The sequence below is a fragment of the Rattus norvegicus genome, chromosome 11 (assembly GCF_021556685.1).
Source record: "Rattus norvegicus strain SHRSP/BbbUtx chromosome 11, alternate assembly SHRSP_T2T, whole genome shotgun sequence".
Classification (NCBI taxonomy): Eukaryota; Metazoa; Chordata; class Mammalia; order Rodentia; family Muridae; genus Rattus; species Rattus norvegicus.
In genome coordinates, this window is record NC_141544.1 from 29140998 (window position 1) to 29201945 (window position 60948).

At 38.7% G+C, this 60948-nt stretch overlaps 1 long non-coding RNA gene across 1 annotated transcript; it reads left to right on the forward strand.

Annotated features, from left to right (window-relative positions):
• Window positions 1-37762: 37762 nt before the first annotated feature.
• Window positions 37763-60744, forward strand: LOC102548078 (uncharacterized). Its single transcript, XR_015632959.1, has 3 exons — window positions 37763-37835; window positions 39489-39617; window positions 57009-60744. It is a non-coding gene; the product is annotated as an uncharacterized LOC102548078 (long non-coding RNA).
• The last annotated feature ends 204 nt before the right edge of the window (window positions 60745-60948 follow it).

The window sequence follows — 60948 nt, forward strand, 5'->3', positions numbered from 1 at the left end:
TGTATTCTGATCAGTTTTAACCAAACTTCTCCAGCATAAAATCTGCCTTCAGAGCAATTGTGATGATTAGTTTTAATTGTAAGTATGACATGACCTAGAATAACGTGCCCAGAGAACCTCTGTGAGCAGTAGTCTAGATCAGCACAGCCCATGTGCAAGCCTATGGGAGACTCTCGCCATTGCCCTCCTCAACGTGGGAAGGTTCAACCTGGAAAGAAGCAGGTGGGCTCCCTGATGTGGGGCCCTGGACTTTGTGAATAGAGAAAGCAGACTGAGTACAAGCACCACATGTCTCTTTCTCTTTACTTTTTACTGAATGTGATGTGATGACCTCCTTTACGACTTGCTTCCGTGACTAGACAGAAGTGTGTAAATTGCTTACACAAGCAACCTTTTTTTCATGACCCCAAAGGGAGCAAAAACCCAAAATTCTGAGTAACATATGAATTTTCAAGTCACCAAAGACAAAAGAATATCTGGTTTATGCATAAATGTTTGGTAACATTTGAGTTTTGAGAGACAGGGATGTTGTTTTTCCAAGGCTTTAATGCATAAATTGTTCATGCAGCATAAGTAGAATGTGCTAAGCAGAAGTGACTTGTAACACACAGCAGTATGGAGATTTATAATCTGCTACTTCGCTTCAAATATCCCAAATGTCTTCCTGTTTAATTCAGGTTTATTTTCTGAGTTTTCAATATGTCAGAACAAAGCGTCCTTACTCTCTCATTTTAGAGAGTACAACTCTTATTTGTGAAATTTTAATTACAACTTGTCTACTCTGTTCTTTACACTGTTTTTATGTGGGCACATGCATTAAGTGACTAAGCAAAGCCTCAGCCACCAGATGCTGACATGTTGGAGCAAAAAGACTGTCTGTCCTCAAGACTTTCCTGTGGGGAGGTTTGTCTTAACTGCATTTTATATTGCAAAGTACTGTAATTCTATGTCTATAATATTCAGGATGAGTCCAAATGTTGAGCGATGTCAAATAACAATGACCACAATAGAGAAACAAATTGATATTTTTAAAGACAGGAGATACACCTCAATTAGTAGGATACATGCCTTGTCTACAAGACATCTGTTGAATTACTTATTTTGATTAATAAATTCCGGCACCCGGTTCACTACTCATCTCAGTGCTTTATGCTCCCGATTTAAACACATACACACAGCCTTTATATTTGAATATGTCTTAAGTAGCTCAATTGCTGGGCCACTGCCTAACTCCCATTGGTTAATCCACTTCCCACCAGTAATCCCAAATGATTTCTTACTATACTGTATATTCTATCTTGGCTGCTCTGGACCCATAAGGCATCCGGGCCACGCTCTTCCGGCTCCTTCACATGGCGGCCATGACCATACCTCTCTGTCCTGTGCTCTCTCAGGCGTGGTGTCTCTCCTCTCCTCCACACTCTCCCAGCATGGCAGATCTCTCTTCTCTTTCCTCTGTCCAGGTTCCAAAATTCCAAAACCCTGCCTCTGTCTGTCCTTCCTAGCTATTGGCTATAGGCATTTTTATTTACCAATCAGAAGCCACAGGTTCCCAGAAGCTACCTACAGATGTGTAAGTGGTTTTAGGTCCCCAAATTAGCATTGGAATACAAGCAGCATTAGGCCAAAAACACTATAGACACCCAAGGTGTCATCTCCCTTACTACATAAGGAAGAGTGGTGATGCACACCTGTAATCCCAACACTGGGGGATGGAGGCGGGAGGATCTGGAGTTCAAGGTTAGTTCAAAGTCAAACTGGACAACACAAGTCCTAGTCTCAAAGGTAGGCAAGTAGCAAGTATGGTAGGCCAGTAATAGATTGATCGATAGATAATAGTTTAATAGAAAGATCAAACAAATAAAATAGAAAAAAATAAAGAGAAAAATTCTGAAATCAGATTAGATAAAATTTGTTCTTTCCCCCCTATTCTTGTGCAGCTGTTATTTTAATATAGTTAAATTTATTAATTTGTTTATGTGTGCGTGTGTGTTTGAGTGCATGGCTGCCTACGAACATATCCCACAGCACATGCATGAAGGTAAGTGGGCAAGCAGCATGAATAAGTGCTCTCTTACTGCCCTAGGGATCCAGGGATAGAATACTAATGTAAGAATTTCATGATTGGCACCTTTCCTCTCCGAGTCATCTAGCAGGTTCCATAGCTGTTAATTTTATGTCAACTTAGCTAGACTGGGACGGCCAGTTGCTTAGTAAAGGATTAGTCAATATGTTGCTGTAAAGGTAGCTTTCTGGTCATCTGACTTTAAGTAAGGCAAATTGATCCCCACCCTCTTCTGTGAATGGGCATATTCAGCTGGTCCTTCTTCCCAGGGGTATCACTCTCAGTAGAGGGTTAGGTTACCCCAGAGTACAAATGGGCATTGAAGCTGTCGCCATCTTTGTATGCAGCCCACATTCTGTTTCTCACTGAGTCCTCTCAGGTAACTGAATAACTTCCACCCTAAATACGTTTTGATACTTTCCCTGTCCCTTGTAAAGATCAAAAGTATCATTTATTGCTGCCAGAATAATTCAGCTTTCATAATCTTTGAATTTGCATAGTGACTACTCGCATGGCTGCTGCTGACAAATCGTTGTTATAAAAGTAAGGCCCACATTTCCTTTGATTGCAGAAACATCAAAACATTCACTTGCTGAAAGCTTCCTGCAGCAATTCCTTCTCTACTACAGAAAGGCCATCTTATTTGAACTTGTGTTTCCTGTTTCCCAGGCCATTGGAGTGGGAGGAGACACCATCTAAAGCAGTGGTTTATTTTGGCTGAAGCCTCAAATCCCCAGATACCAGACTGACTGCATTCCACATGGTGGGGCATGGTAAACCACTTACTTCTTTTAATTCCTGGCATTAGCCAATGACATTCTGTTGAGGTACTTATATATATACTCATAAAGTATGGGAATATTTGAACTTTCAGTTTCAAATTAATGGGTTATATAGAGGGACATAATCATAGTTTTCTCAACACAAGAAGATATCAAATGAGTCTTGTTCAGGAGTTTTTCCAATAAAACTGAAGAAAAAAATTTATTAAGACTTTAAAGGATAATAAAAACAACACAATTAAGTACCAAAATGAGTCACACACAGCCAATCTTGTGGGAAAGAAATGAATGAATTGGGCGTGGTCACACATGCCTGTGATAGCAGCACTGGAGAGGTGGGGGTAGGAAGATCAAGGTGACAAGGTCTTCTCTACCTACACAATGAGATCAAGGGCAGTATGGGATGACCTGAGAGCCTGTCTCAAAAACTACACAGACAAAAATAAGAGAGGGGGTGATGAGTGTGACTTCATGAGGTATTAGAGATAGTGAGGATGTATCATCTCTGTTCCTTAAAGGCTCCTTCACAAGGAAGGTTGCATATTCAAACCCAGTGGAGTAAACTATTAACCCCAGATCGGTATGTGCTTCCCATCACCTCTGGATTGTATACCTTGAGATTTCTTAGTGTGCCAGGTTTAGAAGCTGGTGGAGGAGGAGAGGAAATTCCTGATTTGCTAAATACAGGGAGAAATGCCTAAGACTGTGACAAGACAAATCATGTCCTTTTTGCCCTAAGCTTGTGGGGGAGTGAATCTGTTTCAGATCATACATCCATGTGGAAGTTATTATGCCTTGTAAAGTGAATGATTTTTAAGGTCTGATTATGCTCATAGCTTAGGTACAGTGTTACACAGAGAAATAAGACATATTTTTTAATTAATTTTGTTATTTAACAATTTCATACATGTATATAGTGTTCAGATTACTCTTTCCCCACCTGCTCTCTTTATTTTCTGTTTATTTTATTGAGACTGGCAGCCTTGGAGCCCACGATGCAGACTAGGTTGTTCTCAGACACACAGAGAGTTACGGTGTCTCCCTCTCCAGTTCTGGGGTTAAATATATGAGCAACCACACTCAGCAACTACACCCTCTCTCAGCTCCCTCCCTTCTCTGCTGTAGCCCTTCGTTTCTACCAATCTATTTTCCCAAATCATGGCTTCTGGAAACATTATTTTTTTAATTTGTTTAACTTGTGCTCCACAGTATTCTAGTGTGAACTCTAAGTTATCATGGATATAGTCTTTCTGTGGTGGCTGTAAGGGGTTAAAAGAATGAACAGTGGAGCTCATCGGATGGCTGCCTCAGCTATTAACAGTACTTACCACAAAAGCCTGTAAGACTGGATTTGATCCCAGGAAAGTATGTAAAAGGTAGATTGAGAAAACTTACTATTCTGTGGGCACCAGATGGTATAAACATTGGGTATTGACCTCTGTCCTCATCATGCACAGGCACACTTGAGCAGATGCCCCTGAACACACACACACACACACACACACACACACACACACACACACACACACACCATACAAACAACATTAATTAATTAATAATTAATTAAAGGAGTAAATGGCAACATCTGCTAGGCTGCTTTAGGTTTGTTCTCTAGCAGCCAGCATGTTGTTTTATATACATCTATATTTGAACATATGTGCCTAGTATCATGTTAAACAAAGTTAGCTTCATGGGCGTGTAAAGGAAAGGACCAGAAAACATTTTGAAAATCCAGAATGTTTCTCATGCAGCTAGAAAGACTCACCTTAAATGACCAGAAGGATTTAAAATCTTACAGTAGTGTTATCCCTCCATGTTTTTCCACTTAAATCCACAGTCAAATATTGAATGCCAAGTGAGTAACAAAGTGTAAACTTGACTAAACTTGAGAGGAAGAGAGAGGCCTGCATTTTTTTTTTTTTGTGGTTGCCATGGAGTGGCTTGCCAGGGATAACAGCTCTCTTCTGGAAGAACAAAGAAAAGACACAGAACTGAAGAGAGTGGAGTACGAACGATTTGTGGTGTCTTTCTCTCTTCAAACTATTAAGAATTTGGAAATAAATTTCCAATGATTTATTCTTAAGATACTACTTAACATTCATTTGAAAACAAATCATATTAGAACTTCTTGTTCTAATCAACATGTGTAAGGAGCTTGGAAGTTATGCCTTAACCTATACAAACTGAAAATAAGTATTACTGTACTCAGATCCTTTACGTAAAAAGGAGATCACAAAAAAAATTGCTGTCCCTCAAATGTAAATAGAGTTTACAAGTAAATAGAGATAATCACAACTTCCTAGAGTCCCACCCCCAACACATCAATGAAAATAAGGAGGGAATTTTGATCTTTACTGAAGTCATTGTTGGCCTCCCACATAGTGTATTTGAACACAATGCGTTCACACTTTTAAATGCAAAGAAGGAAGAGGGGAGAGGAGTTTTATTACCTACAGTTGACCACAACACCTGATGATGGCATGCTCTCTTTGAACAGAGAAAGAGTGAGCAAATAATTGGGTGGAAGATATATATATATATATATATATATATATATATATATATATATATTCAAATGGAGTACACTTTCTTTCTGGGGAATGTATATTCCTGAGCTTTCTAAATGTTAGAAACATACTTCTGAGCATTGTGGTAAGATAATTCACAAGGGAACAGGAGAACACACAGTCTCTCCTAAAGTCAAACAGAGTCTACACTGCTGGCCAGCACTACACGGGGACCTTTTCCCAATCATGCAGTCCAGAGTCTTGCCACTTTCTATGCTTTATGCACAAAAATACACATACTGATTGACACAATTCAATTAGAGAAACCAGAAAGCACGGTTAGTATGTTTAGAAACTGTCCTGGCTAGTTTTATGTCAACATGAGATAGGGTCACTGGAGGAAAGGAAGCCTCAACTGAGAAAATGCCTCCACAGGACATTTCAAGACAGCAGGGCATTTTCTTAGTCAATGATTGATGGAGATGGCCCAGTCCATTATTGAAGGTGCTGTCTCTGGGTTGGTAGTCCTGAGTTCTGTAAGAAAACAGAATGGACAAGCCATGGGGAGCAAGCCAATAAGAATCACCCTTCCGGGGTTGGGAATTTAGCTCAGTGGTAGAGCGCTTGCGTAGGAAGCGCAAGGCCCTGGGTTCGGTCCCCAGCTCCGAAAAAAAAGAACCAAAAAAAAAAAAAAAAAAAAAAGAATCACCCTTCCATGAACTCTGCACCAGCTCCTGCCTCAAGGTCCCTGTCCTTTTGAGTTGCTGCCCTGACTTCCTTTGATGATGAACAGTAATGGTGATGCCTAAGCCAAATCAACACTTTCCTCCCCAAGTTGATTCTGTCATGGTGATTCATCTCACCAATTGTAACCCCAATTAAGACACTTTTGGAACTAGAATAAGTCTTTGATAGATTTGGTCTTTGATCCCATTTTAGGAGATGCTGAGGCCTATGTGCTGGTTGTTAAGGTCAGAGTTGTGCTTCTAACATGGTGTCAGTTATGCTAAGGTGGTCCTAGTTTTCAAGAAGGCAATATTCGAGAAAACAACACCTGCATATGTATACATATTACAGCCACATAGTAAAGACAGTAGGAAGACACGCATTAGGAACCAGGAACATGCAGGTTGCTTCTCACTCATTAACAACTCACTAAGAGAAAAAAAAATGAAGCGTAGACCAACCTGACTTAAGAAGAAACAAAGCCCCATCACCATCTCTGACCTCAAGCTGTATTACAGAGCAACAGGGGAATGACAGGGTGTTAAGGTGGGAGTGGGTGGGTAGAAGTGGGAGCATCTTCATAGAAGCAGGGGGAGGGGAGATGGGGAGGGGAAAGGGGGAAAGGAGATAACAGTTGAAATATAAATACATAAAATATCCAATAGAAAGAAAGAAAGAAAAGAGAAGAAAAGAAAAAAAAAGAAAAGAAAAGAAAGCTCACAGCAGGCTAAATGTTTTGTTCCTGACTGATCCCCTAGCAACCTGAGCCTGCTTACAGTCTGCTCAAGCTTCTTATTCATGACCAAATCAAAACTTACCTTTGAAGAAGAGCTACATAAAACAGATATTTCCCAAGATAAAATATGAGAGATCAAGACTCCGGAGAGGTTCAGCCATGGAGGTGTCTCCACAGGTCTAAGAATAGTATGTCCTGGTGATCTAGCAGGTCCTTTCTGCCAATACTGCAAAAGGTTTCCTGTGTTTGTCTGCAGAGGATTAAAAAGGGGATCATTCTGAAAAATACACAGCACCTTTGTCTGCTTAATAAGCTTCTCTCCTGGGCAAAACTCTTTAACCACGGCCTAATTTGTTGCAGTTTGAACAGAATCTAACTGGCCTTGTAAAAGGAATATCCAACTAAACCCATCTACCTTTGACAGAGAAATAAGAAATATCCAAGGCTCAAACCATGATGCCTTACTCAAACAGAAAGGAAGAAAACGGAAGAATTTGTGATGGCTACAGTGAGAGGCCACGGCACAATAATGATTCAGACCTTATCATAAGACTATAGAATTCTTTAATTCCCCACTTTATTTGTTCCATATTAATTCCCAAAGTCCTATTTACAGAAATTAATTTTGCCCTCTGTTTTAGGCACAAATATGTTTAAAAAATATGCACAAGCCAGATCTGATGACAGATGCATGTATTACTAGCACGTGGTCGAATGAGACTAGAGCATCTTGATTTCAAGTCAAACTTGGGGCATAATGAGAGACTCTGAATGTATCATGCACAGGCAACACAAATCAAGAAACATAACTTGAAGAACAAACTAGTACTAAAGGTAGACCTAGCAAGAGTGTGGAAATTATCAGACAATTTTTAAATCTTTGTAGATGCATTAGCCTCTTTCATTACATTAATCAATTTCATTATTACATAAAAATTGAACAAAGGCACGAAAATGTCTACCCCTTCCCGAAGTCACTTTTTTGTGTAGTTGGTACATAATTATTATTTTCTAAGTATGAGCCATATGGTAAGGGATCTAATAAGTAAAGTAGCAAGCATCATATAGGAGCTGAGAGTTTAGGAAGGATTATGTAAGCATAAAGGCGAAAATTCTAAGAAAAATAGAAAAAGAAACTGGAGATTGAATGTGTTCTCTGATTGAATTAAATAATGTATTACATTTAGTGTACTTATTACTGCATTGGATACAGCTGAGGAAAAAATACACATAGAAACACACAGACTCACATACTACACACACACACACACACACACACAATTCACTCACACACAAAATCCATGGACTGTGTGTCAATTGTGAAAGTACAAATATATGCAATGGAAACATCAGAAGAAGAATAAAACAGGCAGAAGAGATACTTGGAACAATAATGATGAAATATGCCCCTCCCCCACTCAGTTCCCATATGATTCTAAGAGCAGACCATGAAACTTGGAGTATAAGAATTAGGACACATTCTGACTTCTCAGGAAATATTATAATGCTTCTTAAAAGTAGACTTCAAACAGTATTCTGAAGTCTCTATAGAACCACTTGAAAGACTAAAACAGAATTAATATTGAGGCCAGGGACATGGGTCAGTGAGTAACGGTCCTTGACACCAAGTCTGGTAGCTTGAATTCAATTTCCAGGACCTGCATGGTGGCAATAGAGAAGCAACTTTGAACACAGTCATTTGATCTGTAAAAGTTCGTCATGGCACATGACACATTCACACACAGACTAAACAGGCTAAATATAAGAATAAAGTCATTGGAGTGTGTGTGTGTGTGTGTGTGCGTGTGTGTGTGTATGTGTGTGTGTGTGTGTGTGTGTGTGTGTGTGACAGAGAAACAGAGAGAGAGAGAGAAACAGAGAGAGAGACAGAGACAAAGAGACAAAGAGAGAATGGAAAAGCAGAAGAATACAAACCACATGAAATGTTTAAATACACACCTTCAACCAGACCTAGTAATTATGGAGGTCATTTAGAAGAAGCCAGGTGGTAATTACTGCTTTCCAGAAAAACTTGTTTATGTCTTAGATGGCAGCTGGGATGCTGGACATATTTGGCAGGTAAAGGATAAGAATAAAACCTCATATGATTTATCTTCTGGAAATCATTTACTCAAATTTAAATTAGTCTAAATCTTTACTTCAGTTATCTTTTTTTTCTTTCTGTCTTTCTTTCTTTCTTCCTTTCTTCCTTCCTTCCTTCCTTCCTTTCTTCCCTTCTTTCTTATTTCCTAAAGATTTTAAAAGAGTCTCCAGTCTTTTCCATTCCTGGTATACATTCTGTTGCTATCAGACCAATATTAAGTTCTGAATACAGTGAATGCCTGGTACCAGTAACCAATCAAACATTTACTAAGTAAAGAAAAACATCTTTTCGAAGAAGAAGCCTCCTATGGCTTCTAATTATCTGTATTATAGAGAATAAATTTCTTGGCATAATGTTCAAGTCTTCAAGACGTAATCAAACATCTTCTTTCATAGGATGTTGGGAGCTTTCCATCTTTAATTTCTGCATTTTGAGTATTCTGTTAAGGATTACATGGACTACTCTCCTTGGATTCTCTCCTTCCCATTATGTTGTAGAAAAAAATTACTTCTTCCAACCTGTTGCTCAATGGACTCTTCTCAGATGGTCTACATGATCCTATCATAAGTTTCCCATTTATGATTAAACTTAGCTTCTTTACCACAAAAGTACAAATAAGTGTTTATATTATTTATGTGTCTCCTAAGAGAGAGTCTTGCGTGGGCACAGGTTTCTGCTTGGTGTTTATATCAAAGCATCGCACATTCTGGAATCAATCAAAGTAATAAAATGAGGCAACCATAGACTCCTAGCTCTATTCAATATATGACCCTTATAAAATTAAGGATACTCTCAGACTTTGGTCTTCTTTAAAGTTTTAAAAGAAAGGTATTTTGGCTGACTATGCAACTGGCAGATACATTTTTTATTTCTGAATAAAATGAAGTGAGCCAGAAGTAAATTGATAAAAGTAATCAATATATGTTTGTGTACAGATGTATGGATATGAATGTGTATGAGTATACATATGTGAGTATGTATATATGTGCACAATTATCAGCTTCCAAAGGATTACTTTTTAATGATTTATTAGATTTTATTGTTAAAACTATTATAATCATTCAAATCTTTTTGCTAAAGTACTTGTAGGCAAGTATAGACATCCAGTGAAAATCAGTGAGATTTGGTTATACACACTGGGTGTTCAAGACAGTGTCTTTGAAGATTCTTCCTTTGGTGTTGTGAATTAGGCAGAATCAGCCAAGTTAGGTCACTAGCCTGGACTGTAGTGGACACATTACCTATTCAGAGAACTCACCATTGTGTGGTAGCATCAAAGTAAATGTATGTGCAGATTAATAATGTATGTACATATTAACCAGTCAAAGCAGAAACAGAAAACTCTACTCAGATGAGAAGTTAGAATTGCTAGTTGAAGTGAAAGCTAAAATTGTCTTCAGGGGAGAATAGTGCAAGGTTTGTCTGTTCACAGGTTTCCTGCCTGTTCGACGTTGGCCAGCTCCTTTTGTTTTTATCTTAATTGAGTCTTTCATTTAAAAGTGAAACACCATTGGGGAGAAATTTAAGATGACTGAGCTTTCGTATTCAAACACTGAACACCAAGAATAACGCTACAAAAGACACTATTCTAATTCTATCCACAGAGGGAGTGGACTTTTTTCAGCTTGAATTCATCAGTATGTATTATTTCTTTGCCTGGTGGTAATTCCAAATGCTCTTCGAGTGATAGATCTTTATAAATGAGGTCAATTACAAAACTTAGGCTCATAAAAATCATTTAAAGAGTTGATTTTTTTTTCTTTGCTCTTAAGCATACAAGGGGAAAAAAACCGGAAGTTCTCGTTTTAAAAAACACCTCCACAGTGTGGAATTTGCTCGTTCTCAAAGGATAAAATTTCTGCCAACTGGATGACAAGCTGTTTCAAGTCATAATGGGAGGCTTCTGTGGGAGTGTGCACAGAAGGTCTGTTACAGTTTGACCTTAGCTACTCTAGGACGCAGGAGGAATCAACATTTCAAAGCCCCTACTCATCTTTCTCAATAGTCCAAAGGTTTATTCATATATGTCTAATGTGGAAAGAATATCAATTAAAAAGAATGTCAACTAAAAAGTCTATGGCCTATGACTTAGGCAGGAAATGGGCAGTGGAACATCCAAAAGGGGGAAGGATTTGGGGAGAGAGCCAGGAGTGGAAGATCACAGGAAGATGTAAGGAGATAGACACAGGGCACCGGAACACAGCTAAACAGCCATGTAGAATGAGGCAGAATGTGGGTTAAAATAAATAGAAAATTTCAGTTATGATTTAGTCAGAATAGATCTTAGCTATATGGCCAAGATATTATATTTTGTGTCTGGGTCTTATTTCTGGGAGCCTGGGGCTGGGAGAAAGAAGCAGGACAAACTTTAACAGTGTAACACAAGCATGTGATTTAGTACTGCAATAAAAATGTTTTATTTTCGTGTGATGTCATGGGCATGATAGATGTGTGAGTAAACTTTACATGCCACGACATGCAAGTGAACATCAAAGGACAACTTTCGGTCGTCACTCATTTTCTACCCTGTTAGATGAAGTGTGTCTCCTGAGCCTTCCACTGTGCTGTATGACTCATGACAGCTGGCCGATGGCCTTTGAGCTTCTGGGTGGCGGTCGATGTCTGTCTCCCATCTTACCACAGGGATGCTGTAATTCCAGATACATGCCACTTCCCCCAGACTTCGACAGGTTCCAAACTGAGATTGAAAACTTTGTATGACTTTTGCCTACTGAGCAACATTCCCAGACACTGAAAAGAGTATTTTAAAGAAACCGTGGAATTATCTTCAGTGTCCTTTTACATTATTCCTGTGGATCTCTGACATGAGAATGATTCAATGTCAAAATAATTAATCGAAGGTGAAAGTGCACATAGGCATTAGTAAGATAAACTTAAAAATATTAAGATAGTAAGAAATTAGAAACCGAGGCTAAGGATTAGAGTACCTTTTCTTTCATAATTTTTAACCGAATCTGACAGTAGTCAGAAAAGATAACCATTACTCTTATTTTAAATTAGGAAGTGAAAGGGGAGTCTGATTTATCATGAATCAAATAGCTAGCTATGTAGATAAAAATTGTAGGTTTTTTTTAGCATTCTACTTATCCTTCCATGTCTTCTTTTCCCCTGTTCTTCTAGTGTTTCAATTATTGCGCCCCCTCCCCAAACAGAGTCATCGTATAAGCAGTTAAACTGCAAAGGCCAGTCTGTATATGGGAGATGTAGTATGAGTGGCTTCCTCCCTTAAGACACTCCTGTGAATCCATCTTAGCATCAACATGACTGTGGAAATCACCACTGCACAAGGAAGATTCTAGAAATACGCCAGAACAAATAATCCTTGAAAAAGGATCATCTGAACTTTCCGTCTCTGTTCTCTGGGAAAAGGATGAAGCGCGCTCATCCTTCTACAACCACATGCTCTCTATGGGCCAAGCCATCCTTGGGAAGCCACATTCTACATTCCTGGGATGCTAACATTCCTCCTGAGAGGATGTCTTCATTCCCATCCAGAACCATCAGTAAGAAAAAAATACTTAAATTCATCTGTCTGATGTTTACAAATTTGTTCTTTTATAGTATAGATCATCAATCCATTCTTGACTTTTTTGCATACCCTTCCAAGTAATTTTATAGAAATAGCCTATCACTGACTTCTAGCAAGTTTAGGACTCTATAATTTTAGTATGAATAGTTATGAATTTACATCTGTTAACTTACATAGCCATATGGGATAATTTAAGATTTAAGAATGTCATATTTAACATTCAAGGGAAAAATATGTGTTGGGTATTATCTTCATTAGGGTTTTATTGTTGTGAACAGATACCATGATCAATGCAAATTTTATAAAGGACAACATTTAATTGGGGTTGGTTTATAGGTTCAGAGGTTCAGTCCGTTATCGTCAAGGTGGGAGCATCCAGGCAGGCATGGTGCAGGAGGAGCTGAGTTCTACATCTTCACATGAAGGAAGCCAGGAACAGACTGAGCATCCTCAGGCAGCTAGGAGGAGGGTCTCCAAGCCCATTCGCCATGGTGACACACTTCCTCCAACAAGGCTATACCTTCTAATAATGCCACTCCCTGGGCCAAGCCTATGTAAACCATCACAGGTACATAAGATTAGCACTGCTAAGGGGAAATACCCATGCAAGCCAGTTTGGCTCAAAGTACTTTGTTGGTATTGGTATATGGGGAGTCATGAGATTCATATACTCCATTTGTCAGGGAGAAGAAGTGAAATATTACAACCCAGCTATCATGCCTCCTTCAGCATAGCATTCTTAGTTTTTGTTCCTGGTAGTGGACTTAAATCATGCATAATTTCAGTTTTATCTCTTGGACGCTCAGAAAATCTAACAATCAGAGTACTTTGTCAGGACTTCCCTTTACATATCCTGTCCATCAGGTAACATAGATATCATTAGAAATAAAAGTAGAGGGCTGGAGAGATAGCTCAGTGGTTAAGAGCACTGACTGCTCTTCCAGAGGTCCTGAGTTCAAATCCCAGCAACCACATGGTGACTCACAACCATCTGTAATGAGATCTGATGCCCTCTTCTGGTGTGTCTGAAAATAGTTACAGTGTACTTATATATAATAAATAAATAAACCTTTAAAAAAAAGAAATAAAAGTAGAGAGAGGTATTAACCTCTAACTGTAGGTTCTCATCCAATAGTGTTTTACAGTCTAACTTTCCAGAAAGGAGATATATTTAACAGGAATAAGGGGGAAAAGAGTTTAGTTCCCAACTCTCATGACTTACTTAGTGGAAAAGGCTACATCTGCCATTCTTAACTCATTTCATATTAAAATATTCAACAGGAAAGGAGTCTTATATAGTGGTATTGTGTCCTAAATATCCTGTATCAGTTATTTTGTTAAAGATGTATTTTATTTTTAGTCATGGTATATAATACAAACACACACACACACACACACACACACATACACACATGCACACACACGCATGCACAGAGAGAGAGAGAGAGAGAGAGAGAGAGAGAGAGAGAGAGAGAGAGAGAGAATACCAGGAGTACAGGTGCCTTCAGAGACCAGAATAGGACATTAGATCCCCTGCGAATAGTAACAGTTTTCTAGCTGTCTAAAATGGTGTTGAGAACTAAATTGATCCTTTGGAATAGCAATGTATGTTCTCAACTGCTTAGTTGTCTCTCCAGCCCAAGGATTTGTTTTATGAGTGCATGCTTGCACATGTGAATATGCTTGTGTGTGTGTGTGTATGTGTGTGTGGTATGTGTGTGTTTCTGTGTCTGTATGTATATGTTGTATGTCTGTGTGTGGTATGTGTGTGTTTCTGTGTCTGTATGTATATGCTGTATGTTTGTGTGTGTGTTTGCGCATGTACGTGTGCATGCCCATACATGTACATATGTTTCTGTACTGGTGGCACCCACGAAGGTCATAAGAAGAGCTCTGATTCCCTGGATCAGGAGGTAGAGTTTTTGAGAGTCACACAATGTGAATCCTGGTAAGTAACCTTGTGACCTCCGGAAGAGCAGGCAGTTTTCTTAATCACTGAGCCATCTCTCAGTCCACACCTGAGGGTCTCCTTAAGGGAGCACTTCACTAACAAGGAAGCCTTGAGTTAATGGTGTCAAAAAAGTCTTTTCCAGAAAATGGACTCCAAAGTAGGAGCACATAGTGGAACCAGGGCAGGAAACAATAAAATGTCAAACTCACTTGGGCAACTGAATAAATCATACAAAATGGGAAGAGAAGAGCTTAATATTTGCTTAGGCAAAACTAATTTTGAAAAGTTTGTGAGATGTCTGACGAAACACTGTTAAAAGGTCTGAAACACTGCTGAAAGAGCACTAAAAACCTTGTTAAGAGAATGTCTACTCATTTCTTATCGAAAAGCTGCTTGTGAACTTTATCCTACTTTTGTGACATAAGGTCAGTGATGAGAGTGAATAATTTCCTTCACACACTGTTTGATTTTTCTATGTACATATAACTTCCCTAATACCACATTCTTTATTATATATAAATGGATATCCATAAAGAATTTTAAGGCTTGCATTTCATAACATAAAATGCTTATGTAGCAACTGGTTCAAAAATATTATGGGATACAAATTGTGGTGAACTTCACCAAGACTATCTTCTCATCACAGTGACTTCGGAAAAGCAAAGATATTCCCCATTACTTGTACCTCAATTTTTCCCACGGTATTAGGGATCTAATCTATAAAAACTATGAACACGTTTTTAAGTGCTACTTTTTTTCTGTGCCTCTAAGCCATCAACTGACCTTTAGAATAGGTCAGCATCCGTATGACTAGCAGAGTCAACACGAGGCTTCAGCTTCCCTCTGTCCATCTGACGGGAGGCTTCTGTCCATCCGATGGGAGGCTGTCTATCAGTGACCTGGCTTGTCGGTTGCCATGAGAGCAGACATCAATAATTTCAGAACCAACGCAGATTATGTTGACTCCAGGAAGTCATCTTCATATTAATGTGGAATAAACCATCGGCAGGGGGTCAGTTTGAGCAGAAATTTGAACTCCCTGTCCTAACTGTGCTTATTATAAACTCTGCGGGGTGACTTAAATAAAATCAATCAAGTGTGAGTGTGACTTGGTCTTAGGGCTTTGAAGCTCATTTCTGCAATTCCTGACGCTTCTCAGCTTTGTTGGTTTTTAGCTGTCTTCAGATTTATATAAATTAGCCAATCTACAAACCCCAAGTAAAAGGTAGATCACTATGTAGTAAACTTTATATTAATAAGGGATATGTCTCAGTACTTCAGGAAAGTAATTCTTCTAAACCCAGAACTATGGAATTTCTGTTTCACAGCCTTTATGTTCCATGCAAGATTTAACTCTCTTTGTAGAACTAGGTTTTACAAATGTTAACAATATTTGACCATCATAAAAATCATAACACGAAGTAAACATGAAAAAGTTGAAATGGGGAGGCCAAGTGGTCACCTTTGTTCCTTCATCAGCTGGACCCATTATCTAAGAAGCAGTCAGTGACACTTTCCGAATAGTTGGGTCGCTCAATTACTGATATTGAAGCCACAGTTTCAAACAGCAGAGAGTCTGCAGTGTGGACGAAGGCAATATGATTTCATAGAGAATAAGTGATGGGTGATTTTGTTTCCTTCATATATATCAGCTGTGTGGAAAAAGACCCAAGGATCTGTTGACTTTCTGGAAGAGTGAGAAGAATGCTTAGCTATAATGGGAGACTGTGGCATCAACTTTCCCTAAGGAGTTAAGGAGGAACCATGAGAGAACCTAAAGAAGCCTGTCAGCATAAATGCAGAACAGGGAGGGCAGAAGGGTATTAGAGAAACAGAGCCATGAAAGCACCTCCTGTTTGATGGATGGGCCGTGGTAAACCCTATACTTTGTTTAATTTATCATCACTGAGATGTGTGAGACATTATCGAACTGTAATAATGGCAAGTTTTCCCAAATAAAACTTAAATAAGGGAATAAGAAGTTATTTAAGAGGAAAACGAGCTATGGAAGACTGCCTGGGTAATTTTGCTGATATAAATTCAACCACAGCTGTCGTCCTAGATGTCCAAATGCTATTTGCCCTTCATCCAGGGGTTGTAAGAAGAGGGGACTACAAGGTGAGATGAAAAAAATATCAATGTGTATGATGCGTCATAGGTAGACATCATTAAACACTAGCTCTTTCTGAAAATGTGAGTTCCAGGATGAAATTTATTTCAGTTGGAAGCTAGTTCTCTCAGCCGTGTGAAGGACTGTCAGAGAAGCAGGAAGAGTGAGAGTGGAGAGGAACGGAGGGAAAGCTGGTAGAATGGATCCAGAGCTGCCAAGTGTAGAGGAGTAGGGATGTACTTAAAAAACTGCCAACCTAGTATGCTCAGTGAAGTTACTAATTCTACGCCCTGGGACCATCCTCTTTCTAGACTTCCTTACCTATAAGAGAGAGTCACAGGCCTTCCTCTAGATACTATGGAACAAATAGGAGAAACTGTTTCATAAGTGCAAAACCCTAAAAACACCAAAGCTTTAGGAGTCCTCTTTGCATGACTAGTAACATCATTGCTGTTGAGGTTAAAAAAAAAAAAAAGAAAGAAAAAAAAGCCCGGCCAGCTCTGAGCTTCTCTCCTGGGCTCTCTCTGACAGCTGCGGTCTCTCTCACTAGTTCCAGCTCCAGCAGGCATTTGAACTAGTGCTAATTTACCTCAGTGGCTCCATGCTGCCCAAAGTACTCTCTGATCTGGGTGGTCTGAGAGCCGTTCCAGCCTGGCACCTTGCCACACTGGTCTCTAGAGTTAAGTCTGGCACCCGTAAGGCCAAATGGAACTCACCATAATTCATTTCTGATTGGTATCTCTATCTGCTAGTTGTGAACTCTCTGGTACCAGCTACCTGGTAAGATCAGGGCTATAGAAGTCCAGCATGAACTGGTCTGTCGTGGCTCCCTGCCACAAACTCTGCTCACACTCCCAACTACCCAGTGAAATCAAGACTCAATAAACTGCAAACCAACAATCAGATTTCTATGTTAAATTCTCAGTCCACAATACATCCACATAATAAACTTACAACCAATTCATAAGGATATAAACTGCCCACCTAGATAAGACAAATTTGCCTACAAAAATCCATCCCAACTACCTTGGCAATTGAAGACACTGGCATCTGGGTCATCCTTCTCTATCTCCATCTTGAGTTTCTTCTCCTTCCCCTTCTCTCCTGCCTTATTAAAGCTTTGTCCCCACCTTATATTTTACTGTACAATCATGGCCTAACTTGTGCCAGCCCTCACCTGCATATAGTCATCAGCCTACACATTGCTATCATGTTCATGGTCGTGCAGTTCTAATGAGGCTTATGTTTTTATAACCAAAGGACAACAGGTCAGGATTTGTACTTAGAGCAATGGTTCTCAAACTTCCTAATGCTGTGACCTTTAATACAGCTCTTTATGTGGCAGTGACCCCTAACCATAACTACTTCATAACTATACATTTCTTAATGTCATGAATTATAATGTAAATATCTGATATGCAGGATACCTGGTAGGGGACCCCCGAAGGTGTTGCAACCCACAAGTTGAGAACAATGAACCATGAAATTAGAATACGAAAAATTTAAAAACTATATATGAAATGCCAGTTATATGGATGTATTTCACAAGACAGGACTTAAGGATGTGTCCTAAATTATATGTGACAATCATTATCTCTCATTTGAAAATATTTTAAAAATGAATCATTACTTTCTATTACTATGTTATTGGAAAATCACCAAATAAAGCATTTATTTTTAAGAAATTCATCTGCTTTTCTGGCTAGCATCAGTATTAATACATCTTGACTGGCTGGAGTAGTTAAATCTATTCTGAAGTCTTATTAAGTTCTTTTTATAGAGAAATTCTTATTTGCACGTTAGACTAAAGGAAAATAAGCATACATTTCCTATATCAGATTTTTTCTCAATATTTAGATGCAAATGAAAGAAAAACTAGACTTAAATCCTTTAGATATAATTTAAATATAAAGCTTCAAAATGTTTAAAATTATTGCATATATCACAAAATTATATATAGTCACAAAACCAAATTGACTTTCATGTTAAGTATAACCAAATAAACATAATTTCCAAATTAATGATTAGAAGGATAGCTTGGATTTTGGTGAGAGAAGGACACAGCCTTAGATCTGGTTCTATTCATGATCTGATTCTGGACTTTCACAAGAATCCCACTAATGTGAGAATTATCTGCTTACATTTGCATATTGTAAAAAGAAAAACAGTTCTAAAACTGAGAGGTGAGAAAAATTACAATTTACCCAATAAGCAATCTCCAAATATCACTTCTAAACCATAAAAAAGGACAAACCTCTTTTGTTTACATAGAATTCACGTATGTTGGCTTTGTTGAAATCAACACTGATTCCCCCCCATTTACTGATTGAGAAAAATTGAAAGCATAAAACGACTGTATGTGTGCCAATGTTTGTGTTGCTGAATTACTGCAGGTCAGCATTAGGCATAAAGCAAACATTCGCCACTTGAAAATGGTAGAAATGGTCAGCCAACTAGATATTTCTCTCTCTGAACCTTTGCAAAACCTTTATGGTGTAGCCATCTAACATTGCCTTTACAAGAACACTGCTGCCCCTCAGCCCCACATGAACACTGCTGTAACTAAAGGGCACATTATAAGACAGGCGTGGAGATGACACAAAACTTGTCACAAGCATCTGTAAATGTTTCACACATTATTTATCGACCTCAGTCAGCCAATCACATTGTCCAAAGTAAATTTAATTTGTTTATATGTGTAAGAGAAAGCATCCTAAGTTATAGTTACCTATTAAAGGAACTATACAATTAAAATCTGATAAAAACTGTAGACAAACAGGAAGATTGAGATTTATCCCCCTGGGGAAAGCAGCCATGGTTAACTAACCTAGACCTAACTGGTAAATCACAATCTCCAATGTGGAGGAATTGACATGTTCGTCTATGCTAACCACAATGGCTTTTGTTGGTCTACGACAAAAATGAAGCTGCAGTGAGGCTAATGTAGAGGTTATAAGAGTGTACACAGTTGGTAACTGTCATTGGTTTCTCAGAAACAGGTTCAGAGAAGTATAAATACAAAGACAGGTAAAAATAGTGAGAAATCCATGCCAGTGGTCCCCTTTCCCTCTCCATTGGTGGATTGTCAGGCATTTAGCCCAGGTATTTCGTGTTACACATAAGCCTACTAATTTTTCCAACACTTTTACTGAGATACAATCTTGCACAGTAGAATTCAATTCTTTCATGCAGAATCCAGCATGTTTCCATAATTTTAGTAAATTCACAAAGTTGGTGTAACCACACCCACAGTCAAATTTTACATTTTCGTCATCCTATGTAAGTGACTTTAAAAAAAATTCTTTCATTATGTTTTTGTCTTAAGAGTCATTTCTGAATAAACTTAGAGGTATTTTATTAATTTGCCCATAACTTTGTTAAATGTGAAAGGAAGAAAATCCAGATAATGGACATTAATAGTTAAGTAATTAATTTTGTTGTCTTTAAAAATATAAATACTTGGGGGGAATTATTTTCCAAACTTAATTTTCAGTAAAATGAATTCTGGAAGGTAAAACATACCTAATGCAGCAAATGTCACTGCAAAGATAACTTTAAGCCACAGCAGGTTTTGTTCTCAAGGTGAACGTCTACCTGAGACTACAAAAGCTTTGTCTATAGGGCCCTGTTAATGGGTTTTGACTATTCTAAAAGTAAAGCACAGTTACTTAGATGTAATCCTAAGCCTTTGTCCCTGTCAATTCCTAAGACACTTTGTCACAGGGATGGAGGGCTCCAGTGTGCATTAGGAAATACCCTTTGCAGTCTTGATGTAAGCTGTTAAAGACAAGATAAATACTGTCTTACAGTATATCTCAGGTTTGAAAATGTGCCTTCATATTCACAAGTCCACGTAGTTCTATGATTCATTTTTTAAAAATCATATTACATGGAATGGACAAAGGTTAAAATACAAGATAATGTGAGAGGGCTAGCCATAATTCTATATCACGGTCACTGGTGTGATGTCCGTGACTTTTTTTTTATCTACTGAACCAACAATACATACAAATTATTTTCAAATATTCCTTTCGTGGTGATTTTTAAAATAACTTTCCCTTCACGCGGTATACATATTTGTTCCTAAACTTATTTCCTCAGTCAACCATGTCCCCTACAACCTGCTTTTAATAGGCTAAGAATGCAAATTTTAGTAAATGCTCCAAGTGATTTTTTTTCATAAAGGCATATTATCCCTTTCTGAAAGAGCATGTAGGGAGTACCATAAAAATGCAGTGCAGAAACACCATAAAAATGCAATGCAAAAACACCTGCGGGGTGGATGACTCAGAATATAAAACTATCCTGTTTCAGCTCGAAAGTCCTTAGCTGGGCAAGGTCGCCTATGCCTGCCATTCTAGCACTAGACATGCTGAGCCAGCATGGTGGGAGGCTCCAGGATAGGCTGGGCTACAAAGGGAGGCTCTGCATTAACGGAAACAAACACAAATGATCAGCAAGAAAGCATCATTGAAGGGAGTCTGGTCCCTGCCATTGTCATGAGCTTCGCTGCAGCACTCGCTTCCACACTGAGCACAAATAACTTGCTAACTCAAGAAATCTGAGATCGGATTTAACTTGAGGTTACTTCACATGTCAGCAGGCATAGGGACACAAGAATTCAGGAAGAAATAATTCATAAGACTACTGTCATAAAGACTACTAGTTATTGAGCAGGGAAAATCCTGGACATTTCTGTGAAAGCTGCAACCTGATTAAGATGAAAAATATGCAGACTGATTATTATAATTATTATTATTATTATATCACTATTTCTACAAAATTAAAAGAAAACATACTAGGTATATGCAAAGATTCATCAAACCTTCTGAAATACTAAACAAACATTTCTGAGGTGTTTAATAGAAGCCTAACCTCACTTCTGCCACTAGACTTGTTTTCTAGAGAACATTGAGCGATGCCTCCCCTCACCCCGCCTCGGAACCTGTTGACTCTTGTGATTTGGGACTCAGCCTCACTCTGCCTGGAGGAGCTAAATGGCCTGGATCCTCCATCCAGCGGGACTGGAATTCCTTCTCACCTTTGTCCTCACATAGATATGTCATCTTAATCTCTACTGACAAGTGTGTCCTTAAACAGAACTCAGAGGCAGAGGGCCAGAGGAATGCTTCGGGGCGATCCACAGAGAACAAAGGAGCAGGAGCCGCACCGCGATTCCTTTTAGAAACGAAGGATTGTTCCCTGCGACTTAGACGCTAGATGGAGACGACAAATTGTTCTCTTGCACTTTCAGGTGAAGGTAATAATGGAGGAGAATAGTGGCTTTTCACACCAAATGGTGTTTTTCTGTTTCCATGAACAAAAAAAAAAAAAAAAAAGAAAGAAAAAAAAAGTTCGATGCCAAAAAGGACGATTACTCAGCCACATCGGTGGAAAATGTAAATCCACAGCGATGATGATAATTCATTTATTCCTCTACCCAGAGTACGGAAAGCCTGTTGTGTGCCAGGTTTTGTTTTAGGCAAAGAAGCAGGGAGCGTTGGGGGAGGTAAATGTCAGAAAGAGCCCACTAGAAGTAATCCGAAAGGGCCCCCGGAAAACTGAATTGGGGGAGCATCCAACTAAGGGGATCAGCAGGGACTTTAAGGAGAGAGCGTGATTGTAAATAGATGATATGGAGGAATTACAGAGTGAATTTTAAAATACTCTGAAGCAACCTAGCAAAGTGCCTGGTAAGCAGATCTACTTTCCCAAACACATATGTACGCCTGGAGGAAAAATGGTGGCTGAGCAGTTCATGAAAGGTGGGAATGAGATTTAAATTAATTCTGATCATGTATTCTTAATTAAACATTGGTCTTGCATGGTTCCGACGCTGAAATGGAGACTATTTCCATGGCAAGAAGTCTCTAAATACAAACCCTTGATTTAAGCTTCACTCATCAAAATTATGTGGAATATTTTTTAATTGGCTATTTTATTTATTTACATTTCAAATGTTATCCCCTTTTCCGGTTTCCCCTCTGGAAACCCCTTTTCCTATCCTCCCTCCCCCTGCTTCTACGTGGGAGTTCCCGTTATTCTCTAAGATCTCTCTTTCCTTCTTGTTTCTCCTCCGTTTTGTTTTGTTTTGTTTTGTTTTCTGGTTTACAGTACAGGAACTCTAACAATGATATGTTGTCATAAACAGTAGCAATCACGGCTTTCTATCTGTGGCCCAAGTTTTCGGACATTCCAAAGAAAATGCAAAGTCACATAGGCATTTCCATGATGACCGAAGGCACTTGGGAATGAGGACTAATAATCAGTGTGGCATTTGTACTTAACACTGGAGGAAAGCCAAGCCATGGCAGCAGAAGGGAAGACATGCTGTCAGCACATTGCTACTGTGATTTTTCTTACAGAATACTGGACTTTAAAATAATAATTCTTAGGAATGTTTTTCGACCCTGGTAACAGACTCTGCAGTCTTGTGCATTCTAAGTAGGACCTCTACCACTGAGGTGTATCTCAAAGAGTTAGCCATATACTTAAATCTTTTAAATCTCATTTTTATTAGAATCTTTAAGAGTATGTCATTGACGGAAGAAATTTTAGATCATGAGTGAGAGAAACACAATGATCAACAAGAGCCAGTGAGATGGTTCAGGAGTGTAAGACTCTTGCTGTCATGACTGGAGTTTGATCCCAAGAACACACAGGGCGGAAGGAAAGAAGCAACTGCCAAAAGTTGTACACAGGCATGTTATGACACGAGTATGCTCAACAATATACATATGTGCACATACAATAAGTAATGTGAAATCAAAAGGATTTTTTGAACAACCCATGAGAAATCTAAATGTAGGGGGAAAGGTAAATGCTGTATTCTTCAATATAAAGATTAGGACACATCATTGCCCCAGCTTGAGGTGGGGAAGGATAAGAAAGGAGAATGACCGTAGCCAAGATCTGAAGTCCACTGCCCTTGCACAGCTTTCCCCACCCCCATGTGCTCAGCTCAGGGCTGCTCTGCCTACGGCATCTGCAGAACACTGACTGAAATCCATACATTTTGTGACAGCAGATCTCTGAGAAGTACCAGCTGAGAGAGGAAACTCATTCTCCTTGAAATAGAATGCAGCTCCTCCTGGGAAATGAAAAGAAGCCAAGTTATCCATGCAACACTCAGCTGTTCCTTTTGCCAAATGTTGAGGAATGGGGTGCAGGCATTAGCTAATGATTCCCTCCCACACAGCCATATCATTCTACGGCAGGTTAACATTGGAAATGAGTTTTCAGTCGAGAGCTGGATAGCATTTACTACAAACAAATGTAGTCGTAGCAACTTCTTCTGGGGACAAGGTTGCTGGGGGGGGCTCTGGTATCAGTCAGTCAAAACTGTCATTGCTGAAATGAAGATACCTGAGCTCCATGAAGCTTCCATCCAATGAGATGCTCCAAAGACAATGAGATACTATTACTGAACTAGTCTTTGTCTCCACCATTACAGAGCAATTGGTCTCTATGCTTATGTCCCATCACTCAACTCAAGCACAATTCACTTTCTGATTAAACAAGTCTCAAGCAGGAATTCTTGCACTGGTATTTGAAGTTGTATGAATACCCACGCAGGGTCCTTCAAATGGGTAGTACTCACTTAGAAGAGTGAATGTGGAAATAATAAGACATTAGTTCTGCTCTATTATGTGATTAGCACTATTGTCATGATCATTTGTTAATTTATTTTTTGTCACATTTAGTTATTTTTCTCAGGGCCCAACTTATCACTTCAAAACACACTAGCGGATGGTAAAAATCAACCAAACCGTTCTGCATAACATTTTACAGTGAAGTAGATCAGAAGAGACTCTCAAAATATCAAAGTGTACCAAGTCTGTGTGGCCCAGTCTTATGTTGGTATATATCCGTTGAGTTATAATGTAAAATAAATTTTGTACTGTGGATCATGCTCAAAGACTCAAATATGACTGTAAAATAGAACCAGATGATATTTAAACTTTAGTGTAATCTGAAGCAGGGTGTATGTTAGCATTTGTAATTGGCATTTGCAAGCCACAGAGTACAAGTGTTCTCAGCTATGAGCTTTGAAAAGGATTGTAATTATTGATTATCTTTCCAGGAAGTCTTTATATTCCCATATTTTATGGTTCTGGTTTATAAACAAAAAGAAAGTGTCCTCCTTGTTAGGTTTTTGTAATTATTGCCAGTGCAAATTACAACAAATGCAGTAGTATTTTAGATCAAAAATGGCTATTACATTGTCTGAAAGTCAGCAGAGTGTGTCTTTAGCTCTGCATTCTCTTCAGATTTGCTTTCTCCTTTTCCTAGCTTTTAGGGACCCCGGTATTCATCACCTCGGGGCTCTTTCTCCATCTACACTTTGCACTGTAGCACAACTTTTACTTTAGTGGTAAACCCTCTTTCTAATTCTAAAACCCCATTTTTTTAAACATTCCTTTGTGATCACACTTGTCCTGTGAAGATTTCAAGTGCAACCTTCCACCTGAAAGTCTTTATTGAATCTTATCTGAGAATTACTTTTCACTACCTACTAATAGCAGGTTTCAAGGATAAAGCTTGAGTATCCTTGGGAGGAAGCATCATTCTGTCTGCTGTATCCATACATCCTATTGTCTATGAACTAGCTTACCCAGAAAGGATTTTCAAAGTGTTTGAATAGTCTTTTTTGATACTTGCCCTGAATAGGTGATTATCCAGGTAATTTCATATCATCAAATTATTTTTTGATTTCCTGTGGCTTTGCTGACATGGTTCAGTAAATTTGTACCTCACCATGTGTAATTTATATATCCTCACTTTAGAGAATATGATGATATTTGTATAACATATCTGATTTTCACAGTAAAAATATTAAATGGTGTAATTTTAGTGTCTATGCTATTTAGATATTTCATGCTAGGTAAGAACTCTTCTGAGATAGCATTAAAGAAAGGGATTAAAGGAAGGGAGATAGAAAGCACGAAGTTCAAGACATCCCTGGGTAATTGGCAGTGTTGTATATAAAGATGCAAATTTGATAAAGGCATTTGGGAAAGAACATGGTTGATCTTTCAAAGTCACTGTGAAGAAAGTATTTCACAAGAAGGTTTCAATGTTATAGAATGTTTTACACAATCGAGCTTGTTTTAGTATAAAAGACAACTTCAAACACTGTCATTTTTGTTAATTTTGTTCACCTCCCCATTTTCTATGTGACTTTGGTCCTGGCAATCAGATTCTTGCAGATATTGGAATTTATCTGCCACATAGGGCCTTGGAATTATAGTCTGCTACTTAAAAATTTTATGGCTTCCTTAAAAAGAAATTTTACTCTGCATAATAAAATTTAAATATCAAGCATTTTTCATGGAAGTTGTGTAGATGTCACTCATCCTGCAGTTGCCTTTTTAACAATATGTATGTGAATGATACACAGTGATGGATATAATTGAAAACACTTTATATATTGTTTTTTATTATAGCCACCCTCCATTATCTATGTCTCTCAGTTGCCTGATTCCCACCCTTATTAATCTTTCCCTCCTCCCAAGTAGCCCCTCCTTTGTAATTTCATGACTTATATTTTCCATTTTTTTAAAATGGTGTCTAGGAGTTTTTTGTTCTGTGTTTTGCTTGTTTGGTTTGGTTTGTTTGGTTTGGTTTGGTTTTGGTTTTAAACATGAGCCAGTGTGATGATCTATGTACTGAATCGTGTACAACTTACCAGTAGTTACACCACTAAAGAAAATATCTTGCTCTCTCCCAACAACCATTAAGGATCCATATCTCCTCAAGCACAGTGGGGCTCCCTGAACCTCTCCTTCCATCATGACAGAATGCTGACAGATCCAATGCTGTGCCAGGCTTCCATAGATAACTGCAGCTTCTGTACATCCATAAATCCTGTGAGCATCTCTGTCAAATACAGAAAACAGTGTTTTATACACCTCCGTTCCTTTTCTGTAGTTCTTACATTCTCCCTGCCTTTTCTTCTGTCATACAAACTCGTAGGGAGAGAAGTGAAGACATCAGTCTTATTCAGTGTAGACCCTTTGTGACAGGCCACCAACCTGCCAGGCAAGATGTGCCCTCTGCCACAACAATGTTGACTGTTAGGGAAGAGCCAAGTGCTTTCTCATTGGATTTGAGTCCATTCTCATGAATGTGGGAGACAGAAAGTGACTGTGTTGGGCAGACCCCACCCCCACAAACAACAGATCCTAAATCACTGTCATGCTTTGTAGAGACACCACCATGGCAAAGGCAATTATTATAAGAGAAAACCTTTAGATGAGGGCTTGCTTAGAATTTCAGAATTTAGTCCATTATCATCATGGTGGGGAGCATAGTGGCATTCAAGCAGAAGCTAGAGAAATAGCTGAGAGCTACATTTTAAACCTGTAGGCAGAGAGACTCTGGGCTTTTGAAACCTCAAAGCCCACCCTCAGTGACATACTTCCTTCAACAAGGCCACACCTCCTACTCCTTCTAATCTTTTCAAATAAGGCCTTTTCTGAATGGTTAAACATTCAGATATATGAGCCTATGGGGCTGTTCTTATTCAATCCACCACACAGCTGTTCTAAGAATGACCTGCTGAAGGGTAGAAGAGACTTAAGATTCCTCTGTCTTTGCTGTCTCCTAAATTATCACTTCTGCTTAAAAGCTGTACTTGATTGTGTAGCAGGAAACAAGAAGAGGCCCTTGGATGCATGGTTCAGCCAAGTGTTCTCCTGAAATGTACCTCAGCCCAGTCTCTGCCATACATCCTTTCAGAAGCCCCCAACTGCTCAGTTCAGTAACAGCCAAGTCTTCGGAAACCTCTGTTTAAACAGGAGCTTAGCCTTTTCTCTCTTAAGCAGCCTATAGAAATATTTATTTTTAAAGCTCACCTCTCTGCGATCCATGCATTTCATTATTTGAGTCTGGGAGACAAGAATCTGAAAGCCTTTTCACTAATCAAGCTTTGGTATCGACTAAATTTCCTAGACTCTAGTTCAAAGAGCAAAGGCCACCCAAAGAGCCAAAAAAAAAAAAAAAAATGCAGCGTTGCTGTCAAAACAACCCTATATTTCTGAATTAATAAGGAAGGATTTGAGGAAATTATTACTGTTCTTTTGTTAATTGAATATGTTGCATTCATTAAATTTCTTTTCAAATATTCATTTTTATGTTCATAGATAAGTGCTGTGTCCAGCTTTTGTCAGAAGAGCTTTCCATTAGGTAGCAGTTACTTCAAGAAGCTTATACCTGGTCAGAGTACTAAGCATAAATGACTTTTGAATGCTTGGCCCTAAACAGAACTTCTATACCAACCCCACCACCACACTAATACTCCAGAAACATAAGCTTTCTAATGATACAGCTTTTGAGTCCCTATGCTCCTGTAAATAATCCTTCACTTATTCTCCTGCAAGTGACCCAAATAAACTCACTGGTTCACCAAGCTACATTTTGTCGTGTAAGATCAAAACAGGGAAAAAAATAACTTGCAGGTTAAGAGTTCTGTTTGCAGTTAAGAGTAAATTCCTAGTCTATGTTTGTTTGAGCCATCTGCACCGAATGTGCATGATCAAATGTGGGTAGGAGGCAGGAAATAGGTCAGGATATATGCTTGCCCCTGACTGGCTCTAATGAGATGTGTTGTGATCTGAGTTTTGCCTTTTACAGTCCCTGCAAAATGTTACTCATGAGCATTTTCTGGGAACCCAGAACTGGAGCTGGCCATAGTGCAGCCATTATTTAATTAAAGCTTGCTTCAAAATTTACTTTAAACTGCAAGAGTGTTCATGTTCTTGACTGGTGGGGATTAACAGTTAGAAACATTTCTTCCGTATATTATTGGTACTCCATCTGTAGTGAGGAGAGATTTGCTCTCATATCTCCGTAGGAAAAGCCATGCAACATGACTGCATGTGAGTTAAAATATTTCCTGAACATGAATGTACCTTTAAAAAGCAAATGTTAAAGTAGGAGGTAGTAATTTTGAATATTTATTATTGACCAAACATTAAATTGTTTAATGTCTCCATTATAAAAGAATAAGTCCCTAGAAGAATACCCTATTCTGGATAAGAGTTGTGAAACATTAAGATGTGAGAATGTACCCAAAGGATGTAGGTTACTGGGTGCCTGTCTTTAGAGGTAGCTTGCTTTTGACCTCTTCCTATCTTTCTTTTGTTTTCCTAACTCCAAAATGGAGAAGAAATTCCAATACTACATAGTCTCGGCAACCAAGCAACCAAGGACTGACCCTCTGAACAGTAAACCAAAATAAACCCTTTCTCCATTAAATTCTTTGGGACAGATATTTTAATTACTGTGAAGAAATATAATGATCACTTTTCATCTTCTCGACATGTAGTAAAGTGGAAAGAGGTAACTGAAGGCCGAGGAAGGGGAGAGGCAGAGGAGAGGGCTTAGAATGTGTCACTTCCTGTAGCAGTCACACCCATGCAAGCAGCATGCAGTGTACAATGAAGAATGGAGTTCATTGGTCCAGTAGACTTCACTGTCTTTTGACTGATCCCAGCAGTATAAAGATCTAGTTAAATTAGCTGGGCCCAAGTACAGAACCTTCTATCCTGTTCTCTGGCTCGACTTGATACAAGTTTTCCATGCTTACCCTTGTGTCTGTGCTGTCAGAGCCGAATTCCCTCTTCTATCCCAAAGCCCTGCTTTCAGCAGAGACTAAATATCACTGTGTCTACCTGAGTCTTCAGTGCTGCAGGGAGTCACCTTCGTCAGGAGTCACTCCCAGTGCCTAGGTTGCCACTTCTTGTACCCTAAAACTTCCTTTCTGTTTTCTTTGTTCAGACTATCAGCACAGTGGGAAATGGAAAAATGTCTAAAGCGAATTTGATTGGCTAGTACCTGAAACACATGTTTTCTCTGTTTATGTTCAAGGCAAACTACTAGTCCAATCTAAACAAAACTGGCCTGAGACAAATGTGAACAACTTTACTCAAATTAAGATTCCATGCTAGACCTGACGTGCATATCTTATTTGCTTTGGATGCCAGAGAGAAACTTCAACAAAGATGACTACACTGGGTCAGTTGAAGGAAGATGGCCTGAACCAAGGCAGTGGGCATGACAGAATTAGCAATGGAAATAAATGCACAGCTCTGAGAACTATTTGCTTGCAGCCTTGCTTATTATAAAGCAAAAGGCTGCTGAGAATGAAGCAGGTAAAAGTGAGCTGCCCACTCCAGAAACCAACAGTGAGTGGCTATGCTTCAAATGGTAAAGCCCTGAATATATTTCCTATGCCCAAGCAAACCAAAAACTAAGTACACGTGGAAGCTACAATTAATTGGAACAAAAGTGTTCATTGAGAAGCCAGCTCTGCTATTCCCTGTAGGCAGTCACAGAGAGAACAGCAGTGCTTGTTAAGTCGATGAAACTGTGAGAAATCAATGACTAATCTTGCTCATGACTTGTGCTAATTATGAGCACAGAGCATGGGTTGAACTAATTTGTACTATGATATATGGATCAAACCTGTCTGTCCATCATTTTTAGCCACTGGCAGGCCTGTATCTTGTTACATAGCTAACAGAGTGAACCGTATGCTATAAAGCATGCATATGGTTCATACTTTGCTGTCAATAATTTATTCTTTTAATGATACTACAAAGAACTCTGTGAGAACATGTGAGACTTGTGAATTAATATGATAAAATGCTGAAAAGACATGTCCTGTTTTAGTCAATGGCTAATACTTTTCAGAGTTTTAAAACAGCAACAACAACAAAAAAAATGAATTCTGACCCCGAAGGAAAGTCTACCTACAGTGTGTTCATCAAGGAGACTGCAATAGTGTCTGAAGCACGGCAAACAGAGGCCAAGTAAATTTCTGTAGGAATCAGAGCTTAGGATTCTATACACCTTCAATGTAGATAATATGCTTTGCTTTACCCATCAACATGGGTTTATTACATTTAATTAATTAATTAATTAATTAATGTGTGTGTATGTCCATGCATGCAGCATGCTTGTGCAATCCAAGGGGGACCCCTTCCTCCATGTGATAGAACTGAAGAAACCAGATTTTGTGGCATGTACATCTGTTTACCAAGAGAAGCATGGTACCGACTGGCCCAGATAAGTACATGTTTATAATCATTTGACACACTTAACAACCAAGGTAAAATATGCTTTTAAAATCACTGGCATAGCACTGATAATTCTGAGTAAATTCTATAAGGAAAAATTGTTGAAATGCCATTTAAATGCAATTCAAAATAAGTGTGGGGATCATTTTTTACTCTTACTGTGAAGGTTAATGAGTTCTACAGTATAGATGAAAGAACACACATTCTCTGACAAAAAGTTGCTTCTTAGATTGCTATGTTTGTACCGCAGTCCAGAGACGTATCTTTCAGTATTTCTGTTATTTCACTGGATAATTATTGATAACTGTTTTTTCTTCCCTGAGAACACTAGCTCATTGAAGACCCAAACAGCCACTTTTAATGCATCTCTTTCGTTCTTTACAGTGGTCATGACAGATGCTCAGAATATTACGAATTGATTTACAATTGTAAAATGATCATTCTCAGGATACTCAACTTCCTCACAGACCATCACTCTAAGTATCATGCACCACCTTCATTGTTACAAAGGCCTCTTTAGAATGTGCAGTGTGTTTCAGACTCTGCAGTGATAACTCTGATTCATCTCTCTAAAGTGCTAGGAGAATCTATAAACCAAAGGATTCCCCACAGAATCTTTTCTCTAAGAAATACATTACAATTAAGTGTCTTTCCTATATCATGGGGATACTATCTAATCCAGATAGTGTTACAGCAAATCCTGGATCTTAACTTTGCCATAAACATGGCGTAGAGAAGTGCGAATCCTGTCTTGTTCTTAGGCATGCATATTCTATTTGGTGGGTTGCTAAGATACACAAAACTTAAAAGTACTGAAATGTAATTTGACTCTTTAAAAATAGGCAAGGCAGCTTTCCTACATCTGACAAAATTAGTCTCCAGGGAATATACACAATCGCAGCGGATCATTTATACTGGTTACTTTGTGTTCCTAGTCAAATACTATTCTGTAAAGATTTTAATTTTACGTTTTGATATTGAAATAAACAAATTTACTTGCAAAACATAGATGCACAACTCTGTTGACTCCTACCCTTCATTTATGGAATCTGTAGGGAGCATCCTGGATATATTCAATTAAAGCTGCAGCAACTGATTTTATAGTCTTAGGGTCTCTTCCACCCTTCCCACGCTCAACCCTCAACCCTGAACAGAGTAAGGTGACATCAGCAGGATAAATTTCATTTTATTTTCAAGTGAAGTTGTGATAAAATTGTGTGGATCCACTATACTGTACTCTTTTTTTTTATCTTTTTTTTGGATTTTTTTTTTTATTAACTTGAGTATTTCTTATATACATTTCGAATGTTATTCCCTTTCCCGGTTTCCGGGCAAACATCCCCCTCCCCCCTCCCCTTCCTTATGGGTGTTCCCCTCCCAACCCTCCCCCCATTGCCGCCCTCCCCCCATAGACTAGTTCACTGGGGGTTCAGTCTTAGCAGGACCCAGGGCTTCCCCTTCCACTGGTGCTCTTACTAGGATATTCATTGCTACATATGGGGTCAGAGTCCAGGGTCAGTCCATACTGTACTCTTAAGTTACAAAAACATTTTTGACAATTGTATCTACTCTAGTTGACCGAAATAACAAGCACAGATGTATTTCAAAAATACAAAATATTGCTCCTGTGGATCCCAAACTCAGGTATTATTATTTGTTTGGTAGTTTTTAATATTTCAATGCTGAATACAATTTCTAATTTATACCTTGGCCATGAGTCTCACAATTCATTCCTCCATGAGAACCAATAGATAGCTGTTTTTTCATTTGTTTTTATAGATTCCTGGTCTATATATAAGGCATGAAAATACATGATTAGGAAAAGTTATCTCTATAAGTTAGGAATATATGTCCATAGGTAGACTGTAGATAGACAATAACTAGATAAATAATAGAAAAATACATGTATAGACTATTTTAAGAGACTTGTATCTGAAAATGATAGATCAGCCTCTCCTAAACTTCTGCTAATCCCTAAATTTCTACCTATTTTTGTTCTCACAACGTTGCACATTCCCTTTAATTTCTCTTATATCATCGCTTATCTCAACCATTGTAGGTTTTATTTCTCTTTCCCAAAGCCTCTCATTTTATGAACTTCAGAATTCCATCTTTTCCGGTTTCTTCCTCATTACCTTCCTTGGTCTATGTGAATTTCTTCACCACCTCAATTACCACCTATACATAAGTAACTTCAAAACATTTTTTTCATGCCTCTATGAATGCAAATCTCTGAAGTTGTTTTCAAAGGGGACATTCAGGAAACCAAAGTCATTTTCTAATGCTCCATATCTGCCATCTACCTCTGCTCCACAGCTGTAACTCTTGGCTATAACAAAGCCCAGAGGCTAAGAGAAGTGGAATCGAATGATAGTGAAGTCTTTTTGCTGCAAATGAAGGACAAGAAGCCTCTGCTAGACTATGATAATGTGAAAGACATAGGCTGTAAGCCCTGCCGGCTTTGCAATCAGGAGGATGCTGGGAAGCCTGTCTTTAAGCAGATGTCACAGGAGCTTGCAAAAGCTGAGTATGCCAGATCAGCCACTACAAGCAAGAGGCTTTGATATTGGGTTTACCTGGCTCTGCAATGAAATAAAAAGAATGACAATAAGAATAAGAACAAATGATAATAGCACATACCATGAAATTCAGAGAAAGGACTACTTTCTCCAAACTAATGAGAACTTCTGATTTTATTTATTTCCCTCTTTTTTTCCATTTATTTTTTCTGTCTCTCCCTCTCCCCTTCCTCTCCTCCTCCCCCTCTCTCTCCCTCCCTCCCTCCCTGGGTTTTCTTACTAGTGGTCGGCTTGCTGATTAGCTATCTTTACTTATGTTTTATGTGACAGAAGGTACTGTGGGAAGACTGGTCACACAGCTGCCACCACAAGTGGGAGAACCTCTGTGAGACTGTGGTTGTTGTTTGCCTGTGTAGTATGAGCTTTGCTCATCGCCCTATGAGAGGACTGTTCTTTCCCCTCATCATTATTACATCCTGCTCTTGTATCCTGTAACAGCATGGATCCATTTCCATACCTCCCTTAGAAAGACTGGTGATCCAACCTCCATTTGACTTACACATTTTCATAGCATTTTACCTTCTAAAGACAGCCAACAGTCTACAGGAAAACAGATAAAAATTGAATTAAGTATTATTACCTCGACATGTGCTAGTTATGGAGATAAATATCGGAATGATTTTTTTTTATCATAAAGGAAGTCATCAGGTAAAGCTAACCTCACAAATGTATATGTTAATATTCTATCATGCAGGATAATCTACACTGCTGTATATGTCTTTATACTTGAGATAAAGTTGCTTTCCCCTGCTCTTTATGGTGCAGGTCTTACTCATACATGACTATTCTTTATGCCATGTCAGCAGGGCAGAGAACGTGCTGATGAAGTTCCTCCTCGGTGTGATCCAAGCATCCCTCACAAAACTCCAGTAAAAGGGGGATATTAATATTAACCACTCTGTAGATGCACAAGTGCATGCAAAAGGAGACTAAAGTACACTTTCGCCAGTACCGAACCGAGGAGCCACGAAGAAAAGGAAAAGCCTTGCAACTGAGTCTGAACCTTGACCTCTTAACTGGCATTAGGTGGTTTCTCATAATAAACCCCATACACACAATAATATCAAACCCAAAAAAACTGAGAAACATTTAGACAGTCATATCTTGGAGTAACAGAATATATGTATAAAACTTTCCTATGCATCTACATGTTATATTTATCTCTTCTCTCTTAGGTTCCCTCCTATCCCACGTTGATACAATCAACGAAGGCCTGGGACTGCAAAGGCTTTTCATGAAATAGTCAACACCAGGCATAAGCATGTTGTAGTATCCCTAATATATACAGGAGGATGAGGCTATCCTGCTAATGCATCTGTGTCTGATTTCAACTGGTATTTTCAGACTTGGAATAGAATGCTGCTTGATTGTTATTTTGGCTGGCGATCAGAGATACTAATCAGATTCTAGGCATGTAAAAATATGTTCTTCATGCATAGCTTGAAGAGTGTCTGGAATCCATGCAAAACACCCTTATGGTTATCCTGCGGTGCTGGCCATCCTCATAGTTCGTAAGCATCATGTGTGATAGCCCTGCTAATTTCTTCTCTCCTTTAGAAAGCTATTCCTAGGGAGGAGGCTTTACAGTGATATGTGGTTCAGAGGGCATGTGTGCTCAGTGCCTAAAGTACATGTCTCCAGCAACAGGAGTTTACCTCTACTTCTGAAGAGCAACAACGGGCGATAGCAGTAGCCTCCATGTTCTCTGAGGCTCTTGAGAAACTCTAACCAACAACTTAAAAGAAGACAGTTTATCCCTACTGTTGGGGTTGTCTATGACTTTCAGCTCTTTAAAGGAGTTAGCCCACATGGGTAATTTTTATTTAAACTGTATATGCATATTTATATACTGACTCCTTTGTATTATAGGTACTTTTAGATAGATAGTTAACAATACGATATGACTTTTAAAGACATGCTTATTGTTTATTTTAATACCCCCCCCATCCTTCCTTGCTCAAGAAGAAGGAAAATATAACTGGTACTGGAAACTTAGCTAGCTACCTAGGGCTAGGTAAAAAAAAATCTACAGCAGCCACTTCATTAAACCAGCATACTTCTTAGGTACATTGTAAATATTTGTCCTTATACCACAGATGAGTGTGGTCCTCAGCCCTCCTCAAGGAAGCTGCTTATCACAACAGACAGAGATCATTGCAGAAAAGGACAAGCAATTAAAATGCAGAGCTGTGGGGTTCAATCCCAACGGACGCATGTACAACACAACTATATTCAAGGCTCAGCAAATAGGGCAGAGAAGGAGGGAAAGATTGCTGGGGCAGAGGGTTATCACAGAGTCTGCTGTAAGCTCTGTCTCCTGGCAGTGTCAGAAGCTACACACACCAAAATTCACCGACATGACTGCCTAAGCGTGAACTGAACAGAAACAACAGCAACATGCTTGTGTGGATGGGGAAAACCTGCAAGAAATCAAACATGCACAAAGAACTCCAGAAATGCTGAGACCTTCATAGGTTTCCCCACAAAAGAGCCTACTAATTGATTATCCAATACTCTTTACAACTCTGGGAAGCCTCCAGTCTTAAAAGACAGTGAGGAAGCATTGTTCTTGCAAAGGAATCTGGAAATCTCGGAAGGCTCACTTATAACTCCAGTTTTGGGAAACCCAACACCCTTTGGCATGGGTCAGCCCTGAAAACATACATACATGTAACATTATGCAGAACGATTAGGTTGTATTTGTTTGTGTGTACATTGTGTGTGTGTATGTATGTATGTATACATATATATGTACACATGCATGCATATATGTATATATATAATTAATAAAAAGAGGTGATGATTTCTGAAGAGATCAAGGAGGAGTATATGGAAAGCTTTAGAGTGGGGAAAGGGAAGGGAGAGGGATAAAATGAGATTATAATCTCAAAAACTAAAAGAAATAATAAAATAAAATCTATCTGGTCTGTCTGTAATAATATTCTATAGTAGTGGAGAACAAGCCAGAACACTGCCTTCTGTTTCTAAATATCCTAGATAAATGGACAAAAAGTCTCCGTGAATACCTAATTGCTCAGACCTCCAAGACCTCAAACAGACAGTATCTTTTTAGCTTCACTACATCTCCCTCACATGTACATATAGAAAAGTAGAAAATTTGATGAAGATAAATAGAATTGCTTTCAGAAATCCAAAAGTTTTCAAGGTCTCCCAATTCCACAGCAGGCTGGAGTGAGACTACTGAAAGTAAAAAACAACAACAAAAACAAAAAACAAAAGAAGGAAAAGCAAACAAACAAAAACAACAACAAAACAAAGAAACAAACAAAGAAACAAACAAAAAAAAAAAACCTCATAAGCACATGGATAAGACACACTTCTGAGCCAAAAGTAAGAAATGTAAAAACCTGGGCCACAGCTGTGTCAATGTCTTGACTGAATAATTTTAGAGAATCATGGTGTATAGAAATAGACAATAAAAATTCCCCACCCCAAATCCGATTGCTAATCATGAATGCATCTAGCTGCCTGCAGGTGCCAAAGGGTGTTGGGTTCCCCAAAACTGGAGTTATAAGTGAGCCTTCCGAGATTTGCAGATTCCTTTGCAAGAACAATGCTTCCTCACTGTCTTTTAAGATTGGAGGCTTCCCAGAGTTCTAAAGAGCTCTCAGTGGGAACAGTGTGCGCGGTGCCTTTCTCCTGGTAATCTCTGACCTCCTGTTGTAGAGCCTGCTTTTTAGACAGAGAATAGTTGGATCATTCCGCCCACTTCAAAGCATGCTTAGCTGCCAGGGGAGATGGCCTGATCACAGGGGTGGGTTTCTGTCGGAGACTTAACCATGACCCTTGGGGCGTGTTGAGTTCCGGGGCTTCCCCAAGACAGGGACTTCCACCCATCATCTGTGGTGATGGGGGGAGCATTCATGACCTCCTCTGGCAATTTTGTTCCAACTACATCTCAAGCATTTGATCTGAGGTCTTCGCGTGTTTCTATGTCTCCACATGTGGACCCGAAAAGATAGATAGATGGCTTTTACATTTTTTTTTTAATTATGGCCATTAGACTGCGATGCGGCTCAGCATAACGGTGTTTGAACGGCCCTGGGTTCCATTTCCGGCACAGCTAGACAAAGAAGCAGATAAAAGGAAAAAGGTGTCTTATTGGGATTGTTTGGTATTTCCGGTGTTTCCAAAATATTTTCAAGATCTCCTCAAAATAGAATTCAATAGGACTTACAAAAATTGACAGAAAATTTCATAGACTTTTACTCCTGAAGAACGAGCTATTCCTCAGTATCTTCACTAAAATGTATTATTCATTCCCCCTCTGAGCGGTTCCCTTTCGTATAAGCTCTTTGCGAGATATGTAGGTAGGTACATCTTAAATAGTCACCCATGACAGATGTGATGACCGTAATTTCAATTCTCGCCCTTCCCTCCCTCTGAGGAGGGAAGCATTTTCCTTCAGTACTCAGATAACAGCACTTCATCTTTCTCCCTAAGTGCTGGCACACATTTGCCATTTCTGATGACATCATAAGCTCCAAAAAAGAAAAGGCTGTGTTGTATAACCAGCTATATTTACTAAGGAAGAAGATGCTAGAAGAGGTAAAATAGGGCCCCAGCTGCCAGGAAATCAGAGCACGCAGCCTTTTCGCTTTCCACAGAGCTTCTTCCAGATATGTAAATATTTTTAGATTGGGGGGGTTGTTTCTGTATTTTGATGTGTCTCTGTGTGTGTGTTCTGGTGTGAGTATATGTGTGTGTGATTCATTTGTGTGCTATTCAGAGGCCCCGGGGGAGATTGAGTAGCTCCCATGTTCTCTGCCTTATTCTCTGGAAACAGTCCTTCACTGAACCTGTGAGAGACTTGATTTTTTTCAGCTAGGTTTTGCAGTCAGCAAACCCCATCGATTCTCCTGTCTCTTCCTCAGCTATCTCCAATATTACTTTGGTCACCTGGGTGCTAGGACTCTAAACTTGTGTGTGTGTGTGTGTGTGTGTGTGTGTGTGTGTGTGTGTGTGTGTGTGTTTTACAAGGTCCCTGAGCTCAGGAAAAGCTCCAGTAAAGAAATGTAGAGGGTGGAGTGTATTTTTCTCATTGCGTTTCCTATGAGCATGCCAATGACAAAAATATATAAATATTACAATACCACATGGAAAAGTGATAATGAATTAATACATTAATTTGTACCTTAATATACTTTTAAAAAAAGAAAAACTGTAATGGGTACTAGGGACTCTTTTTTTTTTCTTTAGCTTCTCAACTGTATATAAGATATATGCCCATATACAAATATATGCCCTTTCTGTTTTCTTTATTCTCTCATTTTAAAAATTAGTTAAAAGAATGAGTTTAATGTCTAAGCACCATTACTCAGCTTAGTGAAGTATTTCATGAAAACTGAAGCAAGCACAAAAAAGAAAAGAAAAAGAGAAAAAGTTACATTTGCAGTTCTTGCTTTTCCACTGAATTACGTTTTAGACACTCATAAAGTCACAGTTTTCACATACTGAGCTAGAACTGAGGCAACTCAAGTTCTTCAGTATCTTTGCAGTGTGCTGCCATTATGCCTACTTTATCTACTGGGTACTTAAGGGACATGCGTGTGTCACCAGCAAAGACAGAACTGCACTAAAGCAAACTCAGAAGGGATGGAATGCTCCTCCGTGTGTGTGTGTGTGTGTGTGTGTGTGTGTGTGTGTGTGTGTGTACATGCCTATGTGTGTTTATGTAGCAGTAATTCTGTCCAAAACTTTCCAGAGTGACTTCTGTGTATTTACAGTATGCAACATTCACTAACAGACAGTAATTAAAGCGTATCCATCTGAAGATCGTACACATGTTATTAAAAACTACTAATTAACCATAGCAACTGCGGAGTATACAAACCGGATGCTAAGCCTTTGCCCGTCCAGAGTGTTTAGCTTGATATTTGGAGATGCTGGTGGGCTGCCGAGCGTCCTCACTGCGTTCTCCTGCTCTCTCTAGATCTTCTCACTGCTCTGCCTTCACCCTAGCTTTGTACTTGTCTTCCACAGTCTCATGTTAGCAATCTGACACCCGGAAGCTCGTCTCAGTGGTTCTGTTTGGTGTGGATACCTGGCAGAATTTACCTTTCATAAGTATACAGAAGCTGCTTTTTACTCTTCTTAAGTAATCAAATTCAGAGGGTTTCTTTGCATTAAAATGATGAATGGATTTGTACTGTTCTCCCAATGGTTCTAGGGACTCTTTCTTTTCTTTAGGTTCTCAACTATATATAAGATATCATATAAAATATATGCAAAGTAACAAAAAATAAAAGACCCCTCCTTTTTCATTTGGTATCACAGCAACATAAGGGAAAGAAGATAATTGTCACAGCAAAGAAAGGTTCTGCTGCTACTCAACCAAAATGAGGCCACTCGCATCCATTTCTTGGGCCATGAGCATCTGCATGTTGGGAAGATTTCGTGGTATCTGTAAGTCTCATAGCATGACTATTATAACAACATTTTCTTCTATTAGGTTGTCTGAGGGATAGAATTGTACAATTCATGTTGGAAGGAGGTCTTCCTTTCCCCTAGAGACTGAGAAAGGCTTCAAATTTTCCAAGTGCCATTATTAAAATCATCATCATAATAATAATTAGAGAAAGATCACAGAAGTCACCTCCAATCACACTCATCCCTTTCTATCACACTCAGAATTCTTCTACCTTCACAAAAATCATCAAGCAGTTAGAGTTGCCACCCATGTAAAATCTGACATGTAAGACATCTAAGGGTTGGAGACTCGACTCAAGTCAAAGACACAATACATTTAATAAGAATAATTTTTAAAAAGGCAAACCAAAGGCAATCTGCATGGTTCAACAGTTCAATGTGAGTAACTCTCAGTGTGCAAGGATATCCTAGTATTATAAAGACCTGGTATGATGGAAAACACTTGTTAGTACCAGTGCTTTGAGAGGAGTGGACTCTGGACTAAATATGGCTGTACTGGGGCATCACCATCAGTACACAGTGAGCTTGCAGGAGATCAAACATTAGAGAAAAATGCTTGATTGGGTGGGAAACAGCCCTCTGATGGACAATAAGTGGATGAAGCCTTTGCAAAAGCAAAAGGTTCCTCAAAAGCCTTCATAAATATATGGAACAAGGCACTGGACCATTTGTAGGTGGTGACAGAAAATGTTTTATCAGCTGAAAAGGAACCATCTACCATTTCTCCAACTCACTTCAAGTCCAGAAAAATTAATTAGGAACTGGAAACTTTCCCACAAGATTATTTTATGTCACTTAAATATGATAATATGATACAGTTGATTCACTGGAAAACCAGCAACATTGCCATGTTTAATATATTATGTTTTCCTGGTATTAAATAGTCCAGGCTTTGTCCTTAATAAAAATGTACTTCTATTAATTGAACCCGCTCTTCCCTTTTATGGAAATAACTGTAAGTGCCAATTCCACTGCTAGTTTAATTATGCTTTAGAATTCTATTATAAATGTTTTGTTTTTGCATATTTGTCAAGGAGGTGTATCCCACTCCTACCATTTGGGCTTTATTTGGCAAATTCTAATGGTTCTCATGAAAAAACAAATGTTAATGGTTATCAACGTCTCTATCTTGCTCTTCTTCCCAGTTAAGCCTGCAGACGTTGCAATTTCTGCATGTATGTTTTACTGGCTTCCTCTGCAAAATAAGAAAATATTTAAAATCCATTTTCAGCTCATCTTCAAATTCCACTGATCTCATTCAGCTTCTGCTTGGGTGGGCACCATGCCAGGTTCCAATACAATGATCTGCACTTCTTCCCTGAATTACAATTTTTCTCTGCTTTGGTGAACCGTGTTCTATAAATTCCATCACATTTCACACACAGATCAACTCGGCAGATTTAGACAGTCCTTCCCATTCACACATCGCTGCACACAAAATTTCATCAAATGTTTTTGCTATCTTTTTGTATTTTGCAAATGAAAATATGCTCTGAAATACTCTTGCTGAAAGAAACAAGAAGGGATTCCATGGAATGTTTTTGATGTCACCTTGAAGAAATTGTCACACACCATCTGCTGGTTTACTGAGCATACAGAGTGTCAATGCTGATGGATTCTACTTTAATAAATGACACATATTGACAGTCATGAACCACGTCCTAATGATCACATCCATGCCAAGATGCCTTGAAGAACACCTGCCTTAAATTACACATATGTCTTTCATAGTTATAGAGTGACTGATGGTCTACTCATCTATTGTTGTTTGTTCAACTAAGTGTGGGTTTTAATGCACCTGACAAGCAAGAAGGTTATGTCTTCTCTGCCTTCATGGTCCTTGTGTCCCCTAAGGATTCTTTCTCTGTGAGTATATGTAGGCTACTATGGCAAAGACAAGAAGATTGTTCCATAAATAATAAAGACAAAGCAGAGAGTTATGAGAAAATTGATAAGCAAATCAAAGATTACTTTACAATCTTAGTTGGAGAACTGGCTCCTGGCTGAGAGACTGAAGCATTCAATCAGAAACCGGGTAACCAGCATTTTGATATTGTTTTGCATTAATAGTCAGTTCCATAGTGTTTACACTGCTGCTATTGGAGACACCACACACATACACAAACACATGCACACACACATAGACACACACACATATCCACCAACATGCACACAATGCACACACATATACACATGCACACACACGTACACATACATATATATACACACAAAAACAGAATTAAGCTTGGAGAGAAGATTTTGTGGGCAAAGAGTTTGCCATGAAAACATGAAGACCTGATATGTATCCTCAGAATCCATATTAAAATAACCAGGCACATAGACACAAACCATAATCTTATACTGCTAAGGCAGAGACAGGAGGATCCTTGAGGCTTGTAGACCAGTGAGTCCAGGTAAACCAGTGAGGTCAATGTTCACTGAGAGACTATCTAAGAAAATGTAATGAAGAGGCTAGAGAGATGGCTCCTTAGTTAAGAGCACTTGCTCCTCTTACAGAAGACCCGGCATTTGCTCCTGCCACTCACCAAATCTTTGTAACCATTGGAAAATTACAATCCTTTGCAATTCCAGTTTCAGAGTATCCAACAGAGCCTCTGCCCTCTGTAGCAACCAAGCACATATGAGAGGTACATAAATTCATGCAAATAAATACTCATGAAAATACAATACAAATAAATAAATCTTTTCAATAGATAAGGTGGGGTTATTGAGAAAGACACTGATATAAACCTGTGGTCTACACACACACACACACACACACACACACACACACACACACACACACACACAAATATGAGTAGGGTAAACTTTACCATCTAGGTTCCTTAAAAAGAAAAGGAATCAAAATCAAGAAACTTTTCCAAGAAAGTTACCTACTGAGCCTTAGGAAACTGCTGAGCTTACCTCTCTGTCCAGAGAGAAACAACAGCTTTTCTTCAACTGCTCCAGCTAACAGATCACAGTACCCAGGAAACCATGTTAGCTCCATGGTGGGTGCCTGCTACTCTCCATGCTAGACTCTTACTCCTACATTCAAAGCATATTTAAATCATGGAACTATTGTTAAAATAGTTGGGCATGGTGGTTTTAGCTTCCAGGCCTAGCAATATAGCAAAGTCCTGGGAAAACTGAGTATTTAACAGCAGTCAGTCAGGTACAATGCATTTACAACCAACCTTCACAGTATGCTGTGTACTTATAAAACCCAGTAGGCTAGGTGGTTCACTCCCTATTTTTCAGATGAAGAAAATTTCAACTTGAAGTTGTAGTGTAACTAAGCGTAAAGAAGAGATAACGGTGATTCGATTCACTGTACACAGATACTGACTAAAGGTTATATGTTTCTTGGTCATCAAGCATTTATAAAACAGAGAAGCATGATAGTTTAACACACACACACACACACACACACACACACATACACACAACTGTTGCTATGGACTGATTATTTATATACTTCCAAATTCACACACTGGAATATTAATCTCCAACCTGGCAACATGAGAAAATGGGGCCTCTGGGAATTACTTAGCTTGTAAAGACAAAGCCTTTCATGGCTGAGATAATTCCCCAATAAAGAGAACCATAGAATAAGCTAGTTTGACAGTATTTTGTCACAGCAGACTGACCAGACTTAGATAACCATCTAACAGATATAACACATACCTATGTAATAATGCCAAACGTTAAACACCCAAAAAGTAGTTCAGCATCAAAAAGCTGGATATATTGGGAAATATTCTTACTTTATTACAGTCTTGGATGGCAGCAGAAAGCTTCCAAGACACTGTATCATATTAATTCAATCTAGAAAATCCATGGATGTTAGTTTAAAATAACGTCTGTAATATAAGTAGCTGTAACTGAATGGTAGCATTTTGACTGTCATTCTTTGATGTTTTGACTCTTTTCCCAACTGTCATTGTCTACTTGGGTTCTATTGTTGTGACAAAAGTACATGATCTAACACAAGTTATGGAAGAAAATGTTTATTTTGGCTTGTGCTTCCACATTGCAGTTCACTGAAGGAAGTCAGGACAGACAGGAACTGAAACATGGAGGGGACCTGGCAGCAGGAAGTGACGCAAAGGCCATGGAGGAGTGCTCCTTACTAGCTTGCTCCCTCAGAACCCAGCACCATCACCCTGGAACATGGCCCAACCCTCTTCTTCCCTCATGACTCTAGCTTGTTTCAAGTTAACATAAAACTATCCATCAGAGACATCATTTTACATTTGTGAATATACTTAGCATGGAGATTTGTCACAGTGCGCTTGTGGAAATTAGACAACTTCCGGGAATAAGTGCTCTCCCTACTTTCACCATGAGACCTGGGAATTGAACTCAGATCATTAGGCCATCTTGATGTACCGACATAAACAGGTTCTTACATAGCCAAGGTTGGGTGTGAACTCTGCATTTCCTGCCTCTGAAGTGATGGAGTTGCAGTTTGCCCAGCTGCAGTCGTCACCCCAGAATTGTCACCATGCCCGGTTCTGATTTTTTTTAACTGTTTAAAAGGCACTATTACCCTTAACACAAAATACAATCTTTAAGAAATATTAAAACGGGAATAAAAAATAGACACATAATAGAGTGCATGGTACAGTGATAACCAGATGAAATTACCAAAATAAAAACAGTTCAGGCTAAGTTTTCAAATGTGTGTTTTAGTCTGGGGACAAGAATCGGTGGGTAAAGCTCCCCTAACCTGCAGACTAGGGTTCAAATCTTCAGAACTCAGTAAGAACTTGTAATTATGATGATCACCCTCAAGTAGGCAAAAAGAGGAATCGGGAAGAAGCTGGTCAGCTAGACTAGCAAGAAATGGTGAGCACTACACACTTAGATCCTACCTAAGTAAGTGGAGATCAATCAGAGAAGATAGCCAACATCACACACACACACACACACACACACACACACACACACACACACACACACACACAAAGACAAGGTGCGGTTCAAATTAAATAAAAGGGAATATATTCTCAACCATTTCCTCATTTTTAACAACAAAATCTTAGGATATTAAAAACTGGGATTATAGGGAAAAGCCAGAGGGTATTTCAAATAGATTTCTTTCTAATTCCCACAGAATCACTCATCTATGTTATTTGAAAAGTCTTACTTAGAGTTGGAAAGATGGCTTAGTAGTTAGTGTGCTTGTGGCCTGTAACTTCAATTCCAGGACATCCCTCCCTCCTTCCCTCCCTCCCTCCCTCCCTCCTCGCCCCTCTGGCTCTTGTGTGCACACACACAAATAATAATAAATCTTTAAAAATTTGCATTTATAAACACATATCCTCTAATAATTAACAAACTAAAGCTTTTGATAAGATTAACCCTCAATACCTTTGCTTAACTGATGTCCTTTTCTTCTGATGTCCTTAAGATAGGTTTCTATAGTTATTCAAATAATTCTTGCTGTATTTACTATTCTGTGTATTTTGTTGACAGACCACTATTCAAAAGGAATTTCACCTTTTCTCTTAATTGCAAGTTTAATAAGAGTGTGAGTACCATGTACATTTTGTCATTCATTTGAAAATAAGGTGCTACTTAAAGACAAAAAGAAAAAGACATTTTTGGCACATCAACCTATCTAATTGGAAGAAAATCGTATTAGAACAGGACATGTGGAGGCTGCACCCACAGACTCTTCCTTAAGTTTCAGAGCAGTAAGTAACGCAGTCTAAAATAGAACATATAGAATGAGATTTCACCGAAATGAGGAAGCCGATGCGGTTATAAAAGCTTGTAACTTTAAATAGGAAAAAAGAATTGTCAACCTAAGTTTTAGAAGAGATTAAAAATCTGTGCTTTTCATTTAACAGGTCAGGAAAATGACTGGAAAATTGTTATTTTTCTAAATCTTCTTTTAACCTGACCATAACGGTTAGTTTCAATGGATACCTTGACAAAATCTAGAATTATATGGCATATGAGCCTCTGGCCATACTTTTAAGAGATTCCCTTGGCTGTGTAAATTGAAGTGGGAGGCTACCCTCCCCAGATGTGATGGTACCCTGGACCCCAGGCCGAAACGAAAGCAGAGATGGAGTTGAGGAGTATGTGATACATCCTTTGTTGTCATGAGATGGTGGATATTATATGACTGGCGACTTCCAATTCCCTGATGGCATGATGTCTTTGCCCTTATGGATTGTATCCTGGAACTGCCACCCAAAATAATAGCTTTCCCATTAAGTTGTTTGGGAGAGGGTATCTTATCACAGAAAGTAGAGGAGAAACTAAGACAGCCAGTAGTTTAGAACATATTTGGTAGAAATGGGAAGAATGGGGTTTGTTTCTCTTTGTTTCCCAAAACAATACATTTCATCCAATAAATAAATAAATAAATAAATAAATAAATAAATAAATAAATATCCTTAAAAATCTGAGCAAGTGATCAATAATGTTTCAAGGAGAAATTGTTGATCATGCTTGGCTAGTGATTGAGGTTTTTTTTTTTAATTGCTTGAATTTTGGTTTCACTTTTTGGATGAGATTATGTACAAAGACAATACATTTAAATTTTTTATAAACATTAAATCCCTTTGTACAGAAAACAGCTTCTAATATAATTCTTATTCAGTGGCAAAAATACATTCAAATGAATCACCAACAAATAATTTCTTTGCCTACGTTTTAAAATCATTTCACTCATCCCCTTTAGTTTTGAAGCAGACTTGGAGTTTATTAAACATGTTTCTAAAACATTGCACAGAGTTAACAGAGAGATGATTAAGTAAAGACTAAATTGATCCATGAGTGGGTATGTGCTTCTCAAATTTAATTTAAGTGTTGAGTATCAGAAAAACAACAAGAAAAACAGCAACAAAATCCAACCAGATAATCATATAAATGTCTGATGGTTCTTTAGAAATAATTGTTGAATGAATAAGCTAATAGAATTCCAGAAACTCTAATTGGTCAGGAATAGTTCAGTCCAAAGTCTACAGTATACATCTCCAAGAAGTAGCATGAAATAAAATCTGAGTTCTAAATATTAAAGTTTATTATTAGATAACAATAAAAGTACAACCATGTACCTTTGAAACATAGAAGCTTATCTTAAATATTCGGACATAATAACATATAGTTCTGAGTCAGATATTTTTAAACATAGCAAGTTGCCATCCATTATGCCAGAAGGTAGCATTAAGAAATTAATTATTTCCTTTGTGTGCGTCCTGGAAATTAGCAGCCCTAGCTGTCAAATGACCTTGCAGACATCACCTCTGGAAGACACCATACTACGCTATGTATCATGTCGTCGGTACCCTTGCACTGTACTGAACTCCAATTTCAGGAGTTAATTATCTCGAAGACATCAATAAATCCTGTACATGGATATGACTCTTAATAACTGTGGATAATTTATGGCCTCCTACGTCAAATGTTGAGGAAAGCACTTGAGAATAGACTGTGAATTAAGCAGAGATGACATTTTGTGGGGATTAGCTGCTACTGACCTGGAATCTCAGGCCTATGGAATGTGAACCTGTTGATCAGTCACTAACTATTCTCCCTCAACAGGTTGCTGAGCGAACGTTCCGTCTACCCCCCTCCATAGCTTGTGGCTGTTGTGTCCGACATCTGGAGTCTCTACATCTCTCTCCTAACTGCTTCATGACCCCACCACCCAGAATAGGTTGAATTCTGCTCCCCTTCACACACACACACACACACACACACACACACACACACACACACACACACGCCTTCTGTGTTCTCCCGGGCTCAGAATTCTTCTCTCCGAGTTCTCCATTCAGAAATGGACATTAGCCCAGACATTCTTAGTAAGTGAATGTCCATTGCTATTAGTGACAGCTTTGAAAGCCTACATGTGTGGGCAAGGTATTTCTATGGTTACCATTCTATACTTGTCCCTGCATTGTTATTCTTGCGGTTTATTTCTTGTGCTTGAGCGTTTTGTACTTAAGTGTCTTTTGTTACCGATCACACTCCTCCAGAGACCGCACCCTTAATTTTATGAACCATCTAAGTTTGCTTGCTCTTCTTGTATATTAAGGATGCAAGTCGATTTGACTATTTGCTCAGACAAATTATCTGAACGGTTAATCAGTGATTATAGAAAAGATAGAGCCACATGAACAACAACCCGGGAAATAGGGGAATTGGTTTAGTCACTGTTTTCACGAAAATCACACTTCCTTTAAATTATGTATCTTTACAGATTGAAAAGGAAAACTGTTCCTACGTGGCAGTTACTAAGAGATGTTAGTTTTCAAAAGAATGGGACTCGGGGACGTAAATGTGAAGTTAAGTGAACTGGGTGTGGGCAAACGTATGACAGCATATTCAGTCTCGGAAACAGGTAGATTTTTGCCATATCCCTGTCCTGAGCTTTCACCAAGTTCATATCTATCCTTTACTTCTCATTTCTGCCCTATTCATTCATCGTGCTTTATCTTAAAAACCTTCAACAGCTTGTGGGGCACAGTTAGCGAGCAGATAGGTGGGGGCAGGCTGTGGAAAAGGTCGTGGCGTGGAACAGAGGATTACATGGAGTGGCAGGTGGAAATACTGGAGTGTCTGCTGTCACTGGTGAAGTCAGGAGTAGCCAGAGCTCTGTTGGGAGGTAAGGAGCTGGTGAGTCATGTCAAAGGCAGCTATGACCGAACCCTTTCCAATCTGGGAATTAAAAACTGTGTGTACAAAGGGCAGAATTGCCCAACTGCAATCTGGCAGGAGTTATGTTACCTGCTTAAGAGATGAATGTCAGAATGTTTGAGGGATTCCTCCTACCGTTTCTGATGACAGGGAATTAATGAAGTCAGCATTTGGAAAACGGCATAGGGGCAGATTGAGGGGAAGTGCTTGATACGAAATCCTCGGACCTTGTAGAGAAGGTCAAAGCAATTTTATATCAGTAATGCAGAAAGATTAAAAAAAAAAGTAAATCAGCTGGCATGAGTCTGAAGTTACATACAGTATTAGTCAGTTACCAGCATACTGAAAAACTCATTAGGGAAGTTAGCACAGGGCATACATATTCCAAATGCTACTTAGAATGTCGATGAAGGGATGGTAGAGAAACAATTACCAAACGTGCATTGGGACTAAGAATCCTTAAACTACGACATGTTAGAAAGAGCCTGGGCCTAGACAATCTGGTCGTACTAATCAGTGGTTAGAGTAACCAAGACCTTGAAGCTTATTAGCAACCTGTACACATGAAACAATTTTTGTGCTATCTTAGTATCAGTCCAATCTTTGCATAATTCAACTGTAGATGATTCTACTACTCACGGTCTCTAGCAGCCTGATGCTCTCACAACTGACGGGATGTTGATTATTCACAGTTACACATAGTTTTGCGTGTGTGTGTGTGTGTGTGTGTGTGTGTGTGTGTGTGTGTAAGGGTCTTTCAGTATTTTAACCTTGGCTCATGGGTTATCTTAAATTATGGCTGCCATAATTACACAGGGTACTAACGTGTGAAATCATGAAACATTTTGCTAATGTTTAGTTAATGTACAGACAACATCATTACAAATAGCAGTATAAAGTTTCAGGAGAGGGTCTGCCCTACGATGCCCAAAAACTCCCCCTAGAAAGTGAAAACAACCCTTAATATCTAAGGAATATTCATATTGAGATTTTATATTTTTGATTACTTGATATGCAGTGACTTGATGCAGACTAATGTTTTAGTCTACATTCACAATGTTTCGATGTTTTTTCACAAGTTCAACCATGTGTTTTATGTAGTTACCTCACCTGCTTTACTGTTTAATATAGGGATCATGACAAATTACAGGTATCGATTTCTCAAATGAATGGTATCACATGGTGAAAAGATAAACAAATAAGTTTATGTTTATTTTAACACATAATTAATCTGTTAAATTAAGATTATATACCTTACTGTACTAAATATTCCTGATGATCTTAAACTTAGATAAGGACCTAAAATTGTATGTGTGAGTTCTATGCCACCATAAGTGGCACAATATAAAAATATAAATAATGCTGCGTAGTTTTGGAAGATAAAAATCTAAATAAATTAGTAAATGAAATCAAATGAATTAAAAATTGGAAAACTCTTCTGACAAAAGCAGTACTCTAGGAGCGCACCGAAGGTAGCAGAGAGCAGCAAGAACAAGATACGCAAGTTTCAGTAAGACTCAGTCTGTAGGAGACCTTGCCAGAAGAGGGTGTTGCTACCTGACTGCTTATGTGACGTACACTATTTTGCTAGAAACAGGAAATACAAACCAGAATGGTTTAAAACGTCCATGTTGTATTAACCCACGTAACTGTAAACAAAACAAACCCAAGCCCCGTTCATTCAGTGTTTGAGGCACCTTTAGAAATACAGCTAAAATCCCAGGACAGAGATTGTCTTTGTAGCCTGAGTTCTGAAACACAAGTTTAATTCTTTTTTAAAAATGGCTTCTATTTTACTAGCAAGGTGCTGAAAGGAGATCCCTGGAACGGATGCCTCCTAGAGCACCTTTGCCCTGTGTAAGAGAATGTGTTTGTCTCAGCACGCACAGAAAATGTGTCAAGAATAACGGCGCCCCACTGACCTTCAATTAAAAATATTTTTATTAAATTTTGAGCATTTTAAATGCAATATTTGGATCATATTCAGTCTTTCCTTCCACAGCTCCTCAGAGATCCATCCCCACCTCTCTTCCCGTTATCTTTTTTTTTGTTTGTTTTGTCCACTAACTGACGTGACGTGCCCACTGCCTTGCCAACACATTCTATGTACGTAGATCATCTTAGGGTTTTACTGCTGTGAGCAGACTCCATGACCAAGGCAAGTCTTATAAAGAACAACATTTAATTTAAGCTGACTTACAGCTATGATGTTCAGTCCATTATCATCAAGGCTGGAACCCACACCCACCGTGATACACCTACTCCAACAAGGACATGCCTTCTAATAGTGCCACCACTCCCTGGACCAAGCATCTACAAACCATCACATAGATAAAGTAAATAGGTTGGAGCATAGCACCTAAACACTTTATGTGACTTCCATGAAATAATATATAGATCCAGTATCATCAACCATAAAAGAGTCTGGTATTAGTAGGAAGACAGGGTAATGGTTTGAAAGCCAGGAACCTTTTCAGAGCAGAGAAATACATGCATGCTAGGAATTAAACAATCAGGTTAAATGGATACAATCACTGGAACGGTGAGGAGTTATCTTCAACTGTGTTATTCTATACCAGTGTTATTACAAAAGCTTTTTATGGTGGACACATTGGAAACAAAAATCCGAGAGAAATTCATAAAATTCCACGATCACATTTCGACCATCTGCTGCTATGGTAAAATAGATCACTACTGTTTTGAGTTTCAAATAATTCAACAGGTTTTCATTATTAGGTTTCAAACATTAAATATAATTATGGTAAGTGCATTTCATTTACAATGGTATGTGAATAAATGTTAAAGGAAATTTGATATTTAATGAATACTTACTCTTCTTGTATGTTGCAACAATCATAGCAAGTCTTATAAATAAGCACTATTTATTTGCAACCAAAGTTATATAAACAAAAATACCAGAATGGGTGAAAAATGTCAGTTAAGGACTTGGATGAAAGTTCTAGGAAACAACTTTTAATTGGAGTGTGTTTGAAATTAAAATTTTAAATGAAATATGATTTGGTGGTAAACATTTCAAAAATAGCATATTTTAAATATAGTAAAGAACACAGAATATATCCTGTTGCATTAACTTCCCCTGAGCAAACATGAATAAATGTGTATTTACCTCAGGCAGGACACCAAGAACAAAATAAAGTATGATTCCGCCGAAGTTCAATGAGTTTAGTGGGCTTATGCAACAAACGTCGGCAAAAGTACCTGGAAAACACACAAACAAGAGTAACAACAAAACACACATTACACTAAACTCTGCAAAACTAACTAACTGATCTGAATTTCTATGATTGTAGAGGAGATTGGACGTTACAGGTTCAGGTCTAATTACAATTTATTCTGAACTTTCTTTAGAGCTCTTAAAAGCCGATTCTTGCCTACCATTGTGTTTGATCTCACATCCTTTTGATTAGTGGGTAAACCCTTTGGAATGTGCAAACAGGCAGCTAGCTTCCACCAACTAAAAGGCTCCGGACGCCATCAGATAGCCCCTGAGGCCCTTAGGTAAGATTTCTCTCTCGACTCTAATCCACCTACCTCCTTTTATCAGTAATGTATTTGAAAAGTGTCCTGATTCATGATTTTTATTGTTCTGTTACTTAAAACAACAACAAGAAACCTTGAAACCGATGTCACATTAGAGTATGAATCCTGGGACGACAATACTCAGTGCCCCTAGGCCATGGTTCCACATACTTGTCTCCAGAAGCGACTGCTCTTTATTCCCTATTAGGCTGAGAGTTACACTTTTCTGTTGACATTTTTTAGCAGCCCAACGTGGGACACTGGAATAACAATACTCTTTTCACTGGAGAAATCAACCAGATAAGAACCAGGTATCGACATAGGCCCTCCGAGTCCGAAGAGTTCATCTTATGCACACCCTGCCTGATGCACAGACAGTGTGGCACGCAGGTTACACAGCTGAGTAGGAATGCTGGTGCTAATGCACTCCCAGAAGCCTGCGTAGTATCTGCCACTATCCCTGAGGCCAGGCAATAGGGAAACAGCTCACAGTTCAAACCCAGCCTGATTTCTCCACGTTTTACAGCCAACACCTGTGGCAGTATTGTCAGCAATGAGGATTTACTGTGTCGCTAAGGCAGCCAATCAACAGTCAAGGTGTATACCACGTGTGGGCCTCTTGGGCTGTTTGAGCCTTCCCACAATGCAAAGGGCCAGCTTTGCCCCCGTACTGGGATTTTCAATTTATACTATATGGTTAGAAAATGATTCTTCTTGGCCATTTAAGATAGATGCATTAAAAAAATCTTTCTTATATGTTAACTGTCCTTTCGGCCCTTTCTCCAAACATGTAAACATGTAAAACATGTAACACTCAAAATAGACTTGTCAATATCCATCCCAAGCAAGTGTCAGTTAATCTCAGGCATCAGCATCGAAGGGGAAAGTAAAGCGTAATAAGTTTCAATGTAGCATGAAAACTTCCCCTCACTTCTATCAAGTAGTCCTAGAAAATCTATGTGCTATCCAGGCTGATGGACTGAATTCAGTCCCTAGAAACCATCTCGTGGAAGGAGAAAACTAACTCCCATAAGTTGTTCTGACTTCCACAACATGTGTGTCATGACATACATGCGCCTCCACTCATGAATGAGCGAATGAATGAATGAATGAATGAATGAATGAACAAATAAATGCAGCAATGTTTTATTTGCTTACAGAGCACTTTGGGGTAAGTGGTATAGTTGGGAGTCACTGCCTTAACTAGCTCCCTAGAATCCACAATTTCCATTGGTCGTTCCCTTGCCCGATTGCATCCCATAGGACAAGCATCCAATCCTACTCAAAGGTGGTCGGCCTAGCACAGGGCCAGGAGAATATGAGGCTGCCCTCAGGCCTACTTCACAGTGCTCACAATGGCTTCCTGTGTCTGACAGGCTATGAGAACGCACTGTAGCTGCAGCTGTGATGAGGGTCTTCCCCTCAACTACACAGGGTTGCGAAGTAAGCAGTGGGTTAAGCAAACAATTTTCAAATACTTCTTTGTAGTAGAGATAATTCCAGGGAACTCCATCAGTGTGATAAGCTTGGTCTTTTTCTCATATATATATATATATATATATATATATACATATATATATATATATATTTTTTTTTTTTTTTACCATCCCCAAACTGTTCTTTTGGCTGAAATCTTTTCAGACATTCTCTAGTCCAGCATTTGACTTTTTGTCAGTTTTTCTCTTAGGAATTCCAACTCAACACATATCTTGCCACATTTGTTTTCAAGTAACCAAGGCAGACTCCTTTGTCTGCTTTGCCTATTAAAAACAAACAAACAACACAACACAACACCGACCAACTAACTAACTTGTAGAACCTTTATCTCAAGGAGGGACCAGTAATCACAACACTTCAGTTAGGTTTTCCTTCGCTGTGATAAATACCATGATGAAATTTAACTTGGAGACAAAAGGGTTTGTTTCAGCTTATAGTTCAACAAAGAGAAGTTAAGGTAGGAGCTCAAGCAGGGTAGGATTTGGAAGCAGAAACTCACGCACAGGCAGAGAATGAGAACGTCGAGAGGTTTGCTCTTCCTGGCTTGCTCAGCCTGCTTTAATAAAGCACCCAGGGTCACAACTCCATGGGCAGTGCTATCTCCTCTGAGCTGGGCCCTTCCACACCAATCCTGAATCAATGAAATGTTCACAGACTCGCAAACAAGCCAATCTACTAGGAGTACTTTCCTCAGTTGGGGTTCCCTTTTCCAAAATGACTCTCGTTTGTGTCAGATCAACATAAAACTGGCTAGCATAACTGAGTTTCTCTCTTTCCCCAGCATTCAGACTAATTTCATATGTCCCATCCTGTAATTTCAGAAGCCACACCATGGAAACAAAAGCAAACTCTAAAGTAATGAAATGCTCCCTCCGTCCCTTCATACCCCTCCCTCCCTCCTTCTTTCCCTCCTTCCATATCTCTTCGCCTCCCTCTCCATTTTTGTAAGTGAACTTAATGGCTTGACAGATTGGTGAGCGCTGCAAAGAAAAAAATCTAAAGAGCATCTGAGTGTCACAGGTCTGAGACCAGAGCTGTAAGATGTGACCCAGCTGTGCCACTCCACTCTTGGATATGCCAAGACTCTATATTCTCCTAGACGTGCTACCTCACCCATATTCATTGCTGTTTTATTCACGATACTCAGGAAAAGAAATAACCCCATGCTTCTGTCAATTGGTAGATAGATAATGAAAATGTGGTACACATATAGAGCATAATTTTATTCAACATCAAAGAATAATAAAATATGCCGAAAAAAATGAAAGTAGAGAAAAAGTTCTACTCAGTGAGTTAACCCAAGCCCAGAGGAGCAAACACCAAAACACTCTCTCTCATACATTCGTCATGGCTTTGAATTTTGTGTTTAAGCTGTGTCTGGAGATGCTGGGAAGCTTGAAAGGATCTGTAAGAGGCAGAGGCAGTATATCTTTGTGGGAAAGGAAGGGAAAACACTTGTGATATGAAAGTCTAATGGGGGAACAATAGAGAAAGGAAGGGTTAAGCAGAGATGGGAGGCATGGGGGGAAAATGGGATGGAGCTTGATAAAATGCAAAGTCATGTAGGAATCTACTAAAATATAAGGTAAGCAAAAGATCTGATATGTAAAGATCATTTAAGGAAGGTATCCTGCACGAAGGGATAATACTCATCTGAGGAGTGGAAGGTGAATAAAGGACAACCCAAAAACCATCTGTGAAACATCTCCTTGTGAAATGTTGACCACTGGGATTCTCACAGCAGTGAACGCTATTGCCACTGGTCTGGTCCCACACCAGACCTAGGCATTATGACTCTCATTCTGAAAATGCCACACACTTGAGATGCAGGACACAGATGAACAAAGCTGGAACTAATGTAGAAGCCTCTACCTTATTGGCTAGCTGCTATGATGCCAGAAAAGGCTGTACAGGCTGCTGGTTGTTGTTGGTGGGCATCACCAGTCTTACCAAGGTGTGGACCATGATTACTACAATATTGACCTTTCGTAAAGATGTTCCCATTGGTATAGCCGTGACTTGGTTGTATTGGGGATAGTCATATTCTAATTGGATTTGAGACCTGCTTTGTGGGAAGAAATGAACATCTCAAATTGTAAACCTGAGGCAGAATCTATGACAGTTATGTCATAGGCCTACCATTATTAAGCTAAGGGGTTATTATAACCAAAACATCTTCTAAATATTTACACCCACAGACTAGTATTGCTATGAACTTTGGCCACAGAAGCTCCACCTCTTCCTGTAACAACAATTAATACAGAGATAGATAACTGGTCAAATGTTGAAAGTGTTCACTGCCGGGCTGGAGAAATGGCTCAGTGGTTAAAAGCACTGACTGCTCTTCCAAAGGTCCTGAGTTCAAATCCCAGCAACCACATGGTGGCTTACAACATCTGTAATGCTCATATAAAAATAAATAAATAAATAAATAAATAATAAATAAATAAATAAATAAATAAATAAATAAATAAATAAATAAGAAAGTGTTCACTGTTGAGTACTCGGGCCTAAATGGAACACCTATATTACCCCTTGTGAGACTCTGGACTACTAGAGAATGGAGAGGAGTTCTCTGAAATGCTGTCTTCTGGACATGGTGAGGACATGTAATCATGTGCATGGAACATCTATAGTTCCCTGCATCACACACAAAATAAAACAAGAGAGTAGGAGGGGGACCAGCCAGGAAGAAGAAGGGAGCCATAGGAACAGGAGGGTATATGATCAGGTAACAAGGTAGATGTGTTCACAGTGCATTGTATGAATAGTGTGTTTGAACTCATGACCTCAGACTAAGGCAGTAACTGTCCTCATTATGGTAGCTCTCCAGCACCACCCTGCCCTCCTTTTTTGTCTTTTGCTGATAATAAATTTTTGGGCTAAGCAATGCATATGAAAGAAAGGAAGAGAGGGAAGTAGAGAGGGGAAGAGGGAAGGAGGGAGGGAGGGAAACCAGGGACAGATGAAAGGATGGCGGAAGGAAGACGAAGTTCCTTGAAATTCTAAATCCTCGAAATAAGCTTCTCTCTGAGTTTAAAAATAAGGCTGCTAACTTAGGTGTGGTTCAAAAGTACTAGAAAGCCAAAGTTAAAAAAGAAAAAAAAAAACAGAAAGAAACCCTTTTGCCATTCTTATTTTATGTAGCAGCAGTCAGAACCCGGAAGGAGAACAGAAATGGATCCAGATTGACAGGCTGTGCTGCTGTTCTTTTGCACCATTCTGGTTTGTTTTGATTTACCTTGTTTTATTTTATTACTTGATTTAAATGCGCACTTGCTGTCTAGTTACAGAAAAAAAAGATATGGATTTAGGTGGGATTTAGTGATGGGGAGGACCAAGGAGAAGCTGTGAGTGGAAGAAATGTAATGAGAAAGCATTGGATAAGAAACTTTATTTTTAATAAAAAATAAATAAATAAATAAACAAACAAACACATAGATATCACATCCCAAAACACCAACACACAAAAGAACCAATTGGCCCAAAAGACTGGAAATCGTTCTCCACAGGGCTACTTGTAACAGCCATTCACAGTTGGGGCGAAGGTAACTGTTGTGGAACTGATCCACGAAGGAGCATGAGTCTCTTGGGCCAGCCCCTTTCTCTTAAAATAAGCTATCCATATTTCTCTTTGTAACCTTGTGTGTGCCATCCCTTTTATTCCAGGATACAGAACCCCAGAGGTGTGGAAGCTGTGCTCCCAACTCAGATCTCTGCCTCAAACAATACCACCATGGTGACTCTCTTGTGTTCTTACTATGAACATGATATCTTGCTAAGGCTTCTGGAGAAGAACTTGGAACTGGAATGCTCTGACAAGGCAGTAGAAGTCTAGTTTTGAAACACAAATATTAATATGCCGGTTGCCCTCTCCATCTGAATACAGATACAAAAGGGAGGCATTTACTACATTGTGCTTAGCAATGGTGCACACTGGGAAACTATGTTAAATTTAGACCTTGTTGATTTATCATGTCTATATTTTTAACTGATAAACATATCACAGATGATACTTGCTTCAATGTCCTCACAAAATACTTTGGAAATGTAATTATTTTGTATGTCTGAATAAACATATTCCCCCCCTTTTTTGCATCCACTGATGCTTTCCTCTGCCACGAAGCACATTCTCCTATCTACAAAGCTCTGACGTATGCAAAGAGGAATGATTATATCTTTGTTACAGACCCCTGTGAAGTAAAACCTACTGTGTGCTTCTTGGTTTTAGTAAGTGATGCTGTGTCATATTTCAGTCACGATTGCTTTTGCTTTTTTTTTTCCTCTAAGATGATAATTCAGCAAAACAAAAGAGCTGCCATCCAGAACACACGTTGATATGCTTTATTGAGTACAGGATTCATGTTTTCTTCTTCTGCATAGAACAGCAGTTAAACTGAGGCACTGATGTCAGACTCTTGAATATGGTGGGTAGAATCCTTTCAAAAACTAAATCTTTTAGTGCTCATCTGCTTTTAGTCTTTTCAGACAAATTGTATTCTCATCAAAGTGTACATAATGGCCAGGAATGTTAGCTTGCACCTATATATAATTCCAGCACTATTGGTAAGAGACAATTCCAAAGGTCATCCTGGGCTACATCATAGGTTTCAGGAAGAGTCTGGGCTGTTATCAAAAATGTATCTAACACTCCAAAAATATAAATTAACACAAACTATGTATTGGGTGTCTCACTGTATGAAAATAGAATTTCTTAAAAAGAAAACTCCCTGCAGTACACATGTATACTCAAGAGCTTGACAATTCCTTGTGTGCATTATCCATTCACATGAGGGAGAAGACTTATATTACTAAAACAGTTGTTGAATACAGATATTTTCCCAGTAATCACTGAAATACTTTAGGGTGTCTTTAACATAGATTTGGAAATGTTAACTCAAGCAGTTTCACTGCCAACAACGAGAAAACGAAAACTTCCACGGATTATTTTTAGTCATGACATGGAAAGAGAAAACGGAGTGCAGAATTCGTCAGTTGAGGTCTTGTGACTGTGGATGAATTACAGGACTAGGCCTTTTCATTCCCCCATCTTACTTAATATTAATCCATTATTCAATATGTGGAGTTCAGTCCTTTGAAGATTGAATTTTCTTTGGTGTGAATAGTATGAATGCCCTTCTAAAAGAAGACTCACGGGCTTGTAGGGTGTTCTGTGGTAGAATACAAACTGGATATGTACAACGTCATGAGTGGGATGCCCAGTACCACCCCAAATCACCTCAATATTTTCCATGTGCAGACTGAGTAAGAGGTGGAACTTTGTAAATCAAGAAGTGGCCCTTAGCATACACCAATCTATTGTACCTTGATATTAGGTTTCCCACTCTTTAGCATTATGAAATAGGCATTTCTACCTATAATAAGTCACCAAGCCTTTGCTATCATGTTATCCTAACTGGCTAAGGCAGAAGAAATCTTCCTTCCAAGAGTTGCTGGGACAATGTAACAATATATTAAGTAGTTCAAAAACAGAAATTGTTGTCTAGAACATCTTCAGAGCACACTGGAGACCAAGATGTTGATGGACACATGGTCCTCCGGAAGTTCTTAGGAGGGTTTCTTATCTCTTTCAAGATCTGATAAGTTCATGCATTTGGTGGCATGTGACAGCAGTACTCAGATGTCTACCTCTCCCTTCACTTGTCATCTCTGAATGTATCTTCTCAGTATTAGGACACACATAGGACCAAAGTCTCATACAACTGCCCTCATGCTGTTTGCTATGGCCTTGTATTTAAATAATTCTCTAAGACAAATTTGGTGTACCTTTTGAGAGGTCAAAATTTAACTCATTTTTGAGAACTTTAAATCTAGCATTTCTTTCCTTCACGATTTCTGAACCAATTGAGAGGAAAATGGTTTTCATTTATTTTGGGTCATTTGCATCTCTTGTGAAAATTGATTGTTTGGTTTATTTTATATTTGCTTAGTGGACATTTCAGTTCTTTTATTTTTTTCAAAACACTGTATTTTTGTATTGGATATTTTATTTATTTACATTTCAAATGTTTTCTCCTTTCAGTTCTTTGCACATTCCAGATACTAATCCTTTATCAGATTAATGGTTGGCAAAGATTTTCTACTATTCTCTTTAGTCAATCAAGTGTCTTCAAAGGACATGTTTTTTACCTGATGCAATCCCATTTTTTAGCCTTGCTATTCATTCTTGGACTATTAGAGTCTTATTCAGAACAGCATTGAATATGCCTAGACCTTTAATGATATTCCTATTTTTACCAGTAATGTCAAGGCTTCTGGCCTTGGATAAATTTTCAGATATTTTTTTTAACAGGATGAAAAATGGAGCTCTACGGTTACTCTTCTACATGTGAAACCCAGTTTTTCCAGCACTGGAAGATTTTGTTGAAGACACTGTCATTTCTGCAATGTATGTTAATTGGCACCTTTGTTGAGAAGCAGATGGTTGTAGACAGGTTTATTTTGGGGTCCTCTATTCTATTTTGGTCTATGTGTCTATGGGGGACACTTGCCAGCACCATATTTTTTTGTTGTTGTTACTATGACTGCCTGGGGTGATTTGAAAGCAGATATTGTAATACCTAAAGACATTTTATGAATATTTGTATTTTAAATATTTGTATTCATAGATACATCCACTGTCTAGAAGATAGCTGAGTTATTTTATTTTACACTAAGATAAAACTGTCTCCAATGCATCGTGTAAATAAAGCTTTAGAATACTACACTTAAGAGATATAGCTTAGTGCTAGAGTGCTTGCCTACTAAGGAGGCCTTGAGTTTGATCCCCAGCATAAATGTATCCCTGTGCCCCAGTCCACTGAGGAATTTAATGATCCTCACAGATGAGCTTCTAGGAGGGGCATTTCCCCTAAAGGGGTGCTCATTATTGGTTTCAATAATTTATTCATTTGTTATTGTTTCTTTTTTAGTAGAATCGCAGTCTGTATTCTAAGCTGCCCTAGAATTGAATATGTAGCCCTGGCCAACCTTGAATTCATGATAGTCCTCCTGGCCTCAGCCTCCCAAGTATTGGGATTACAGGTGTGAGTGACCATGTTGGATGTATGAGCTTAACTTTCTATGTGTGGTTCAAAAGTCAGAATACATAAACATAAAAATTGAAAGAAATGTTTCATAACGTTAAATAGCATCTTTTATATGAGATAATACAACTGTAGTGAAATGTTAACTGGTAGCTTTCATGAATTCTAAAGTTAATTGGTAATCTTAAAAGGCATCCTGTTGTCTTGAAAGGGCTAATTTGTTTAATGTCAATAGGTAAGGGAAAGTATAGAATCACTTGTTCCTTTTTGATGCATTATACCCTTTAATGGGGTAGAAAATGTTGAAAACATTGAATGGCCTTTGCTTTTCAAAGGGTCAATAAAACACATCAACTTAGATTTTGTTTCTATGTTGATAAGGGTGTGGCAAATAGCCACAAAACCTGTTTTGTGGGTGTGGGGGAGATTCCCTGACTTGTCTTACTTCAAGTAGAGACAATATGGCATTGATAGACTGCTGTTACTCATCAATCAACATTTTAAGTTACATTTTAAGTATTTGAAATATTCACAGTTAATTTAATCATACTCACCCTCCCCCT